The sequence below is a fragment of the Coffea arabica genome, chromosome 6e (genome assembly GCF_036785885.1).
Source record: "Coffea arabica cultivar ET-39 chromosome 6e, Coffea Arabica ET-39 HiFi, whole genome shotgun sequence".
Classification (NCBI taxonomy): domain Eukaryota; kingdom Viridiplantae; phylum Streptophyta; class Magnoliopsida; order Gentianales; family Rubiaceae; genus Coffea; species Coffea arabica.
The window spans coordinates 53335253-53407341 of NC_092321.1; the positions used below are offsets into that span (position 1 = coordinate 53335253).

The 72089-nt window shown below is 38.1% G+C and overlaps 1 protein-coding gene and 1 long non-coding RNA gene across 2 annotated transcripts; both read right to left on the reverse strand.

Moving 5' to 3' along the window:
• Positions 1 to 21861: 21861 nt before the first annotated feature.
• On the reverse strand, positions 21862 to 40469 carry LOC113696787 (uncharacterized). Its single transcript, XM_027216171.2, has 11 exons — positions 40056 to 40469; positions 38655 to 39956; positions 37754 to 38528; positions 37375 to 37441; positions 36746 to 36755; positions 35944 to 36582; positions 25337 to 26111; positions 24958 to 25024; positions 24329 to 24338; positions 23527 to 24165; positions 21862 to 21873 (listed from the first exon to the last, which is right to left on the reverse strand). Exons 1-11 carry the CDS (start codon positions 40467 to 40469, stop codon positions 21862 to 21864), a joined length of 4710 nt encoding a protein of 1569 aa, XP_027071972.2.
• Positions 40470 to 41835: 1366 nt separating this feature from the next.
• Positions 41836 to 45633, reverse strand: LOC140009195 (uncharacterized). Its single transcript, XR_011816549.1, has 3 exons — positions 45180 to 45633; positions 42626 to 42681; positions 41836 to 41980 (listed from the first exon to the last, which is right to left on the reverse strand). It is a non-coding gene; the product is annotated as an uncharacterized lncRNA (long non-coding RNA).
• Positions 45634 to 72089: the final 26456 nt, after the last annotated feature.

Consider the following 72089-nt stretch of genomic DNA (forward strand, 5'->3'; position numbering starts at 1 on the left):
GAGCTTCCCTCCATGTTTGATTCAAGGTTTATCGGGGTTGATTAGGGTTTTTTCTTTGGATTTCTCACAAATTTGGACAAGAATCAAGACTAAATTTTTTTTGTGTTTTTCTCCCTCTTTTCTCCTCCCCATATCCGTCCAAGGTCAAGGAACAAGAAAAAGAAATAGTGAAATGATAAGAGTTCAAGTTGGATAAGAACAAAACTTGGTCTTGGTCAAGGGTCTTGGTCAAACTTTGAGTGATATGTGACAAATGGCAAGATCACAAGTTAAGTCTATCTCTTTGTCTCTCTAATTGTCTCTAATCACCATAATATCTAATGCTCCTCTAATTAACTCTTAACACCTCTTATCACATAATCCCTTTTGCATAAAACTGTGAGGACTCGAAAATCTATTATTTTTAAATCCCTAATTTTGGTTTAATTAATTATTTATTTGGATTTTTATCACGAATAATATTTTCTAGCCTTATTAGACCTAAGTACATGGTATTATAGCTTCGTTATAATTGTAAAGTGTCTCGTTTCAAAAATTATTATCTTAGAAGCTTGTTTAGTGAAAAAGTGAAAACGCGTTTGGAAAATTTAACCAATTGGGAGTACATTAGGCCCGGAAAATTGGAGACATGTACAATGGTCTTAAAATAGGTAAATTTAGTTTTAAGTACTCAAGTGATAGTTAGTGGTACGATCGTGAATTTCTCGAAGGTTTCATTTTATCGCGCCTAAATTGGATATACGCGTTTTCACGCGCGCGATTAATTGAGGGACTTTAGACCATTATTTTGGGACAATTAAGAGTGAATAATATTTATATGTACATAAGTGCATTAGAGGTTTAGGGCACTAGCAAAATAAACGCGAGAGGAATTGAGCACAAAATGCGCGCGTACGTGCACTATTTGCGGTTGACTTTTGTGCACCTACACTCTTAGCCTTTAAGCGTCCTTAGCAAGCTAAAAACCAGACCAAAATCTCTCTCTCTTTCCCCTCATCTGGTCGGCTACCTCCAAGAGCAAGAACCAAACTTGCTTCATCAAATTCTACTCCAAAATCTTGCTCAAATCACTACCAAATCCTCTCAAATTTTAACTCTACTTAGCTTGACATTTGGAGAGTCCATTTAGCTACAAAAAAGAGGAGCTTCCACGGTTTTTCTGAGCCGAGGAAAGGGCCGAAATTCTGCTCTAGTTCATCAACCAAAGTAGGTAATGATCCAACACTCTAATCTTGGTTTATGGAGGTTGTTTAACACTTATAAGTTCAAATATTCTTGTGGGTTAGCTTGTTATGGTGTAAATGAAATAGGTGGGCTCTATGAACTCCTACCTTTGTGTTGATGGCTGATATAATGTTTGATGATGGATTTAATGTTGGTTTAGGGCTCAAAATGGTAGATTAATGGTGTATTATTACTATAAACTTCAAGAAGTGCAAGGAGTGAAAAGTTCCGATTCTGCCCCTGCTTTGAACGTACCTATTCCTGTGGAATTTTGAGGTTGTAATGACTTATATATGATGTTTATATGTTGTATTGATGGTGTAAAAAATTTCATTGAAAAATATTGAGGTTTGGTTGGTCAAATGAATCGATTTCACAAAGCTAGTAAATCTGGAACTGTTTCCGTAATGCTATGATCAGCTTTCGTGTGTTGGCCATAACTTTATGCTCCGACGTCGAAATCGAGTGCCGTCAGCGGAATTTGAAACTAGACGTTCCCACCTTTCTGACAGTATAAATGCACGCTCTGGTTCCATGTATGTGAGCCGAACCAACCATTTAAAATCGGCTGTCCTGTTTCTCTATTTTCCTGGAATGAAATGCTGAGGCTGCAACTTATGGCTCGAATTGTGTGCTGAATTTCAAACAGATTTCTTCTGTGAAATTATAGCTATACGAATGTATTTTCTAACGCCATAAACCATGCTCAATTCCGAGTTAAGTTGACTAATTTGTGATAAAAATACGGAACCTGCCCTGCTCTTGAAAACCCTCACTTTTGGACAGATTTGATGCAAGGCTTGGTGTAGACTTGCTAATTGAATTTCTTGGTGTTAAACACCTATCAAATGTACCATGAATGTTTCTTAGGTTTCAACTACACTACTGAACCATGTTTGGAGGATTTTCCTTAACCAAATGTTTGGAAATGGAAAACAAAAGGGCTCAAGGCAGTTTTGCCTTGGGATTTTTGAAACTTTGGTTGTTCGGTTAAATACCTTTCTGAAGGTATTTTTCCATGAAATTTGAGAGAAGGACACTCTTCATATAGGAGTATTATACTGCCAAAGTTTATGCCAATCCAAGTCCATTTCGATACCTAACTAAAGTCCCAAAGTTAGAGGCTCAAATCTTGAAATTTGTTCACCAGTTTTGAATTTTTCCCAAACTTCGAGCTACCGTATCTCGGTGTTTGAAACTCCGATCCTTGATCCGCTTTTTCTGTTATAAACCTTACTTGCAACGATAATTGAGTTACAAATTTCAGAGGCTAGCTCGCAACGTATGAATTTTACCGAATTTCCAAAGTTAGCGAAAAACCAACCCCGGCTCAATCCTGAGTGTTCTAGAACAGCAACTTTAAACCCATTTTTGAATACCTTCCACTTAGATTCATGGAAAAGTATCTTCTAAGAACTTTTAGTACTTTCAAAGAGGTTTCCAACGGTACAAGTTTTCCAATTTTTGACATGTAGAATGTGAGATACGATTTTTCAAAATATCGTATCAAAACTGAAAATTTTCCGAATTCCAAAGGAAGGGAGTCTTCAAGCACTCCTTATTCTTTCGATATTATTTGAACGTGTTATACTTGATTTTCCAAAATGAAAATCCGATCGCTCTTGTACTTTAAGAAACTCTAACTGAACCTCGATTTACGAGTAATTGAGATTCGATTTCATGAAATTTCCTTAGATTATACTAGTATACAATCTTCCTTGATAATTGGGATATATGAGTGATGCCTCACTATTATTTGCTCAGGCGCACACGAGGACCCTCAAGAGAATCCCACGGTGAACGCTTAAATTTCGAGTGCCCTTTCTTCTCATTTTACTTGGTAAGTGTCAAGTGTGTGTTACTTGAATTTCTGTGAATTCGATACGTGATTACTTGTTATTGATACTTGAGATTTTGAGAAATGGAGTCGAGTGTGTATTTTATCGCACTCGTTCTCATTCGAAATGATTTAACTCATGCTCAAATTGCTTGAATATATTGATTGCTTGGATACATCGATTGCTTGTACATATCAATGCTTGATACATAAAATGGTATGCTATGGCTGCATACGTCGTTGGAGTGAATCTCCTCGACACACAAATGGTCATGGGGACGCCCACATCTCATTGGCCGACCTTGGACTCGAGCCGGCATGGGTGTGGTCGGGAACCTTGGCGAGCCATGAGATATATAAGATTGACCTAATGAGAGATCTTGCTTGGCATACTTGAGTAGTATCGCCACAAACCAATGACGGGCGGACCCGATATAGGGGTATGTAAGGTGAAAGGGGACAGGTTAAGTGGAGTTCTACGGACTAAACCTACCCGATTGACGGAGTGTCAATTCGTGGAGGTTATTGATCGTGCAAGTGGAATATAGCTCCTGAGAGCTCCTATATCCTTGAATTGTTTCCATTTACTTTCCGGTAAATTGTTAATTATTGAAACATATTATTGCTGGGCTTGTAATTGCGATTGTTACTTGAACTACGTGCTTGCATGTGTGTCCTTGGCCTCACGAGCGTTTTGCTTACCCTGTAGATTTGTTTTCCTTAACAGGACTGGAAATGGAGTAAATGCGGAGAAATCTCCTTTTGGATATATTTCGTTTTAGGGTTTCAAGTGTATTTTGGCTTGACCCCTTTATGATTGTACTTTTGGAAGTTTAATGTATCATTCGGATATATGTGATGTATATTTTTGGAATTTAAGTTGTATTATGAACACCCAACGTGTGGGTTGGATAATAGATGGATATTGTTAAGCATGAACGCTTCCGCACTATATATATTTGTTCTAATTTGATTGTGGTATCTAGTATCGCTTTAAGCTTGAACGTTTATTGCTTGAGTCCTGGCGAGACTAGGCAGGCGTCTCGTGGATACCCTTTGGTGCGCCTTAGGTAGAAGTGGGGGCGTCACAGTTGGTATCAGAGCGCTAGGTTAGCGCTAGGTTAGAGATCTATATGGGAGACATATTAGATACTCTACCCTTAAGACCTGAGACCGGATAATTAAGTTCTACCTTAAGAGGTATTTGGGGCATACTAGTGATTGGGTTAGGCATGCATAAACGACATCCGAACTAGATAGTGATTTAAATTTCTAACCCAAAAAGTGCCATTATTTTGCAGGGATGGAAAACGGAAATGGAGTTCCGGCAGCTGACGGGAATGGCCATAAAGTGCCTCCTAAGCCTATTTACTACCGAGCTCTAGCTGGGGGAGCTCGAGTACGCTATTCCCCATCTTACAGATATCCCCGATGTGCGTGTAGGGTTACCTTTGCTTACCCGAACCACCTTGTGCTTGCTCTGGACGACGAGCGTCGTCAGCTAGTGGATCTTAACAGGGATCTTCAGGTAGAGGTGGATGAGCATAGACAGATGGTTAGCGCTCAGGGTGAGCGGATTGCCAAGCTCGAGGAGGTGATCGAAGGTGAGGTGGCCACATCTGCAGTGGTTCGTGATGAGCTTCAGAGTACTAGGGCTCAACTTACTAGGTTGAGAGAGGAGGTCCGTAGTCGGGCTTCCGATATCGTAGCTGATGCCACTAGGCTAGTGGATGAGGCGATGGGTGTAGTTCAAGACTCTGAGGAGGAGGATCCGGAGAAGGAGATTCCTCCTGATAGTCCTGCTGCGGACTAGGTCTAGATTGATTGACTTTTCTTTTAACCCTTTTGACTAGTATAGCTAGTATTAGCAGGGGTGATGCTAAGTGCTGAGGCCATTGTATTTTTCATGACTATGTGGCCTATTTTTGAGGCACTTGCTGTACTTTAGTCTTCTGTGACTAAAAGTACTCTTGTGGCACTTGTGTGCTATATTTTTGCGACTATCCCATGACTTGCTAATTGTATGAACTTGATATACTAATGAATGTAAATTATTGTTATTTTCAATATTTTCTTGATTGGTTGCTGCTCTCTACTTTGCATCGCATAATTTATTTATTTCTTGCACTAGGCACGCCTAGGTTATGGAAGGGCTAAGAAGGGGTCGAGGCCGTGGGCGAGGGACTAGACCGGCCCAACCTCAGGGGAATGACCAGGGATCTGCAACTGGACCGACCCAGGGTCAGGAAAATATTGAGGGTAATCAAGTGGCTAATGCCATTAATAGGATGACTGATATCCTAGAGCGCTTAGCTGATAGACAAGGCCCTGGACCGTTCAACCAACCTGGGGGTCAGGAAAGAGGAGAGGATAGAGCCCTAGAGAGGTTCTTAAAATTTAACCCGCCTAAATTCCTTGGTGAACCTAATCCTGAGATAGCAGAGAATTGGTTAGAAATGATGACCAACATATTCGCTGCTTTAAACTACACTGAAGATAGGCGAGTGAATTTCGCTGCTTTCCAATTTGAGAGAGTAGCTCGTGCTTGGTGGGATTTGATAAAAGGAAAATGGGAGAGAACTCAAATCCCTTGGACTTGGGAGAATTTCACAAGGGAATTTAATGAAAAGTTTCTTCCGCCCTTAATTCAAGAAAAGAGGGAGGATGAATTTATCAAGTTGAAATAGGGAGCTCTTAGTGTAGCTGAATATGAAGGAAAGTTTACTAAGCTTTCAAAGTACGCTCCCGAATTGGATTAGACCGTTTGTTCAGGGACTTAATGTGGAGATACAATAGAGCTTGGCTGCAGCCCAAATCTCTACATTTACTGAGGCACTAGAGAAAGCTCAAAGGGTAGAAAATGCAAGGATGCAAGTGAGAGACTTTCATCATAGAAAAAGGAGTTTTTCTAGCCATACTTCTGGACAAGCAAATAAGAGTGCACAACCTTCCAAGATGGGAAGAGGAGCAGGAGGAGTGAGGCCTGTTGGAGCTTCTAGGGGAGCTCTATCTAGAAGGGGTTGTAGTGGGACAACTCAATTTAGGGGAGCACCTTCTATTGGATCAGCTGTGACCCCTCAGGTTACATATGGATACTGTGGTAAATCCAACCACTCTGAGAACGATTGCTGGAGAAAGTTGGGGAAATGTTTATTTTGTGGTAGTGCTGAACATCAAGTCGCCAATTGTCCAAAATCGCCAAAGACAGGAGGAAACCCTCAGAGGTCAGAAAAGTCAACCTCTAAGCAGACCAGTGCCGGAGGAAGTCGACCGAAAGTACCGGCTAGGGTTTATGCACTGAACTATCAACAGGTTCCTGAGGCAACTGAGGTGGTAGAAGGTACAATTCCAATTTTTCACCGTTTAGCTAGGGTTTTAATTGATCCGGACGCAACCCATTCTTTTGTAAATCCTAATTTCATGAGTGGAATAGACTTGGAACCAATTAAGTTATCGTATGACTTGGAGGTTAAAACGCCCACTGGAGACAAAAGCTTAATTACTAACTTGGTGTATAGGGATTGTGAAATCTGTGTTAGGGAACGAAAACTATTGGCCGACTTAATAAGTTTAGCGATTAAGGGATATGATGTGATTCTAGGGATGGATTGGCTAGCCCATTATAATGCCCAGTTGAATTGTAGGACCAAGGTTGTAGAATTGTGTATCCTAGGGGAGGCAAACCTGAAGCTGGATGTAAGGGGCAAATTGGCTTCATCTGCACTTATTTCAGGAATTCGGGCTAGAAAATTATTAAGTAAAAGAGCTCAAGGGTATTTGGCTTTTCTTATTAACACCCCAAGTGATAAGGTGAATTTGGAGGACATGCCTGTAATGAAAGACTTTCCAGATGTTTTTTCCGAAGAGTTAGAATCTCTACCTCCAGAACGGAAAATAGCTTTTAAGATTGATGTAACTCCGGGAGTGATCCCTATCTCTAAGACGCCATATCGGATGGCTCCAGCGGAATTGAAGGAGTTGAAATTGCAACTGCAAGACTTGCTGGAAAGGGGTTTTATAAAAGAGAGTGATTCTTCATGGGGGGCCCCAGTTTCGTTCGTTAAGAAAAAGGACGGGAGTTTGAGACTATGTATAGACTATAGGGCTTGAATGAGGTTACCATTAAGAATAAATACCCACAGCCCCATATTGACGAGTTCTTTGACCAATTGCAAGGGGCGGTAGTATTCTCGAAATTAGATTTGAGACAGGGTTACTATCAATTGAGGATCCTGGAGAAAGACATACCCAAGACTGCTTTTAATTCGACATATGGGCATTTTGAGTTTGTCGTGATGCCATTTGGATTAAAGAATGTTCTTGCTGCTTTTATGGATTTAATGCATAGGATTTTTAAGCCTTATTTGGACCAATTTGTGGTAGTGTTCATTGATGATATTTTGGTGTATTCTAAGAGTGTGAAAGACCATGAGAAACACTTGAGAGTTGTTTTGCAAACCTTAAGGGAGTATCAATTGTATGCTAAGTTCAGCAAGTGCGAATTCTGGTTAAAAGAAGTGAATTTCTTGGGACACATAATTTCTAAGAATGGGATTAAAGTGGATCCAGCTAAAGTTGAAGCTGTTTCGAAATGAAAACGACCGGAAAACCCTACCGAGGTTCGGAGTTTTATTGGATTAGCAGGGTATTACCGGAGATTTATCAAAGATTTTTCTAGAATTGCTGGACCAATGACCGAGCTGACTAAGAAAAGTGAAAAGTTTATTTGGAGTCCTAAGTGCAAAGAGAGTTTCCAGGAATTGAAAAGACGCTTAACCAAAGCCCCAATATTAGCTCTACCAAATGGGAAGGATAGTTTTGTGGTTTACACAGATGCATCTAAGGAAGGTTTGGGATGTGTGTTGATGCAAAATGACAAAGTGATAGCATATACCTCTAGGAAATTGAAACCGCATGAAGGGAATTACCCGACTCATGATTTGGAGTTAGCTGCTGTGGTCTTTGCTTTGAAGAAATAGAGACATTACTTGTATGGAGTAACGTTTGAAGTCTTTACTGATCACAAAAGCCTTAAGTACTTATTTTCCCAGAAGGAATTGAATTTAAGGCAACGTAGATGGATGAAATTTCCGAAAGATTATGACTGTACGATTAAGTACCATCCAGGGAAAGCTAATGTAGTGACTGACGCTTTGAGTCATCAAGTACAGATGGCTGGATTGATGATTAAGGAATTCCAATTGTTGGAAGAAGTTAGTTATTGGAATCCTCGACTGGAACCGAGGAAAGTACTTTTGGGGAATATTGTATTGAATTCCACTTTGATGGAACGTATCAAGGAATCTCAAGGAAAGGACATTGAGGTGCAGAAGTGGTTGGAAAAGGTTAAAAAGGGGGACAAGTCGGACTTCAACTTGGGAACGAATGGTGTATTGAGATTTCGGAATCGGGTGGTTGTGTCAAAGGATGAAGGACATAAAAAGGAAATTTTAGAAGAGGCACACCGATCAAAGTTTACGGTACACCCAGGAGGGAATAAAATATACCAAGACTTAAAGAGTTGTATTGGTGGGAGAACATGAAGGAGGAGATTGCTCAATTTGTCCAAACATGCTTAATTTGTCAATAGGTTAAAGCCGAACATCAGAAACCATCGGGACTTTTGCAACCTCTAGAAATACCTGAGTGGAAATGGGAGAATATCACCATGAATTTTGTATCGGGATTACCAAGGACACAGAGAGGCCATGATGCGATTTGGGTAATAATGGATAGATTGACCAAATCGACTCATTTTCTGCCGATTAACATGAAGCACCCATTGGAGAAGTTGGCCAAGTTGTATTTGGATGAGATCATTAGGTTACATGGAATCCCTGTCAGTATCGTGTCAGATAGAGATCCAAGATTTGTTTCGAGGTTCTGGCAAAAGATGCAAGAATTGTTAGGGACTAAATTGAATTTTAGTACTACTTATCATCCCCAGACCGATGGACAGTCTGAAAGGACAATTCAAACCCTTGAGGATATGTTGAGAACTTGCGTTCTGGATTTTGGGGAGAGTTGGAGTAAGTTTTTGACTTTAATGGAATTTGCCTACAATAATAGTTTCCACTCTTCTATTCAGATGGCCCCGTATGAGGCACTTTATGGTCGGAAATGTAGGTCTCCGATTTGTTAGGATGAAATAGGTGAACGGAAGATCTTAGATCCGACTACAGTGTTTTGGATTGAAGAAGCTAATGAGAAAGTAAAGTTGGTACACTAAAAAATTCAGACCGCTCAGAGCCGCCAAAAGAGTTATGCCGATAATCAGAGAAAAGATTTGGAGTTTACTGTTGGAGATTTGGTATTTATCAGAATCACGCCCTTGAAAGCAAGCTTGATGTCTGGAGAAGAAAAAAAGTTACAACCGAGATTTGTAGGACCTTACAAGATTATCCAACGTGTGGGGAATGTAGCCTATAAGCTTGAATTGCCACCAAATTTATCTCGAATCCATAATGTATTCCATGTATCTATGCTTAAGAAGTATCATCCAGACCCTTCTCACATTTTGCAACCAGAGAGTATTGAGATTGATGAGACTTTGACCTATGAAGAGAAACCGGTGAAACTTCTGGATTGAAAGGTGAAGGAATTGAGGAACAAGCAGATACCACTAATAAAAGTTCTTTGGAGGAACCACGGAGTTGAGGAAGCAACATGGGAAGTATAGGAAACGATCAGAGAGAAGTATCCAGACTTGTTTGCCAATCAAAGTAAAATTTCGAGAACGAAATTCTCTTAAGGGGGAGAGGATGTGAGGACTCGAAAATCTATTATTTTTAAATCCCTAATTTTGGCTTAATTAATTATTTATTTGGATTTTTGCCACGAATAATATTTTCTAACCTTATTAGACCTAAGTACATGGTATTATAGCTTCGTTATATTTTTAAAGTGTCTCGTTTAAAAATTATTTTCTTAGAAGCTTGTTTAGTGAAAAAGTGAAAACGCGTTTGGAAAATTTAACCAATTGGGAGTACATTAAACCCGGAAAATTGGAGACATGTACAATGGTCTTAAAATAGGTAAATTTAGGTTTAACTACTCAAGTGATAGTTAATGGTACGATCGTTATAAGAATTTCTCGAAGGTTTCACTTTATCGCGCCTAAATTGGAAATACGCGTTTTCACGCGTGCGATTAATTGAGGGACTTTAGACCATTATTTTGGGACAATTAAGAGTGAATAATATTTATATGTACATAAGTGCATTAGAGGTTTAGTGCACTAGTGAAATAAACACGAGAGGAATTGAGCACAAAACGCGCGTGTACGTGCACTATTTGCGGTTGAATTTTGTGCACCTACACTCTTAGCCTTTAAGCTTCCTTAGCAAGCTAAAAACCAGACCAAAATCTCTCTCTCTTTCCCCTCATCTGGTCGGCTACCTCCAAGAGCAAGAACCAAACTTGCTTCATCAAATTCTACTCCAAAATCTTGCTCAAATCACTACCAAATCCTCTCAAATTTTAACTCTACTTAGCTTGACATTTGGAGAGTCCATTTAGCTACAAAAAAGAGGAGCTTTCCACAGTTTTTTTGAGTTGAGGAAAGGGCCGAAATTCTGCTCTAGTTCATCAACCAAAGTAGGTAATGATCCAACACTCTAATCTTGGTTTATGGAGGTTGTTTAACACTTATAAGTTCAAATATTCTTGTGGGTTAGCTTGTTATGGTGTAAAATGAAATGGGTGGGCTCTATGAACTCCCACCTTTGTGTTGATGGCTGATATAATGTTTGATGATGGATTTAATATTAGTTTAGGGCTCAAAATGGTAGATTAATGGTGTATTATTAGTATAAACTTCAAGAAGTGCAAGGGGTGAAAAGTTCCGATTCTACCCCTGCTTTGAACGTACCTATTCCTGCGGAATTTTGAGGTTGTAATGACTTATATATGATGTTTATATGTTGTATTAATGGTGTAAAAAATTTCATTGAAAAATATTGAGATTTGGTTGGTCAAATGAATCGATTTCACAAAGCTAGTAAATCTGGAACTGTTTCCGTAATACTATGACCAGCTTTCGTGTGTTGGCCATAACTTTATGCTCCGACATCGAAATCGAGTGCCGTCAGTGGCATTTGAAACTAGACATTCCTACCTTTCCGACGGTATGAAATATATGCTCTGGTTCCATGTATGTGAGCCGAACCAACCATTTAAAGTCGGCTGTCCTGTTTCTCTATTTTCCTGGAAGGAAATGCTGAGGCTGCAACTTATGGCTCAAATTCGAGCTAGTTGTGTGCTGAATTTCAAACTGCTTTCTTCTGTGAAATTATAGCTATATGAATTTATTTTCTAACGCCATAAACCATGCTCAATTCTGAGTTAAGTTCACTGATTTGTGATAAAAATACGGAACCTGCCCTGCTCTTGAAAACCCTCACTTTTGGACAGATTTGATGCAAGGCTTGGTGTAAACTTGCTAATTGAATTTCTTGGTGTTAAATGCCTATCAAATGTACCATGAATGTTCCTTAGGTTTTGCCTACACTACTGAACCATGTTTGGAGGATTTTCCTTAGCCAAATGTTTGGAAATGGAAAACAAAAGGGCTCAAGGCAGTTTTGCCTTGGGATTTTTGAAACTTTGGTTGTTCGGTTAAATACCTTTCTGAAGGTATTTTTCCCTAAAATTTGAGAGAAGGACACTTTTCATATAGGAGTATTATACTGCCAAAATTTGTACCAATCCAAGTCCATTTCGATACCTAACTAAAGTTCCAAAGTTGGAGGCTCAAATCTGGAAATTTGTTCACCAGTTTTGAATTTTTCCCAAACTTTGAGCTACCGTATCTCGGTGCTCGAAATTCCGATCCTTGATCTGCTTTTTTTGTTATAAAACTTACTTGCAATGCTAATTGAGTTACAAGTTTCAGAGGTTAGCTCGCAACGTATGAATTTTTCCGAATTTCCAAAGTTAGCAAAAAACCAACCCCGACTCAATCCAGAGTGTTCTAGAACAGCAACTTTAAACCCATTTTTGAATACCTTTCACTTAGATTCATGGAAAAGTATCTTCTAAGAACTTTTATTACTTTCAAAGAGGTTTCCAATGGTACCAAGTTTTCCAATTTTTGACATGTAGAATGTGAGATACGATTTTTCAAAATATCGTATCAAAACTGAAAATTTTTCGAATTCCAAAGGAAGGGAGTTTTCAAGCACTCCTTATTCTTTCGATATTATTTGAATGTGTTATACTTGATTTTCCAAAATGAAAACCCGATCGCTCTTGTACTTTAAGAAACTCTAACTGAACCTCGATTTACGAGTAATTGAGGTTCGATTTCATGAAATTTCCTTAGATTGTACTAGTGTACAATCTTCCTTGATAATTGGGATATATGAGTGATGCTTCACTATTATTTGCTCAGACACACACGAGGACCCTCAAGAGGATCCCACGGTGGACGCTTAAACTTCGAGTGCCCTTTTCTTCTCGTTTTACTTGGTGAGTGTCAAGTGTGTGTTACTTGAACTCCTGTGAATTCGATACGTGATTACTTGTTATTGATACTTGAGATTTTGAGAAATGGAGTCGAGTGTGTATTTTATCGCACTCGTTCTCATTCGAAATGATTTAACTCATGCTCAAATTGCTTGAATATATTGATTGCTTGGATACATCGATTGCTTGTACATATCAATGCTTGATACATAAAATGGTATGCTATGGCTGCATACGTCGTTGGAGTGAATCTCCTCGACACACAAATGCTCATGGGGACGCCCACATCTCATTGGCCGACCTTGGACTCGAGCCGGCATGGGTGTGGTCGGGAACCTTGGCGAGCCATGAGATATATAAGATTGACCTAATGAGAGATCTTGCTTGGCATACTTGAGTAGTATCGCCACAAACCAATGACAGGCGGACCCGATATAGGGGTATGTAAGGTGAAAGGGGACAGGTTAAGTGGAGTTCTACGGACTAAACCTACCCGATTGACGGAGTGTCAATTGGTGGAGGTTATTGATCGTGCAAGTGGAATATAGCTCCTGAGAACTCCTATATCCTTGAATTGTTTTCGTTTACTTTCCGAAAAATTGTTAATTATTGAAACATATTATTGCTGGGCTTGTAATTGGGATTGTTACTTGAACTACGTGCTTGCATGTGTGTCCTTGGCCTCACGAGCGTTTAGCTCACCCTGTAGATTTGTTTTCCTTAACAGGACTTGAAATGGAGTAAACGCGGAGAAATCTCCTTTTGGATATATTTCGTTTTAGGGTTTGAAGTGTATTTTGTCTTGACCCCTTTATGATTGTACTTTTGGAAGTTTAATGCATCATTCGGATATATGTGATGTATATTTTTGGAATTTAAGTTGTATTATGAACACCCGACGTGCGGGTTGGATAATGGATGGATATTGTTAAGCATGAACGCTTCCGCACTATATGTATTTGTACTAATTTGACTGTGGTATCTAGTATCGCTTTAAGCTTGAACGTTTATTGCTTGAATTCTGGCGAGAGATAGGCAGGCGTCCCGCGGATACCCTTTGGTGCGCCTTAGGGAGAAGTGGGGGCATCACAATAACTCCTTCTAATCCTCCAAATTTATTACACACATCTCACTAGTTAGTCACACAAGTGTCAATGCACTATGAAACTTAGCAAGTGCCAAATTAAACATGCACCAAGTTACATAAGGAAATAGAGTTAAAAACACATCTCAATCATCAAAGCAACCATAAATTCAAGGCAAGCGAGGAAAAACAATATAAAAGATAAGAAGCTAATTTGTGGGATCTCACAAGATAGCAATTGTTTATCTAGTTTTAACTACTAATAATAAAAGTAAGTCACATAAAAGAAAAATGATAAAGAAGCTGCAGGTACGATATCTTAAAAGAAACAACAAAAGAAATCTGTTAAACCGAAAAAAAAGTTATTTTTTCTGCGGAGCTGAAGTGCATAAAAAGAAGTATTGCACCAATTACCATATTTGGTGTGTTAAGAAATGTATGCTTCTTAATTTCATTTTTTTGAGGTTAATTTAACTTCAATATTTAGACACACATGATGGTTAAATTATAGTGTAACAATTCACATCGGTGTGTCTATGTATAGTTGTCTGAATTGTCAAAAGTCTAATGATAATGAAAAATATATCTATGTGGGTAATAGCAAGACAGTTCAAGTTGAGACAATAGAAGTTTAAAAATTACTGTCTATGCTGGATTTTGTTTGAATTTTAATGAAATATTTATTGTACCGTCTTTTTGACAAAATTTAATTTCTATTCTGCTTTGGACAAATTCGATTATTTTTATTCATTTGAAAATGAAAATTTTAAATGTTTCATGATTTAAAATTGATTGATTCAAGTTCTTTATTATATTATAATAATCTATATTTAATTAAAACAGTTGCCTCATTTAATGAATCTTTGCATTTGAGTGTTAGAAGAATAAAAAGAAAATTAATCAATAAGAATTCGGCTGCTTTGTGATACAAGAGATTGGGTATTATCTCCAAATGAAGAATAAAAAGATTTGTGTCAAACAAAATTCTTGACCCCTTAAATTTTACAAATTCTAATGATTGTATTAATTGTATAAAGAAAAAACAAACCAACAAAAGGAGATTTGAAACCAATAAGACTTTGGACGTCTTAGAACTTGTATATATAGATATTTGTGAGTCATTTTCTACATCTGTTTGAAATGATCAACAATATTGTATAATGTTCATAAACAAATTTTTAAGATATGGTTACATATATCTCATTTCTATCATAGTCACTGGACGTGTTCAAAATATCTGACCATGATAATGAGTACTATGGTAGATATAACGATTTAGATAAATAACATCCAGGTCCATTTACTAAACACCTAAAGGAATGCGGCATTGATCCACAGTACACTATGTCGAGTTCACCCACTATGAATAGTGTTGTTGAAAGACGAAATAGGACATTTAAAAATATATAAGAAGTATGATATATCATTTTATCTTATTAGAGTCACTATAGAGAGAAATACTTAAGACTGCTGCATATATCCTTAATAGAGTTTCAACTAAAATAACTATCAAAACCCCTTATGAGTTTTAGATTAGAAAGAAACTTAGTTTGAAATATTTACATAATTGGGGATATCCAACTGAGATAAGGTCTTATAGGCCAAATAAAAAGCAATTGGATTAAAAATGGTTAGTTGTTATTTTATTAGACATTTTGAAAGATTAAGAAGTTACACATTTTATGATCTCATGACTAAATTGATTTTTGACATAAAAAATACCCGATTCATTGAAGATGTCTAGTTTGGGGAAGGAGATGTAGTTAGGGACCTTATTTTTGAAGAGAAATATGTTAATATTCCTACAGGTGTCATTGATTTTATTCAAAATCTTATTCCTGATCTTGATCATGAGATAACAAATCAAGACAATATTAAAGAACAAACGATTATAGAAGAACAAATTCTACCTCCTCAAGAATCAATGTTATTAAGAAGATTCATTAGAAAAAGGAGAAGTGCAGTGTTAGATGATTATATTATTTTTCTCCAAGAATATGAGGATGACACGGGATTGATAGAAGATGATTCAATCAACTTCTATCAAGTCATGAAATATTCAACTTCTCAAAAGTGGATCAATGTCATGAATGAAGAGATTAAATTTATGAAAGATAATAGCGTCTAAGATTTTGTCCCATTGCGAGAAGAAGCGAAATCCATTGGTTGTAAATGAATATTTAAAACCAAGAGAAATCCTAAAGGTAACTTGGGAAGATACAAAACTTGTCTTATCATTAAGTGTTTTACGTAAAAAGAAGGCATCGATTATAAATAAATCTTCTCTCTGATTTCTTTGAAGGATTCTTTTAGAATTATAATAGCATTAGTGGCATATTTGAATTTTAAATTACACCAGATGGATGTAATCACATCATTTCTCAATAGTGATATTGATGAGACAATCTATATGGTACAATTAAAAAAACTATGTTGGATGTTAAGATAGCATGAAGTTAACATCAGGCTACATATTCTTACTGGCTAGTGGTTCCATATGTTGGAAGAATGCTAAATAGTTTCTTATAATCTCTTCTATTGTGGTTACAAAATTCATAACTTATTATGAGGCATCAAATCATGAAATTTAGTTACAAAATTTTGTCACAAAATTACGTGTAATGGATGGTATCAAAGATTACTCAAATTATTTTGCGATAATAAGTCAGTAATTCAATATTTCAATAACAATGGGAGTTTGAAAAAATATAAATTTATAGATATTAAGTTCCTTACTACCAAACAAAGAGTACAAAGTGGACAATTATTGATAGAGCATATCAAGAAAAACTCTATGGTTGCGGATCCATTGACTAAGGAATTGCTATTCAAAATGTTTCATGAGCATGCTGATTATATGGGTGCCATGCTATTAAGTGATGCTTAGTTTTCATCAAAATTTGTTATTTTAAATGCTCTTACGATATTAATAATTTTCTATTATTAATGTTTTAAAAATATTTTATGAATAAATAAACTTTGAATTTATTTACACTCTGATTTTGGTATAATTTGATCTCACAAAAGTTTAAGATGGACTAGTTGAAAATAGATATATTGAGTTCGCGTTGCATAAAATTTTCATGCTCTACATGTGACGGCCCCACCTCCCCCTAGGGCGTACCCCAGGATTTAGCGGACCGCCTGTCCAACTCTCGTTAGGACTCACTCATTGACACCAAACAAAATAGGGTGCAACCTCAATAATAAACGAAATAACAGTTCCCAAATTTGGAACCTACAAATACATCCATTTCTATCTCAACTATCCATACAATCCAAAATACAAAAAAAGATTGGAATTCTAAATACATTCAACCCTATTTGAGCGACTAGTGTGAGTACAGTTACAAAATTCAAAAACTAGTCTACGCTAGTCTGTACAAGTCTCATGCCACGCTCGTACCCCCTGTAAGGAAAACAAATGTCGTGGAATGAGCTAAAACCCAGTGAGGTTCCAAATAGCAAATGGACCCTTGTTTATAAGTACAAGTTTCAAGGTAGCAAAGTAATGAGCATGAAGAGTTCATAAAAGTGAGCAATAACACTTCAAGTAGCAAACTCAAAATGAGCGAGTGTGAAGTTTTTAAAAAAACAATAACACTACAAGTAACAATCATCTCAAAATATAAGGATACAAATGGCTCTCAGGAGCCAAATTTCCATTTCATCACCAGGAGCTTGATCACGTAATAGTTGACACTCCGTCAACTCTTAAGTAAAGGAACCAATCCAGTAGAGCACCACTTAAACTACTCTCCGTCCACCATTCAAATCCCCTACTGGGTCCAAAATCCTCAATAAACACTAGTGGTAATACTCGAGTATATCGATTAGTCGAGGAGATATCACTCCACTCAACAAAACAAGAGACCAGGGTTCATTACTCAATCGACCAAGCCCTTGCCGGCTCGACTCGAGTAACTCGCCACAGGATTTCTGGAATTTCAGGAAATGTGTACATCATGAACAAGTATATCAAATCAATTGCAACAATAACCAATTATATATCACATTAGGGCAAGTGCGATAAAGTACACTCTTACCCGATCAAACCAATCATATAGCATTTAATCACATTGATCAAGTATTGAAAACAAGTGTCCAGTTCAATCTGGTATTTGGAAGCACTCACCAAAATTCTAGTGCCTCTCAAAAATCACGTTCAGGTCCAACTCATTGGTTGAAGTCCAAATCTGGGAGAAAATATCATTTACGAATATAAAACTCTCTAGAGTTCGCAACTTAAAGTTTCGCTTCAAGAAAATCAAGTAAATGCAACTCATTTAAGTAGTATTCAAGATACTTATCAAATCCTGAAAAATTCATGCTCACTCGTTTAGTTTTGGTAAGGAAGCGGTTAAAACTTCAGAATTCCTATTTGAGTCGAAAAGACGAGAAAAATGTTTTGTTAATAGTCGTTATTTCAATCGATAAAAGAAGACGTAAATATCCTAGATGGTTCAAGTGGTACTCGCTCTTAGACCTTCCTCAAGTTGCAAGTATATTTACCTAGCTTTCGAGCGTAAATTTGAGTAGCACGTCCTTTGTTTTTACCTATTTTCCAGCCATTTATGGCTTCATTGTTTTCCTCAATCAGTCCCAAAAATCACACACAAAACAATCGCATTACAATAGCCGTTCAATAGGCTCAATGTCATATTGTGGCGACCCCACTTCCCCCTAAGGCGAACCAAAGGGTTGGCGGGCCGTCTGCCCAGCTCTCGCCAGGACTCACGCAAGCATACTAACCAAATCTTTCGAATAATAACCTAATCTATTACAAAAAAAATTTTCTCGAATAAGATCTTCCTTAAATCCACATTAGCTTCAAAGATAACAGTGATATAAATAGCCAATCGAGGCTCTTAAACGTCCCACGTACTACGTACCAAAGTATAAAGTCGTACCAAACCGGGTAGATAAACACATAAATCCATAATACAAACTTACAAGCCAAGTAATCGAAAAGAAAAGGACATTATCCCCAAATAACGCATTACAACCCACAAAATAAGTCATAGTATTCAAATACAATCCAAAAGGAAAACATAAGTAAATATCCAGCTTTCAGTTTCCAGAACCTGTTAAGGAAAACAATAAACGTGGGGTGAGCTAAAGCTCAGTGGTGCCCCAAAACATGCAATCACTTAAATCAAACAACGGATAAGGACTTAACAAATTTAAACAGTTAGGAAAGCGTATAACAACACAAGGTAGGATACATGGGCTCTCAGGAGCCATTTTCCTCGCTTGATCACCCTTTATCGTAGTTGACCCTCCGTCAACTCTCACTACTTATAATCCATGTAGAGTTTCTCATTTTGTTACCCAACCCGTCACCATTCATTCCCCTGTCCCGGGCCCGCTCACCGACTAAAGACGCAGTATACTCGAGATATACCCGTAGATGATTGGTCGAGGGATTCACCCAACGACTTTATTGTAGTTAGATTCAGGCGTCGAGGGATTCACCCAACGACGTAACTACGTTTAGATACAAGGTAGTTGGATTCAGGAGTCGAGGGATTCACCCAACGACGCAACTACATTTAGACTCAAGGATTCAGGAGAAAAATGTTTTTGCACAAGTCACCACTCGAACGGCTAGTGCGATAAAGTACACACAGCTCACTTCGATGGATCAAAAACCAGTTTTGCAAATTATCACTTATCGAGTCTAGAAAGCACTTAATTCAGGTAGGAAAGGAACAAGCAGGGACACTCACCAAGAGTGGAGTTCAGATATCAAGTTGGGAATCGAATTCCGCGTCCTCGAAATATCCTAAAAACCAAAATTTGAAAGTATGAGTTTCTACTCAGTTTTTAAGCTTATAGTCATTGAAGTATATCTAATATACTATTAATTTACTTTCCCATAGAAAAATCAAGAATCTTTTAGATTGAAACTTGACAAAAGTAGAAGAGATGTTTCTTATAGTTTTCCTTGAGTTACTTTTCTTATAAAAGGGTAACTAGTATTATTTTCTTGAAATAATTCGACAAACCTCTTAATATCAATGTTAGAAAGTTACTTTGAACATTTCTTTAAAGTTACGGCCTTTGCAAAAATTATCCCTAAAACTATTTTTTTCTAAAATAGGGTTTCTTGCCGAGCAAGTTTCCCAGGTTTTTTTTTCGCTAAATTAATAAAACTCGTATTTCGGAACTTTTCCTATAGTTAACTATCCAATTACAAAGCTTAAAGAAAGAAAAGGAATTAAAATACGACTTATAGTTTCCAAAAGCTATAGAACTTATTTACTATAGCTATCAAGGCTAGTTTGAGCTAAAGGAAATTATCGAGTTGGAAAATCTTAGGCAAAACACTAGATATGGAGTTTTATAATATAATACTAGCTGGAAAAATATTTTTGATTGATTTGATCACAGTCACTCGATTTCTCAAGGTCGATACAACTTCCACCGCTCCGATTCCGTTTCGAAGTCATAATATGGATCAAAATATGGCAACAATCACATAGCAAATTACTAGGGCTTCGTCAATCATTAGCCCTAGATTTCAACAAGTGCATCTCTGAATAAAATAAAATAGTCAACCAAGGCTTCATCAATCATTAGCACTTGGTTTCAGCAAGCCCATCATAAACAATTAAAAATAAAAGTAAAGCCTCCAAGACATTCCAGCAATTAACTTCCATCACCCTGTATTACTTATAAAATCATTCAAATGGCCAAGGGCTTCATCAATCATTAGCCCCTGACAACATCAATTACTTCTAACCACAATTTAATCAAGAATTTAAACCACAAGTAAGCTACAAGTTCAATCCAAAACCCAATTTCAGTTTCACAAAGAAACAGGACATTCCTACCAAAACAGTCTACTTCAAGGATTTACAGACAGCAGTATACATAGAGGAAAAATACGAAATTTCTACAGGACAAAGGCCTATGTTTCTAGTTTCAAATGCCACTGACGGCGCCTTAAACGGATTTTTCTACACCAAGATATAAGCATTTTACTGAAACTGGTCAGAGACATCCGAAAATCTGAAATTTCATCTTTCACTTGTGAAAAACTCCTTTTTCTCTTTTAATACCAAAATGTTTTTATTCAACCATCCATACATTTCTTATAGAACTCCAAAACACAAATTCCAGATATTTCCATCCATCAAGATTCAGGGAAAAAATTTAAAAATCAAGTTAAGATCCCAACTCAACCTTTAATTATCACATAAGAAATTCCAGCAACTAATATACTTTAGGTCCAGTTTTCCCTTGGTTTAAACAGGGTGTTAGGTATTCAAATTCAGCATTTAAACACTTAGCTAGCTATTAAAAATTTCCACTTCAAAACCAATTTCATTCAGTGACTAAAATCATCCAGAAAATCCAGAAATAGTTTAAAATCCAAAAGAAAACAAACTGGAAATTTCCGATCAAACCTCTCGGCTATTCCAGAATTTTCCAACCCTTGGTGTTTATAAATCCAATTTTCCTCGGCTAAAACATGGTTTTAGATACCCAAATTAGTCATGTAAAAACTTATCTAGCTAATTAATATTTCCAATTCAAAATTTAACTTAAACAACAGCTGCAAATCCCCAAAATTTCCAGAATTTCTGTACAGCTAGCTTCGGACAAACATGCCTGCAACAGATTGCATTCTTATTTTATTTTTTTTTCTGGTTTAAACTAACTAATTAGCTGTATGCAGAGCCTAATTAACTTGTTATCAACCATCTAATCATGGTTATAAGTTTAAACAACAACATTAAACCAAATCAGGCTGCAAAAATTCAAGCTAAGCTCTCGGCCAAATCAGAAACTCTTCCAGCATTTGTTTAGTCACAAATCAATTTTTTTTCTACGGTTAAATCCTGTATTTTGCACTTAAATTTCACATGCACAACTACTGAATTAACTAGCTATCATATCCAGACCAGAAATCAGTTCGACAGCAATAAAATTGAACCAAATGAAGCTGCAATAATTAAGCTAAGCTCTCGGCAGAAATTTTCTTAACCCAAACCAGAAATTTCCTCTGCTTTAACACATCATCCGAATGTACAATACAACATGCATGGTCTAAATCTTCAAGTCTTCACTCAGCTAAAGGCACTTAGGTGTTCAGATGCCACAGAAAACGCAAATGGAGTTGCATTAACTCCTCCAAGTCTCGGTAGCAACATTTTAACAAAACAGAATTTTTTTTTTCTATTGGTTGGGTTTCAACATCCGACTGCATAATCTGTACATGCAAGCTCAGATGCAGCTTGCTCAACTAATAATCAACCTAATTAGACCAGAAATTACCTCAGTTAGCAGCTAATCCTTCACACGGAATATTCCTGAAATTTCTTCCCTAGCTCTCGGCCAAGTGCAGTCGGTGGTTCCTAGCTCCTAAGTTGCGGCTGTAATTTGTTGTAGCTGTTGTATTTTGAGGTCGGTTGGTTGGAGATGAAGGTACAGAATGGTGAAGCTTCCTGCAAATCTCCTCCCTGGCTTCGCTCCAACTCACGGCAGAACCAGAAAAATTTCTGGCAGCTCACGTTCGCTCCTCCTACCTCTCGGATGCAGCTCACCAGGCAGCTCTCTCTCTCGGATGCTCTTGGTCGAATGCAGAGGAAGAGGTGAGGTGCGGTTGTGGAGAGGGATTGCAGTAGTTTCGGTGTAATTGGGCAAAAGAAATGAGATGATGAAGAGAATGGTATCTCGGTATTAAGAAGGAAGCGGTTTGTGGTTTACTTGTGCAGAGAAGAAAGGAAGTTGCGGTTTGTATTTGTGATATGAAATGTGAATTAGAATGAATGGTTTTGTGGTTTTAGCCGTGAGATAGAAAGGATGGTTTGGTGGTGCCGTTGTTTAGGGAATAGAGGTTTCGTGTAAGAATCGATTGCATATAACATTGGTTGCGTATCGAATTGGTAATAACAAAGGTGATTTGATTTGCGGTCAGACGTCTTGTTTGGTTTGCATGGAAAGGTAAGGGTATTTTAGTCTTTTCACTTTGCTCCCTAATCTCAACTTAATTTCTCAATTCCAAATTAATTCTAAAAATTATTCCCAAGTGTGATTTGAACGCCTAGTTATACCCTAATATACCTAAACCATTTTTATCGAATAATTATCGATTAAACTTGAATATTAAGGTTCCTAGTAATTCTTATATTAATTAGCGATTAAATTAGTTATTAGAATTTTCAATTATTATTTCTCAAGAAATAGAGTTAGTCTAACTCGAAATTTATCGATTTAGTAATATAAAGTCAAATGAAATAATAATTTAATCCAAGGGTGTCAATTTGCACATATAAAAATTATTTTTACGCACTTACTTGAAAAACAAAGAAAGATAAGGATATATTTATCGAATTTTCACGCCTTAAGCATGTTTAATATATTAGAATCATATTTATCTAAAATTCATTGATTTTTATCTTAACACGGAAATTCTTATTAACATTTAACATTAGCAACTAATTGAAATTAATCATAGGGATTTAAATAATTTATTTTGAGATCGTAATTCTATTTACTCAAGTATCATTACTTTAGGATTAAGGACTTAAGTATTCTTACATTTAATATTAAGGCGAAAAATTAATCTAACCCTAAAGATTTTAATTTAGTTAGATATAACCAAGAAATTTTCATAAATTGGAAAATTATATTATTTTTCACGTAAACCTATTTTTTTTTCATACTTAATTGCAAACAAGTAAAAGTAATGCTCGAAATTATTAAGGAATAAAAGAAATGCAAATAAAATATGCACTAGTTTATATATCCATTTTTCAGGGTTCTCACATCCTCCCCTCCTTACAAGAATTTTGTCCTCAAAATTCACACTTTCCTAAGGAAATAAATCAGGGTACTTTTTCTGCATTTCCTCTTCTAATTCCCAAGTTGCTTCCTCAAGTCCATGATTTCTCCATAAAATCTTCACCAGGGAAATTTTCTTATTTCTCAGTTCCTTCACTTCTCTTTCCAAAATCTTGACTGGTCCTTCTTCATACGTTAACGTCTCATCCACTTCAATTCCCTCCAGTGGCAGCACATGACTTGGGTCGGAATAATATTTCTTAAGCATGGAAACGTGAAATACATCGTGAACCTTAGCCATGCTTGCAGGTAACTTCAGCTGATATGCTACTTTCCCAACTCGCTTCAAAATTTCGAAAGGTCCGATATACCTTGGTTTTAGCTTCTTACCTTTCTTAGGTACTACTCCGCCCTTCAAGGGTTTAATTCTTAGGAAGACCTTGTCTCCTACTTCGAATTCCAAATCTTTCCTCCTTGTGTCGGCGTAGCTTTTCTGTCTACTCTGAGCGGTTTGAAGCCTTTCCCTAATAAGTTTCACCTTCTCCTGGGCCTCTTCTATCCAAGGTATCGTTGTTGGATCTACAATCTTCTTCTCTCCTATTTCATCCCAATGAATCGGAGATCGACACCTTCTCCCATACAAAGCTTCATAAGGTGCCATTTGAATTGAGGCTTGATAACTGTTGTTATACGCAAATTCTACTAGGATCATATAATTACTCCATTTACCTCCAAAATCCAATATACATGACCTCAGCAGATCCTCCAAAGTTTGAATTGTTCTTTCCGACTGCCCGTCGGTTTGGGGATGGTACGCAGTACTAAATTTCAATTTGGTCCCCAAAGACTCCTGAAATTTCTGCCAAAAACGTGAGACAAACCTTGGGTCTCGATCGGACACGATACTTACTGGAATACCATGTAACCTTAGGATCTCTTCTGTGTACAACTTGACCAGTCTTTCCAAAGAAAAGCTCATGCTTACTGGTAGGAAATGTGCAGACTTAGTGAGTCGGTCAACTATTACCCAAATTGCATCAAATCCTTTTTGGCTTCTAGGTAGTCCCATTACAAAATTCATTGTTATATGCTCCCATTTCCATTCAGGGATTTCTAACGATTGCAACAAACCAGAGGGCTTCTGATGCTCAGCTTTTACTTGTTGGCAGATCAAACATCTCTGAACAAACTCTGCCACGTCCTTTTTCAAACCTTCCCACCAGTATAATCCCTTCACATCATGATACATCTTGCTCACACCTGGATGTATAGTATATTTCGATCGATGTGATTCTTCTAAAATTTCTTTTCTTATCTCTTCATTTGCCGGAACCACAATTCGATCTCGGAATCTCAATACACCTTCAGACCCCAATTTAAAATCTAGGTTTCTTCTTTTTGCACTTTCTCCAAATTCTTCTGAATCATAGGGTCTGTTTTCTGGGCCTCCTTAATACGCTCTAGCAATGATGATTTTAACGATAAGCTCCCAAGTAATATCTTCAGTTTCTCCATACGAGGGTTCCAACCACTTATTTCTTCTAACATGTCCCACTCCTTAACCATTAACCCTGCTACTTGGGCCTTTCTACTTAGAGTGTCAGCTACCACATTAGCTTTTCCTGGGTGGTAATTAATAGAACAGTCATAATCTTCCAGAAATTCTACCCATCGCCTTTGTTTCAAATTTAATTCCTTTTGGGAGAATAAATACTTAAGGCTCTTATGGTCTGTATAAATCTCAAAAGTCACGCCATACAAGTAGTGTCTCCATTTCTTCAAGGCGAAAATCACTGCTGCTAACTCTAAGTCATGAGTTGGGTAGTTTTGTTTGTGAGGCTTCAGTCTCCTGGAAGCGTAGGCAATCACTTTACCATTTTGCATTAAAACACACCCTAGACCTTCTCCAGAAGCATCGGAGTACACGGCATAACCTTCACCTCCGTCAGGCAACACCAAAACAGGAGCGGATGTTAACCGCTTCTTTAATTCCTGAAAACTTGACTCGCACTTCGGAGTCCAAATGAACCTATTCCCTTTCTTGGTTAGCTCGGTCATGGGTCCAGCAATCTTCGAAAAATCCTTGATAAATCGCCTATAATAACCTGCTAATCCCAAGAAACTTCTAATTTCAGTTGGAGTTTTTGGCTGCTTCCAATTCATAACGGCCTCAACTTTTGCCGGATCCACGGCAATTCCATCTTTGGAAACCTTGTGCCCTAGAAAAGATATTTCATCCAGCCAAAACTCGCACTTGCTAAATTTGGCATACAATTTATGCTCTCTTAGAATTTGCAAGACTATCTCCAAGTGCTTAACATGTTCCTCTCGAGTCTTAGAGTATATCAAGATATCATCGATGAAAACCACTACAAACTGATCCAGATACTTCTTAAAGACTCTCTGCATTAAATCCATGAATGCCGCTGGTGCATTAGTTAAACCAAAAGGCATGACTGCGAACTCAAAATGTCCATATCTCGTACTAAAAACAGTCTTGGGTATATCCTCCTTTTTAATCTTCAATTGGTAATACCCTTGCCTCAAGTCCAGCTTAGAGAAAACTACTGACCCTTGCAGTTGGTCGAACAGACTATCTATCAACGGTAGAGGGTATTTATTCTTAATGGTAATCTCATTTAACCCTCGGTAATCGATACATAATCTCAAGCTTCCGTCCTTTTTCTTAACAAATAGAACGGGTGCTCCCTACGGTGAATCACTTTCCTTCACAAAACCTTTTTCCAAGAGGTCTTGCAATTGAATTTTTAACTCCTTTAGCTCGGCAGGAGCCATTCGGTATGGAGTTTTAGAAATTGGAGCCGTTCCAGGCACCAAGTCAATCCTAAATTCCACTTCTCTTTCCGGCGGTAGAGTCTTAAGCTCTTCCGGAAAAACATCCGGAAATTCTTGTACCACTGGTACATCTTGCAGGTACGATATCTTAAAAGAAACAACAAAAGAAATCTGTTAAACCGAAAAAAAAGTTATTTTTTCTGCGGAGCTGAAGTGCATAAAAAGAAGTATTGCACCAATTACCATATTTGGTGTGTTAAGAAATGTATGCTTCTTAATTTCATTTTTTTGAGGTTAATTTAACTTCAATATTTAGACACACATGATGGTTAAATTATAGTGTAACAATTCACATCGGTGTGTCTATGTATAGTTGTCTGAATTGTCAAAAGTCTAATGATAATGAAAAATATATCTATGTGGGTAATAGCAAGACAGTTCAAGTTGAGACAATAGAAGTTTAAAAATTACTGTCTATGCTGGATTTTGTTTGAATTTTAATGAAATATTTATTGTACCGTCTTTTTGACAAAATTTAATTTCTATTCTGCTTTGGACAAATTCGATTATTTTTATTCATTTGAAAATGAAAATTTTAAATGTTTCATGATTTAAAATTGATTGATTCAAGTTCTTTATTATATTATAATAATCTATATTTAATTAAAACAGTTGCCTCATTTAATGAATCTTTGCATTTGAGTGTTAGAAGAATAAAAAGAAAATTAATCAATAAGAATTCGGCTGCTTTGTGATACAAGAGATTGGGTATTATCTCCAAATGAAGAATAAAAAGATTTGTGTCAAACAAAATTCTTGACCCCTTAAATTTTACAAATTCTAATGATTGTATTAATTGTATAAAGAAAAAACAAACCAACAAAAGGAGATTTGAAACCAATAAGACTTTGGACGTCTTAGAACTTGTATATATAGATATTTGTGAGTCATTTTCTACATCTGTTTGAAATGATCAACAATATTGTATAATGTTCATAAACAAATTTTTAAGATATGGTTACATATATCTCATTTCTATCATAGTCACTGGACGTGTTCAAAATATCTGACCATGATAATGAGTACTATGGTAGATATAACGATTTAGATAAATAACATCCAGGTCCATTTACTAAACACCTAAAGGAATGCGGCATTGATCCACAGTACACTATGTCGAGTTCACCCACTATGAATAGTGTTGTTGAAAGACGAAATAGGACATTTAAAAATATATAAGAAGTATGATATATCATTTTATCTTATTAGAGTCACTATAGAGAGAAATACTTAAGACTGCTGCATATATCCTTAATAGAGTTTCAACTAAAATAACTATCAAAACCCCTTATGAGTTTTAGATTAGAAAGAAACTTAGTTTGAAATATTTACATAATTGGGGATATCCAACTGAGATAAGGTCTTATAGGCCAAATAAAAAGCAATTGGATTAAAAATGGTTAGTTGTTATTTTATTAGACATTTTGAAAGATTAAGAAGTTACACATTTTATGATCTCATGACTAAATTGATTTTTGACATAAAAAATACCCGATTCATTGAAGATGTCTAGTTTGGGGAAGGAGATGTAGTTAGGGACCTTATTTTTGAAGAGAAATATGTTAATATTCCTACAGGTGTCATTGATTTTATTCAAAATCTTATTCCTGATCTTGATCATGAGATAACAAATCAAGACAATATTAAAGAACAAACGATTATAGAAGAACAAATTCTACCTCCTCAAGAATCAATGTTATTAAGAAGATTCATTAGAAAAAGGAGAAGTGCAGTGTTAGATGATTATATTATTTTTCTCCAAGAATATGAGGATGACACGGGATTGATAGAAGATGATTCAATCAACTTCTATCAAGTCATGAAATATTCAACTTCTCAAAAGTGGATCAATGTCATGAATGAAGAGATTAAATTTATGAAAGATAATAGCGTCTAAGATTTTGTCCCATTGCGAGAAGAAGCGAAATCCATTGGTTGTAAATGAATATTTAAAACCAAGAGAAATCCTAAAGGTAACTTGGGAAGATACAAAACTTGTCTTATCATTAAGTGTTTTACGTAAAAAGAAGGCATCGATTATAAATAAATCTTCTCTCTGATTTCTTTGAAGGATTCTTTTAGAATTATAATAGCATTAGTGGCATATTTGAATTTTAAATTACACCAGATGGATGTAATCACATCATTTCTCAATAGTGATATTGATGAGACAATCTATATGGTACAATTAAAAAAACTATGTTGGATGTTAAGATAGCATGAAGTTAACATCAGGCTACATATTCTTACTGGCTAGTGGTTCCATATGTTGGAAGAATGCTAAATAGTTTCTTATAATCTCTTCTATTGTGGTTACAAAATTCATAACTTATTATGAGGCATCAAATCATGAAATTTAGTTACAAAATTTTGTCACAAAATTACGTGTAATGGATGGTATCAAAGATTACTCAAATTATTTTGCGATAATAAGTCAGTAATTCAATATTTCAATAACAATGGGAGTTTGAAAAAATATAAATTTATAGATATTAAGTTCCTTACTACCAAACAAAGAGTACAAAGTGGACAATTATTGATAGAGCATATCAAGAAAAACTCTATGGTTGCGGATCCATTGACTAAGGAATTGCTATTCAAAATGTTTCATGAGCATGCTGATTATATGGGTGCCATGCTATTAAGTGATGCTTAGTTTTCATCAAAATTTGTTATTTTAAATGCTCTTACGATATTAATAATTTTCTATTATTAATGTTTTAAAAATATTTTATGAATAAATAAACTTTGAATTTATTTACACTCTGATTTTGGTATAATTTGATCTCACAAAAGTTTAAGATGGACTAGTTGAAAATAGATATATTGAGTTCGCGTTGCATAAAATTTTCATGCTCTACATGTGACGGCCCCACCTCCCCCTAGGGCGTACCCCAGGATTTAGCGGACCGCCTGTCCAACTCTCGTTAGGACTCACTCATTGACACCAAACAAAATAGGGTGCAACCTCAATAATAAACGAAATAACAGTTCCCAAATTTGGAACCTACAAATACATCCATTTCTATCTCAACTATCCATACAATCCAAAATACAAAAAAAGATTGGAATTCTAAATACATTCAACCCTATTTGAGCGACTAGTGTGAGTACAGTTACAAAATTCAAAAACTAGTCTACGCTAGTCTGTACAAGTCTCATGCCACGCTCGTACCCCCTGTAAGGAAAACAAATGTCGTGGAATGAGCTAAAACCCAGTGAGGTTCCAAATAGCAAATGGACCCTTGTTTATAAGTACAAGTTTCAAGGTAGCAAAGTAATGAGCATGAAGAGTTCATAAAAGTGAGCAATAACACTTCAAGTAGCAAACTCAAAATGAGCGAGTGTGAAGTTTTTAAAAAAACAATAACACTACAAGTAACAATCATCTCAAAATATAAGGATACAAATGGCTCTCAGGAGCCAAATTTCCATTTCATCACCAGGAGCTTGATCACGTAATAGTTGACACTCCGTCAACTCTTAAGTAAAGGAACCAATCCAGTAGAGCACCACTTAAACTACTCTCCGTCCACCATTCAAATCCCCTACTGGGTCCAAAATCCTCAATAAACACTAGTGGTAATACTCGAGTATATCGATTAGTCGAGGAGATATCACTCCACTCAACAAAACAAGAGACCAGGGTTCATTACTCAATCGACCAAGCCCTTGCCGGCTCGACTCGAGTAACTCGCCACAGGATTTCTGGAATTTCAGGAAATGTGTACATCATGAACAAGTATATCAAATCAATTGCAACAATAACCAATTATATATCACATTAGGGCAAGTGCGATAAAGTACACTCTTACCCGATCAAACCAATCATATAGCATTTAATCACATTGATCAAGTATTGAAAACAAGTGTCCAGTTCAATCTGGTATTTGGAAGCACTCACCAAAATTCTAGTGCCTCTCAAAAATCACGTTCAGGTCCAACTCATTGGTTGAAGTCCAAATCTGGGAGAAAATATCATTTACGAATATAAAACTCTCTAGAGTTCGCAACTTAAAGTTTCGCTTCAAGAAAATCAAGTAAATGCAACTCATTTAAGTAGTATTCAAGATACTTATCAAATCCTGAAAAATTCATGCTCACTCGTTTAGTTTTGGTAAGGAAGCGGTTAAAACTTCAGAATTCCTATTTGAGTCGAAAAGACGAGAAAAATGTTTTGTTAATAGTCGTTATTTCAATCGATAAAAGAAGACGTAAATATCCTAGATGGTTCAAGTGGTACTCGCTCTTAGACCTTCCTCAAGTTGCAAGTATATTTACCTAGCTTTCGAGCGTAAATTTGAGTAGCACGTCCTTTGTTTTTACCTATTTTCCAGCCATTTATGGCTTCATTGTTTTCCTCAATCAGTCCCAAAAATCACACACAAAACAATCGCATTACAATAGCCGTTCAATAGGCTCAATGTCATATTGTGGCGACCCCACTTCCCCCTAAGGCGAACCAAAGGGTTGGCGGGCCGTCTGCCCAGCTCTCGCCAGGACTCACGCAAGCATACTAACCAAATCTTTCGAATAATAACCTAATCTATTACAAAAAAAATTTTCTCGAATAAGATCTTCCTTAAATCCACATTAGCTTCAAAGATAACAGTGATATAAATAGCCAATCGAGGCTCTTAAACGTCCCACGTACTACGTACCAAAGTATAAAGTCGTACCAAACCGGGTAGATAAACACATAAATCCATAATACAAACTTACAAGCCAAGTAATCGAAAAGAAAAGGACATTATCCCCAAATAACGCATTACAACCCACAAAATAAGTCATAGTATTCAAATACAATCCAAAAGGAAAACATAAGTAAATATCCAGCTTTCAGTTTCCAGAACCTGTTAAGGAAAACAATAAACGTGGGGTGAGCTAAAGCTCAGTGGTGCCCCAAAACATGCAATCACTTAAATCAAACAACGGATAAGGACTTAACAAATTTAAACAGTTAGGAAAGCGTATAACAACACAAGGTAGGATACATGGGCTCTCAGGAGCCATTTTCCTCGCTTGATCACCCTTTATCGTAGTTGACCCTCCGTCAACTCTCACTACTTATAATCCATGTAGAGTTTCTCATTTTGTTACCCAACCCGTCACCATTCATTCCCCTGTCCCGGGCCCGCTCACCGACTAAAGACGCAGTATACTCGAGATATACCCGTAGATGATTGGTCGAGGGATTCACCCAACGACTTTATTGTAGTTAGATTCAGGCGTCGAGGGATTCACCCAACGACGTAACTACGTTTAGATACAAGGTAGTTGGATTCAGGAGTCGAGGGATTCACCCAACGACGCAACTACATTTAGACTCAAGGATTCAGGAGAAAAATGTTTTTGCACAAGTCACCACTCGAACGGCTAGTGCGATAAAGTACACACAGCTCACTTCGATGGATCAAAAACCAGTTTTGCAAATTATCACTTATCGAGTCTAGAAAGCACTTAATTCAGGTAGGAAAGGAACAAGCAGGGACACTCACCAAGAGTGGAGTTCAGATATCAAGTTGGGAATCGAATTCCGCGTCCTCGAAATATCCTAAAAACCAAAATTTGAAAGTATGAGTTTCTACTCAGTTTTTAAGCTTATAGTCATTGAAGTATATCTAATATACTATTAATTTACTTTCCCATAGAAAAATCAAGAATCTTTTAGATTGAAACTTGACAAAAGTAGAAGAGATGTTTCTTATAGTTTTCCTTGAGTTACTTTTCTTATAAAAGGGTAACTAGTATTATTTTCTTGAAATAATTCGACAAACCTCTTAATATCAATGTTAGAAAGTTACTTTGAACATTTCTTTAAAGTTACGGCCTTTGCAAAAATTATCCCTAAAACTATTTTTTTCTAAAATAGGGTTTCTTGCCGAGCAAGTTTCCCAGGTTTTTTTTTCGCTAAATTAATAAAACTCGTATTTCGGAACTTTTCCTATAGTTAACTATCCAATTACAAAGCTTAAAGAAAGAAAAGGAATTAAAATACGACTTATAGTTTCCAAAAGCTATAGAACTTATTTACTATAGCTATCAAGGCTAGTTTGAGCTAAAGGAAATTATCGAGTTGGAAAATCTTAGGCAAAACACTAGATATGGAGTTTTATAATATAATACTAGCTGGAAAAATATTTTTGATTGATTTGATCACAGTCACTCGATTTCTCAAGGTCGATACAACTTCCACCGCTCCGATTCCGTTTCGAAGTCATAATATGGATCAAAATATGGCAACAATCACATAGCAAATTACTAGGGCTTCGTCAATCATTAGCCCTAGATTTCAACAAGTGCATCTCTGAATAAAATAAAATAGTCAACCAAGGCTTCATCAATCATTAGCACTTGGTTTCAGCAAGCCCATCATAAACAATTAAAAATAAAAGTAAAGCCTCCAAGACATTCCAGCAATTAACTTCCATCACCCTGTATTACTTATAAAATCATTCAAATGGCCAAGGGCTTCATCAATCATTAGCCCCTGACAACATCAATTACTTCTAACCACAATTTAATCAAGAATTTAAACCACAAGTAAGCTACAAGTTCAATCCAAAACCCAATTTCAGTTTCACAAAGAAACAGGACATTCCTACCAAAACAGTCTACTTCAAGGATTTACAGACAGCAGTATACATAGAGGAAAAATACGAAATTTCTACAGGACAAAGGCCTATGTTTCTAGTTTCAAATGCCACTGACGGCGCCTTAAACGGATTTTTCTACACCAAGATATAAGCATTTTACTGAAACTGGTCAGAGACATCCGAAAATCTGAAATTTCATCTTTCACTTGTGAAAAACTCCTTTTTCTCTTTTAATACCAAAATGTTTTTATTCAACCATCCATACATTTCTTATAGAACTCCAAAACACAAATTCCAGATATTTCCATCCATCAAGATTCAGGGAAAAAATTTAAAAATCAAGTTAAGATCCCAACTCAACCTTTAATTATCACATAAGAAATTCCAGCAACTAATATACTTTAGGTCCAGTTTTCCCTTGGTTTAAACAGGGTGTTAGGTATTCAAATTCAGCATTTAAACACTTAGCTAGCTATTAAAAATTTCCACTTCAAAACCAATTTCATTCAGTGACTAAAATCATCCAGAAAATCCAGAAATAGTTTAAAATCCAAAAGAAAACAAACTGGAAATTTCCGATCAAACCTCTCGGCTATTCCAGAATTTTCCAACCCTTGGTGTTTATAAATCCAATTTTCCTCGGCTAAAACATGGTTTTAGATACCCAAATTAGTCATGTAAAAACTTATCTAGCTAATTAATATTTCCAATTCAAAATTTAACTTAAACAACAGCTGCAAATCCCCAAAATTTCCAGAATTTCTGTACAGCTAGCTTCGGACAAACATGCCTGCAACAGATTGCATTCTTATTTTATTTTTTTTTCTGGTTTAAACTAACTAATTAGCTGTATGCAGAGCCTAATTAACTTGTTATCAACCATCTAATCATGGTTATAAGTTTAAACAACAACATTAAACCAAATCAGGCTGCAAAAATTCAAGCTAAGCTCTCGGCCAAATCAGAAACTCTTCCAGCATTTGTTTAGTCACAAATCAATTTTTTTTCTACGGTTAAATCCTGTATTTTGCACTTAAATTTCACATGCACAACTACTGAATTAACTAGCTATCATATCCAGACCAGAAATCAGTTCGACAGCAATAAAATTGAACCAAATGAAGCTGCAATAATTAAGCTAAGCTCTCGGCAGAAATTTTCTTAACCCAAACCAGAAATTTCCTCTGCTTTAACACATCATCCGAATGTACAATACAACATGCATGGTCTAAATCTTCAAGTCTTCACTCAGCTAAAGGCACTTAGGTGTTCAGATGCCACAGAAAACGCAAATGGAGTTGCATTAACTCCTCCAAGTCTCGGTAGCAACATTTTAACAAAACAGAATTTTTTTTTTCTATTGGTTGGGTTTCAACATCCGACTGCATAATCTGTACATGCAAGCTCAGATGCAGCTTGCTCAACTAATAATCAACCTAATTAGACCAGAAATTACCTCAGTTAGCAGCTAATCCTTCACACGGAATATTCCTGAAATTTCTTCCCTAGCTCTCGGCCAAGTGCAGTCGGTGGTTCCTAGCTCCTAAGTTGCGGCTGTAATTTGTTGTAGCTGTTGTATTTTGAGGTCGGTTGGTTGGAGATGAAGGTACAGAATGGTGAAGCTTCCTGCAAATCTCCTCCCTGGCTTCGCTCCAACTCACGGCAGAACCAGAAAAATTTCTGGCAGCTCACGTTCGCTCCTCCTACCTCTCGGATGCAGCTCACCAGGCAGCTCTCTCTCTCGGATGCTCTTGGTCGAATGCAGAGGAAGAGGTGAGGTGCGGTTGTGGAGAGGGATTGCAGTAGTTTCGGTGTAATTGGGCAAAAGAAATGAGATGATGAAGAGAATGGTATCTCGGTATTAAGAAGGAAGCGGTTTGTGGTTTACTTGTGCAGAGAAGAAAGGAAGTTGCGGTTTGTATTTGTGATATGAAATGTGAATTAGAATGAATGGTTTTGTGGTTTTAGCCGTGAGATAGAAAGGATGGTTTGGTGGTGCCGTTGTTTAGGGAATAGAGGTTTCGTGTAAGAATCGATTGCATATAACATTGGTTGCGTATCGAATTGGTAATAACAAAGGTGATTTGATTTGCGGTCAGACGTCTTGTTTGGTTTGCATGGAAAGGTAAGGGTATTTTAGTCTTTTCACTTTGCTCCCTAATCTCAACTTAATTTCTCAATTCCAAATTAATTCTAAAAATTATTCCCAAGTGTGATTTGAACGCCTAGTTATACCCTAATATACCTAAACCATTTTTATCGAATAATTATCGATTAAACTTGAATATTAAGGTTCCTAGTAATTCTTATATTAATTAGCGATTAAATTAGTTATTAGAATTTTCAATTATTATTTCTCAAGAAATAGAGTTAGTCTAACTCGAAATTTATCGATTTAGTAATATAAAGTCAAATGAAATAATAATTTAATCCAAGGGTGTCAATTTGCACATATAAAAATTATTTTTACGCACTTACTTGAAAAACAAAGAAAGATAAGGATATATTTATCGAATTTTCACGCCTTAAGCATGTTTAATATATTAGAATCATATTTATCTAAAATTCATTGATTTTTATCTTAACACGGAAATTCTTATTAACATTTAACATTAGCAACTAATTGAAATTAATCATAGGGATTTAAATAATTTATTTTGAGATCGTAATTCTATTTACTCAAGTATCATTACTTTAGGATTAAGGACTTAAGTATTCTTACATTTAATATTAAGGCGAAAAATTAATCTAACCCTAAAGATTTTAATTTAGTTAGATATAACCAAGAAATTTTCATAAATTGGAAAATTATATTATTTTTCACGTAAACCTATTTTTTTTTCATACTTAATTGCAAACAAGTAAAAGTAATGCTCGAAATTATTAAGGAATAAAAGAAATGCAAATAAAATATGCACTAGTTTATATATCCATTTTTCAGGGTTCTCACATCCTCCCCTCCTTACAAGAATTTTGTCCTCAAAATTCACACTTTCCTAAGGAAATAAATCAGGGTACTTTTTCTGCATTTCCTCTTCTAATTCCCAAGTTGCTTCCTCAAGTCCATGATTTCTCCATAAAATCTTCACCAGGGAAATTTTCTTATTTCTCAGTTCCTTCACTTCTCTTTCCAAAATCTTGACTGGTCCTTCTTCATACGTTAACGTCTCATCCACTTCAATTCCCTCCAGTGGCAGCACATGACTTGGGTCGGAATAATATTTCTTAAGCATGGAAACGTGAAATACATCGTGAACCTTAGCCATGCTTGCAGGTAACTTCAGCTGATATGCTACTTTCCCAACTCGCTTCAAAATTTCGAAAGGTCCGATATACCTTGGTTTTAGCTTCTTACCTTTCTTAGGTACTACTCCGCCCTTCAAGGGTTTAATTCTTAGGAAGACCTTGTCTCCTACTTCGAATTCCAAATCTTTCCTCCTTGTGTCGGCGTAGCTTTTCTGTCTACTCTGAGCGGTTTGAAGCCTTTCCCTAATAAGTTTCACCTTCTCCTGGGCCTCTTCTATCCAAGGTATCGTTGTTGGATCTACAATCTTCTTCTCTCCTATTTCATCCCAATGAATCGGAGATCGACACCTTCTCCCATACAAAGCTTCATAAGGTGCCATTTGAATTGAGGCTTGATAACTGTTGTTATACGCAAATTCTACTAGGATCATATAATTACTCCATTTACCTCCAAAATCCAATATACATGACCTCAGCAGATCCTCCAAAGTTTGAATTGTTCTTTCCGACTGCCCGTCGGTTTGGGGATGGTACGCAGTACTAAATTTCAATTTGGTCCCCAAAGACTCCTGAAATTTCTGCCAAAAACGTGAGACAAACCTTGGGTCTCGATCGGACACGATACTTACTGGAATACCATGTAACCTTAGGATCTCTTCTGTGTACAACTTGACCAGTCTTTCCAAAGAAAAGCTCATGCTTACTGGTAGGAAATGTGCAGACTTAGTGAGTCGGTCAACTATTACCCAAATTGCATCAAATCCTTTTTGGCTTCTAGGTAGTCCCATTACAAAATTCATTGTTATATGCTCCCATTTCCATTCAGGGATTTCTAACGATTGCAACAAACCAGAGGGCTTCTGATGCTCAGCTTTTACTTGTTGGCAGATCAAACATCTCTGAACAAACTCTGCCACGTCCTTTTTCAAACCTTCCCACCAGTATAATCCCTTCACATCATGATACATCTTGCTCACACCTGGATGTATAGTATATTTCGATCGATGTGATTCTTCTAAAATTTCTTTTCTTATCTCTTCATTTGCCGGAACCACAATTCGATCTCGGAATCTCAATACACCTTCAGACCCCAATTTAAAATCTAGGTTTCTTCTTTTTGCACTTTCTCCAAATTCTTCTGAATCATAGGGTCTGTTTTCTGGGCCTCCTTAATACGCTCTAGCAATGATGATTTTAACGATAAGCTCCCAAGTAATATCTTCAGTTTCTCCATACGAGGGTTCCAACCACTTATTTCTTCTAACATGTCCCACTCCTTAACCATTAACCCTGCTACTTGGGCCTTTCTACTTAGAGTGTCAGCTACCACATTAGCTTTTCCTGGGTGGTAATTAATAGAACAGTCATAATCTTCCAGAAATTCTACCCATCGCCTTTGTTTCAAATTTAATTCCTTTTGGGAGAATAAATACTTAAGGCTCTTATGGTCTGTATAAATCTCAAAAGTCACGCCATACAAGTAGTGTCTCCATTTCTTCAAGGCGAAAATCACTGCTGCTAACTCTAAGTCATGAGTTGGGTAGTTTTGTTTGTGAGGCTTCAGTCTCCTGGAAGCGTAGGCAATCACTTTACCATTTTGCATTAAAACACACCCTAGACCTTCTCCAGAAGCATCGGAGTACACGGCATAACCTTCACCTCCGTCAGGCAACACCAAAACAGGAGCGGATGTTAACCGCTTCTTTAATTCCTGAAAACTTGACTCGCACTTCGGAGTCCAAATGAACCTATTCCCTTTCTTGGTTAGCTCGGTCATGGGTCCAGCAATCTTCGAAAAATCCTTGATAAATCGCCTATAATAACCTGCTAATCCCAAGAAACTTCTAATTTCAGTTGGAGTTTTTGGCTGCTTCCAATTCATAACGGCCTCAACTTTTGCCGGATCCACGGCAATTCCATCTTTGGAAACCTTGTGCCCTAGAAAAGATATTTCATCCAGCCAAAACTCGCACTTGCTAAATTTGGCATACAATTTATGCTCTCTTAGAATTTGCAAGACTATCTCCAAGTGCTTAACATGTTCCTCTCGAGTCTTAGAGTATATCAAGATATCATCGATGAAAACCACTACAAACTGATCCAGATACTTCTTAAAGACTCTCTGCATTAAATCCATGAATGCCGCTGGTGCATTAGTTAAACCAAAAGGCATGACTGCGAACTCAAAATGTCCATATCTCGTACTAAAAACAGTCTTGGGTATATCCTCCTTTTTAATCTTCAATTGGTAATACCCTTGCCTCAAGTCCAGCTTAGAGAAAACTACTGACCCTTGCAGTTGGTCGAACAGACTATCTATCAACGGTAGAGGGTATTTATTCTTAATGGTAATCTCATTTAACCCTCGGTAATCGATACATAATCTCAAGCTTCCGTCCTTTTTCTTAACAAATAGAACGGGTGCTCCCTACGGTGAATCACTTTCCTTCACAAAACCTTTTTCCAAGAGGTCTTGCAATTGAATTTTTAACTCCTTTAGCTCGGCAGGAGCCATTCGGTATGGAGTTTTAGAAATTGGAGCCGTTCCAGGCACCAAGTCAATCCTAAATTCCACTTCTCTTTCCGGCGGTAGAGTCTTAAGCTCTTCCGGAAAAACATCCGGAAATTCTTGTACCACTGGTACATCTTCCAACTTCGCTCGATCACTGGGAGCATTAATCATGAAAGCTAAGAAACCTTGAGCTCCTTTTGACAACATTTTCCTTGCCCGTATCCCTGAAATCATAGCAGATGAGGCTAACCTACCCTTAACATCTAACCTCAGGGTTGCTTCTCCAGATATACAGAATTCCACCACTTTCGCTCGGCAATCAAGCTTAGCATGATACTGGCCTAGGAAATCCATTCCTATGATAACATCGTACCCCTTTATGTCCAGACTGATTAGATCCACTAGCATTTTACGCTTTCCAATCCAGAATTCGCAATTCTTATAGGCTAAGCTAGCGATTATCTTCTTATTACCCATTGGTGTCCTAACCTCAAGATCGAAGGGTAATCTAACAGGTTTCACATCTATTCCAGACATAAATGATGGATTTACGAATGAATGAGTTGCACCAGGGTCAATTAACACTTTAGCTAATCGATGAAAAATGGGGAGAGTACCTTCCACGACCTCCGAGGAATCAGGTACAGGTTGGTCATCTATAGCATACACCCTGGCAGGAACTGTTGGCCGGCTCCCTCCAGAAGTGTTTGGTCTAGCGTTTGGATTACTCCCTTCCTGCATTTTTGGACATCCAGCAATTTGGTGCTCGCTACTTCCGCATCTCAAGCACTTCCCTTGCTTCTTCCAGCAACCATCTATAGTATGGCAAGGTTTCTTACAAAATGCACAATTCATTTGGGGAACTATTGCTCGACCTCCTTGCGAGGTATTCCTAGGTTGTCCCCTTCCAATCGGTCCCATTCTGGTTCCATTATTCTGTCCTCCTGCATTCCTGGCCCCATTTCCTCTTGCTTGGCCGCCTCGTGGTGCCCCAGGACTATTCACTCCAATGGTTCCTCGGCCCATTTTAGTCGGTGGAGCATTCCCATATGTCGGCTCCCGACTACTGTTAGGAGCAAATCTTTTCTTAGCCTGAAAAGATTTCACTTGAGCCCTAGCTACTTCAACTCTCTGGGCTTTCTCGACGGCATCTGCAAAAGTATCTATCCTCACAGCAGCTAAACCTTCCTGTATTTCTACATTCAGACCCTGCACAAACCTTCTGACTCGCCTTTGCTCCGTGGTTACCAATTCAGGAGCAAAACGGGATAGCTTTGTGAACTGGACTTCATATTCGGCGACGCTCATCGCCCCTTGCTTACATTTTATGAAGTCATCCTCCCTCTTTTCTTGGATGAGAGATGGAAGAAATTTGGCATTGAACTCCCTTGTGAAGTTTGCCCAAGTCCTTGGAGTATGATTCCTGTCCCAATTAGTCCTTACCAGATTCCACCAGGAGCGAGCAGCTCCCTCAAACTGGAATGCGGCAAAAGTTACCTGCCGCTCTTCCGTGTAGTTTAAAGCTGCGAAGATGTCGGAGATTCTCTCCCACCATCCCTCAGCTATCTCAGGTTCGGGTCCTCCGTAGAACTTATGAGGTCCAAACTTCAGAAACCTTTCCAGTGCCCGATCCTCAGAATCGGCTGGGCCTCCTTGGCGGTGCACTGGCCCAGAGGCTTGATGCTCCGTCAAGCGCTCCAAGACATCAGTGATACGGTTAATTGCGGTGGCCACCTGATCTCCGGCCACTCCCTCTTGCCCTTGGTCTTGATTGACCTCGGGTTCCCTATCTCCACCCGCTTCCGGGTGTTGTCTAGGGGGTCTCCCACGGCTCCTTCCTATCATTTGGCGATCCATTGCCTAATTATGCCTATTACTGAAGGGTAAGACAATTAGGCAAAATTTTATTTATATTTAATTATTATGATTCGCTATGTGATTAAAAACCAACATGAAAATAGAGGAAAAGAAAATGAAACACTTAACATATATTTCCGTGGAACAGTCATACAATTAGCAAGTTGGAACATTTCCCAAAAGTAAGGCACATACGTTAGCAAAAATACATACAGATAATCCCTTAAACAAAATTTTAGGGATATGGTGCCTCGGAGGTAAGTCATTCACCTAGACAAAATTTGATGACTTAACTAATGTCCCTTTCTGATCCTACATATCCGATACTATCAAGTCAACCTAATCTAACCCTCAGCAGGGCTATCAGGAGCGACGTCCTCCGCCGGATCCTTCTCCGGGTCCTCCTTTGGTTCCTCCTCCGGATCCTCCTCTGGATCCTCCTCCGGATCTGCCTGTTCGTTACCCTGAAGGTAACTAGTGGCCTCATCCATAAGCATAGAAGCATCAGCCCTGATGCCAGCACTCCTATCTCTGATCCCCTCAGTAAGTCGGGTCACTCTAGACCTCTGTCGCTCTATCTCCAACCGAGCAACCTCTAGCATATTATGCTCAGCAGTTAGCCTAATCTCCAAATCTGCTATGCGGTCGAATTGGGTATCCACCATGATACTCAGCTCCTCCACATCCTGGGTCAAGGTGTGGTTAGCGTCCCACAAGTAGCGGCGCTCATCATCTAGGGATAACACCAAGTCGTTGGGATAGGCATATGTGACTCTACACTGGCATCTAGGTTGCCTATCAACAGGCGAGTATCGAACTCGACCTCCTCCACCTCGAGGCCTATAGGAAATGGATCTCAGCGGCTCTACATGTCCATTAGCCGCGCCATTACCATTAACATGTCCATTACCATTCTCCATACTTGCAAAATAATCAATACTTAAAGGTTAGAACTTAAATAGCTAACTGGATCAGATACCACTTAAGGTATTTCTAATGGTCTCAATTTTTATTCTTAGAGAGGATTAGGGTTTTTACATATTTAATATGTCCTTCAAATAACTTTTCTAACCTAGGCTCTGATACCACCTGTGGCGACCCCACTTCCCCCTAAGACGAACCAAAGGGTTGGCGGGCCGTCTGCCCAACTCTCGCCAGGACTCACGCAAGCATACTAACCAAATCTTTCGAATAATAACCTAATCTATTACAAAATAAATTTTCTCGAATAAGATCTTCCTTAAATCCACACTAGCTTCAAAGATAACAGTGATATAAATAGCCAATCGAGGCTCTTAAACGTCCCACGTACTACGTACCAAAGTATAAAGTCGTACCAAACCGGGTAGATAAACACATAAGTCCATAATACAAACTTACAAGCCAAGCAATCGAAAAGAAAAGTACATTATCCCCAAATAACGCATTACAGCCCACAAAATAAGTCATAGTATTCAAATACAATCCAAAAGGAAAACATAAGTAAATATCCAGCTTTCAGTTTCCAGAACCTGTTAAGGAAAACAATAAACGTGGGGTGAGCTAAAACTCAGTGGTGCCCCAAAACATGCAATCACTTAAATCAAACAACGGATAAGGACTTAACAAATTTAAACAGTTAGGAAAGCGTATAACAGAACAAGGTAGGATACATGGGCTCTCAGGAGCCATTTTCCTCGCTTGATCACCCTTTATCGTAGTTGACCCTCCGTCAACTCTCACTACTTATAATCCATGTAGAGTTTCTCATTTTGTTACCCAACCCGTCACCATTCATTCCCCTGTCCCGGGCCCGCTCACCGACTAAAGACGCAGTATACTCGAGATATACCCGTAGATGATTGGTCGAGGGATTCACCCAACGACTTTATTGTAGTTAGATTCAGGCGTCGAGGGATTCACCCAACGACGTAACTACGTTTAGATACAAGGTAGTTGGATTCAGGAGTCGAGGGATTCACCCAACGACGCAACTACATTTAGACTCAAGGATTCAGGAGAAAAATGTTTTTGCACAAGTCACCACTCGAACGGCTAGTGCGATAAAGTACACACAGCTCACTTCGATGGATCAAAAACCAGTTTTGCAAATTATCACTTATCGAGTCTAGAAAGCACTTAATTCAGGTAGGAAAGGAACAAGCAGGGACACTCACCAAGAGTGGAGTTCAGATATCAAGTTGGGAATCGAATTCCGCGTCCTCGAAATATCCTAAAAACCAAAATTTGAAAGTATGAGTTTCTACTCAGTTTTTAAGCTTATAGTCATTGAAGTATATCTAATATACTATTAATTTACTTTCCCATAGAAAAATCAAGAATCTTTTAGATTGAAACTTGACAAAAGTAGAAGAGATGTTTCTTATAGTTTTCCTTGAGTTACTTTTCTTATAAAAGGGTAACTAGTATTATTTTCTTGAAATAATTCGACAAACCTCTTAATATCAATGTTAGAAAGTTACTTTGAACATTTCTTTAAAGTTACGGCCTTTGCAAAAATTATCCCTAAAACTATTTTTTTCTAAAATAGGGTTTCTTGCCGAGCAAGTTTCCCAGGTTTTTTTTTTCGCTAAATTAATAAAACTCGTATTTCGGAACTTTTCCTATAGTTAACTATCCAATTACAAAGCTTAAAGAAAGAAAAGGAATTAAAATACGACTTATAGTTTCCAAAAGCTATAGAACTTATTTACTATAGCTATCAAGGCTAGTTTGAGCTAAAGGAAATTATCGAGTTGGAAAATCTTAGGCAAAACACTAGATATGGAGTTTTATAATATAATACTAGCTGGAAAAATATTTTTGATTGATTTGATCACAGTCACTCGATTTCTCAAGGTCGATACAACTTCCACCGCTCCGATTCCGTTTCGAAGTCATAATATGGATCAAAATATGGCAACAATCACATAGCAAATTACTAGGGCTTCGTCAATCATTAGCCCTAGATTTCAACAAGTGCATCTCTGAATAAAATAAAATAGTCAACCAAGGCTTCATCAATCATTAGCACTTGGTTTCAGCAAGCCCATCATAAACAATTAAAAATAAAAGTAAAGCCTCCAAGACATTCCAGCAATTAACTTCCATCACCCTGTATTACTTATAAAATCATTCAAATGGCCAAGGGCTTCATCAATCATTAGCCCCTGACAACATCAATTACTTCTAACCACAATTTAATCAAGAATTTAAACCACAAGTAAGCTACAAGTTCAATCCAAAACCCAATTTCAGTTTCACAAAGAAACAGGACATTCCTACCAAAACAGTCTACTTCAAGGATTTACAGACAGCAGTATACATAGAGGAAAAATACGAAATTTCTACAGGACAAAGGCCTATGTTTCTAGTTTCAAATGCCACTGACGGCGCCTTAAACGGATTTTTCTACACCAAGATATAAGCATTTTACTGAAACTGGTCAGAGACATCCGAAAATCTGAAATTTCATCTTTCACTTGTGAAAAACTCCTTTTTCTCTTTTAATACCAAAATGTTTTTATTCAACCATCCATACATTTCTTATAGAACTCCAAAACACAAATTCCAGATATTTCCATCCATCAAGATTCAGGGAAAAAATTTAAAAATCAAGTTAAGATCCCAACTCAACCTTTAATTATCACATAAGAAATTCCAGCAACTAATATACTTTAGGTCCAGTTTTCCCTTGGTTTAAACAGGGTGTTAGGTATTCAAATTCAGCATTTAAACACTTAGCTAGCTATTAAAAATTTCCACTTCAAAACCAATTTCATTCAGTGACTAAAATCATCCAGAAATTCCAGAAATAGTTTAAAATCCAAAAGAAAACAAACTGGAAATTTCCGATCAAACCTCTCGGCTATTCCAGAATTTTCCAACCCTTGGTGTTTATAAATCCAATTTTCCTCGGCTAAAACATGGTTTTAGATACCCAAATTAGTCATGTAAAAACTTATCTAGCTAATTAATATTTCCAATTCAAAATTTAACTTAAACAACAGCTGCAAATCCCCAAAATTTCCAGAATTTCTGTACAGCTAGCTTCGGACAAACATGCCTGCAACAGATTGCATTCTTATTTTATTTTTTTTTCTGGTTTAAACTAACTAATTAGCTGTATGCAGAGCCTAATTAACTTGTTATCAACCATCTAATCATGGTTATAAGTTTAAACAACAACATTAAACCAAATCAGGCTGCAAAAATTCAAGCTAAGCTCTCGGCCAAATCAGAAACTCTTCCAGCATTTGTTTAGTCACAAATCAATTTTTTTCTACGGTTAAATCCTGTATTTTGCACTTAAATTTCACATGCACAACTACTGAATTAACTAGCTATCATATCCAGACCAGAAATCAGTTCGACAGCAATAAAATTGAACCAAATGAAGCTGCAATAATTAAGCTAAGCTCTCGGCAGAAATTTTCTTAACCCAAACCAGAAATTTCCTCTGCTTTAACACATCATCCGAATGTACAATACAACATGCATGGTCTAAATCTTCAAGTCTTCACTCAGCTAAAGGCACTTAGGTGTTCAGATGCCACAGAAAACGCAAATGGAGTTGCATTAACTCCTCCAAGTCTCGGTAGCAACATTTTAACAAAACAGAATTTTTTTTTTCTATTGGTTGGGTTTCAACATCCGACTGCATAATCTGTACATGCAAGCTCAGATGCAGCTTGCTCAACTAATAATCAACCTAATTAGACCAGAAATTACCTCAGTTAGCAGCTAATCCTTCACACGAAATATTCCTGAAATTTCTTCCCTAGCTCTCGGCCAAGTGCAGTCGGTGGTTCCTAGCTCCTAAGTTGCGGCTGTAATTTGTTGTAGCTGTTGTAGTTTGAGGTCGGTTGGTTGGAGATGAAGGTACAGAATGGTGAAGCTTCCTGCAAATCTCCTCCCTGGCTTCGCTCCAACTCACGGCAGAACCAGAAAAATTTCTGGCAGCTCACGTTCGCTCCTCCTACCTCTCGGATGCAGCTCACCAGGCAGCTCTCTCTCTCGGATGCTCTTGGTCGAATGCAGAGGAAGAGGTGAGGTGCGGTTGTGGAGAGGGATTGCAGTAGTTTCGGTGTAATTGGGCAAAAGAAATGAGATGATGAAGAGAATGGTATCTCGGTATTAAGAAGGAAGCGGTTTGTGGTTTACTTGTGCAGAGAAGAAAGGAAGTTGCGGTTTGTATTTGTGATATGAAATGTGAATTAGAATGAATGGTTTTGTGGTTTTAGCCGTGAGATAGAAAGGATGGTTTGGTGGTGCCGTTGTTTAGGGAATAGAGGTTTCGTGTAAGAATCGATTGCGTATAACATTGGTTGCGTATCGAATTGGTAATAACAAAGGTGATTTGATTTGCGGTCAGACGTCTTGTTTGGTTTGCATGGAAAGGTAAGGGTATTTTAGTCTTTTCACTTTGCTCCCTAATCTCAACTTAATTTCTCAATTCCAACTTAATTCTAAAAATTATCCCCAAGTGTGATTTGAACGCCTAGTTATACCCTAATATACCTAAACCATTTTTATCGAATAATTATCGATTAAACTTGAATATTAAGGTTCCTAGTAATTCTTATATTAATTAGCGATTAAATTAGTTATTAGAATTTCCAATTATTATTTCTCAAGAAATAGAGTTAGTCTAACTCGAAATTTATCGATTTAGTAATATAAAGTCAAATGAAATAATAATTTAATCCAAGGGTGTCAATTTGCACATATAAAAATTATTTTTACGCACTTACTTGAAAAACAAAGAAAGATAAGGATATATTTATCGAATTTTCACGCCTTAAGCATGTTTAATATATTAGAATCATATTTATCTAAAATTCATTGATTTTTATCTTAACACGGAAATTCTTATTAACATTTAACATTAGCAACTAATTGAAATTAATCATAGGGATTTAAATAATTTATTTTGAGATCGTAATTCTATTTACTCAAGTATCATTACTTTAGGATTAAGGACTTAAGTATTCTTACATTTAATATTAAGGCGAAAAATTAATCTAACCCTAAAGATTTTAATTTAGTCAGATATAACCAAGAAATTTTCATAAATTGGAAAATTATATTATTTTTCACGTAAACCTATTTTTTTTTCATACTTAATTGCAAACAAGTAAAAGTAATGCTCGAAATTATTAAGGAATAAAAGAAATGCAAATAAAATATGCACTAGTTTATATATCCATTTTTCAGGGTTCTCACACACATGATTACCAAACCATGCTAGAGAAAAAATGATCGGAAATGAAGTTCAAGGCATAAAACAGAAAGACAGATTCGACATCGCTTAGCGTATCGGACACAACTTTAGCTACGCTTATCGGATTGGGGTGTAACTTATACCATTTTGAATCTAAGTCAGGGGCTACAACTTTGATGAAGACTACTCAGTCCAGTTCGTAGTGTATCCAGGTCAAACTTGCAAATTACAGAACCAGAATCGCACAATCAGGTTAGCTAACCGCACTATTTTTAAAGGACAATAACTCAGGCTATCGAAGTCCGATTGAGGGTTTTCAGGGGCGTTGGAAAGATAAAACATAGCACTACAACTTCCATGTTTTGGTCAAAGGCTAAATCTGTACGGATCATGGTGAACAAACACGTTCAGATTGGTGAAAGTCAATACTGTCCATAGAGCTCTACCTATGGCAGTCAGAGGTATTTTTATCTTTTCATGTGCTACAGTACTTGAATTGAGCTGAAATTTTACAGAAATTTCTAAAACATCATTCCCTACAACTTTCATGTTTTGTGCTAAGCCTTGTTCAGCCTCTATCATTGTCAAACAGAAACAGGCAGAACTGAAAATAAAAATTCCTGAAATCTGGAATTCAAGCATTTAAGTGCTAATCCTCACAAATCTAACTTGAAACACCACTACCACCCCTATACATGGTTACATACACAATATACCATCCAAACAACAGAAATTTAAGGGAACAATCCAAAACCCTAACTCAAAATTCATCACTACAATCATCAAAATCACTTAGATTAGGTACTACCAAGCATGAATCCAAGTTACTACAAAAATCACACAAAAGGAAGGGAAAAGGAAGGGTTGCTCAGCCTTATTACCTCAATAAAAGGGCTTGCAAAAGTGATACTTCACCTCTTCTTGTGAAAATTAGCTCCCTAAGCTTCCCAAGCTCACAATTTACAAGTTAATCGGTTTAGTTTTCTCTTTTACTCACTAAATCAAGCAAAATCCAAGATTAATGGAAACTATCCTTCTCTTGTTTTTCTCTCCTTATGTTCGGCCAAGAGGACTGAAAAACTGAAGGGAAAATGAAGTCAAAGAAGGTTATAAGGTTTACTCATAGCTTGGGTCAAAGGTTCTTGGATTAACTCCACTTGTCATCACCAAATTCCATCTCAATTTTTTTCTTTTCCTTGTGTTTTTGGGTCAAGAATTTTGGCCATAGTGATCTGATAAGGAGCTGATATTTTGGCTCTAATAAAGATGATATTTTATGGTAATAAAGTGGTGATCAAGTAGTGTGTTCAATCAGTAGTGAACGGTACACGTCGGTTCGCACCGTTTTTCCTCAACTCACACGTACTAGGTTTTTTTTCTTACCATTCACTAACTTATTATTATTACTTCTAATGACACATTATTTTCTCATCTAATACTCACTCTTAATCACCAAATTTGATCCCCACTCCATACTGGCTACTTATTCTACGAAAAGACGTGAAAATCCTAATTTATCGAAACGTTGAAAGTAAAACGGAAACCCTTGTTTTTATGATTATTTGTAGCTATTGGGGAAGTAAAAGTATATTAAAGTTATTGTAAAGTAATAAATTCCAAATAAAAGGGAATTTTAAGAAAAATATAAGGAAATTTTTCAGTCATCACACACTCTCCTCCTTAAAAGAATTTCGACCTCGAAATTCATACATGCATTCATACTTAGGGTATTTTCCTTGCATATCCGTTTCTAGCTCCTAAGTCTCATCATAGCCAAAATTTAGCCAAACAATAGAAATCACGAATCGTATCTTCTACTATCTCCGATGGTTCAGGTACTGTCTGTTGGTTCAAGGCGTACACTCTACCTGGCACCCTTGGCTTTGTCCTTCCTACATTTGCTTGTTCAGGATTTAGGTGTGACCTACGGGGACAAGTTGCAAGCTGGTGCTCGGCACTACCACACCATAAACATTTTCCTGCCTTTAGTAAACAATCATTCTCAATATGATTGGCCTTCTCACAGTACGCACAAGATACTCGGGGGACTGAGGTCTGACCTCCTTGTGAGGCACCTTTTGCTTGCTCTCTTCCACGCGAGGCCTCTCTAGGAGTAATTTCCTTAGGTGTCCCTGAAATTTTCTCACCACCGTCTCCTCGACCCACCTTAGAGAGCGACATATCTAGATCACCTTGTCCCTACCTTTGACTTCCACCAGGCGCACCTCTCCTTTTTGTATGAAAAGCCGTCACTTGTGCCCTAGCAACTTCTATTCTTTGAGCCTTCTCCAAAACTTCCGTAAAAGTATTAATTTGGGCCGCCGCCAAGGCCTCCTTATCTCTACATTGAGCCCCTGCACAAATCTTCGTACCCTCCTTTGCTCCGTAACTATCAATTCGGGAGCAAATTTAGATAATTTCGTAAACTGAGTCTCATACTCAGCTACACTTAAAGTTCTCTGACGAAGCTTAATAAAATTGTCCTCTCTCTTCTCCTGGACTATCGGCGGAAGGTATTTCTTATTAAACTCTCGCACAAAGTTCAACCAAGTCCAGGCAGTCCCCTCTCTTTCCTATTTAGCCCTAATTACATTCCACCAAGCCCTGGCTGGACCCTCAAACTGAAAGACAGCAAATTGCACCTGTCTATCCTCCGCGTAGTTTAGAACCGCGAATATATTGATCATAGTTTCTAACCATTTCTTCGCTCCCTCAGGATCCGGTCCTCCTAAGAACTTTGGATAAGAGAACTTTTGGAATCGCTCTAGGGCCCTATCTTGCCCCATATCATCCCTAGGTTGATTCACAGGGACTTGACCCTGTTGCTCCACCAATCGAGCAAGAATATTAGTCATCTGTTGAATCGCAGTTGCCACCTGATTCCCTCCTATCGCCTGGGGTCCAGGTTGCAGCTAGACCGTTGCACCTCCCTCCTCTCTCGGTTCTCGCACCGGTTCCTATGCCTGCCTACCCCCACGGCCACGGTTAGAACCGCGTCCTCGAGTAGTTTCATGTCCTTGACTCTGCCTACCCTCCATACGTCTTTTGAACAATAGCCTATATACATATAAACAAAATATAGTAACTATAAAGTTCGATAAAAGCATGTTCAAATCATAAAACAAAAATAAGAGAACACATTCAAAATAACGTACTTTCTTTATATACATATCATAGCAATTCGCATATCCTATGGGACATCAACCCTAGGTATTGTTCAAGCACTATACTTAATCGGAACTTGAAGAAGTACAACCAAGTACGTACGCGCGAATAGTAAGAGTCCCCAATCTCACTAATATCTTCAATATATCCCAAGTCCAGACTATTCGTATCTTCCTTGCCTTGGCTTTCGCCATCCAAATTTATTCTAATGTTACTCGGGATATCAACTTATCATAAAGGTATCACTTTTGGTACTCGAGTACAGGAATCTGAAAATATGATGATTCGCCATCGAGCTGGTCAATCTCAAAAGCAAATCGACCACTTTTGAGATTCCTACCCAACATATATATCTAAGATCCTTAACAATAGACATTTGTTCCATACTTAACAAGCCAATCCTCACAGTCCGAGAACCCTCTCCCGGCACGAGCTCGATAGGAGCTCTAATACCATCTGTGACGGCCCCACCTCCCCTAGGGCGTACCCCAGGGTTTAGCAGACTGTCTATCCAACTCTCGTCAGGACTCACTCACTCACACCAAACAAAATAGGGTGCAACCTCAATAATAAATGAAATAACAGTTCCCAAGTTTGGAACCTACAAATACATCCATTTCTATCTCAACCATCCATACAATCCCAAATACATCAAAAGATTGGAATTCTAAATACATTCAAACCTATTTGAGCGACTAGTGTGAGTACAGTTACAAAATTCAAAAACTAGTCTACGCTAGTTTGTACAAGTCTCACGCCTCGCTCATACCCCCTGTAAGGAAAATAAATGTCGTGGAATGAGCTAAAAGCCCAGTGAGGTTTCAAATAGCAAATTGACCCTTGTTTATAAGTACAAGTTTCAAGGTAGCAAAGTAATGAGTATGAAGAGTTCACAAAAGTGAGTAATAACATTTCAAGTAGCAATCTCAAAATGAGCGAGTGTAAAGTTTTAAAAAAACAATAACACTACAAGTAACAATCATCTCAAAATACATGGATACAAATGGCTCTCAGGAGCCAAATTCCCATTTCATCACCAGGAGCTTGATCACGTAATAGTTGATACTCCGTCAACTCTCAAGTAAAGGTGTGACGCCCCCACTTTTCCCTAAGGCGAACCAAATGGTATCCATGGGACGCCTACCCAACTCTCGCCAGAACTCAAGCAGTTTCCATTCAAACTTAAAGCAAAACCATTCAACAACACTAGATAAGTAAGAAAGTGCGGAAAACTTCCAAACTTAACAATACATGTAACGTTTATCCGATCATTACATTAAATTCCCAATAGGTACATCAATACCCCAAAATATACTACATCCGGGTACATCAAATATCCAAATCATACATTAGGTTTCCAAGGTACAACCAATAAGAGGTCTAGCCCAAAATATATTAGAAACCCTAAGCCAGAAGTGTATCAAAAGTTCCTCCAAGTCTCATTCCATGCCCAATCCTGTTAAGGAAAACAAATCTACAGGGTGAGCAAAACGCTCGTGAAACCAAGGACACACATGCAAGCACATAATCCAAGTAACAAGCTCAATTAATAGGTCAAATGATCAAATACAAGTAATCGTCAATTCCAATGTAAACAGAAACAATTCAAGGATATGGGAGCTCTCAGGAGTTAAGTTCCACTTGCATTGTCAGGGTCATTCGTATACCTTCCCATGATGACTCTCCGTCAACCGGGTTGGTATTTTCAATCCGTAGATCTCCACTTACTTCCCTCCATCTATCATTTCACCCTCTCAGATCCGTAACCAACAGGCATGTAAAGGCGATACTATACAAGTATGCCAAGCAAGATCTCAAAAGATCCAGCTTCAAGTCCCAAGATTTACCAAGTTCTCCCAACCAAGACCTCACGATTGGCTGCGAGATTACAAGGTTTAACCATTGGGTTTTGGGCGTCCCCACAGGTCAGATTTTCAAAAACAAATCAAGTTTTAGTCGATGAGATTTCTCTGCACTCGACTTTAGGTCATGTACATGTAACATCCAGCAGTTTCATATAACTCATATAGCAAGTCATGTATTAATCCAAGTAAAGGAGATAAAGTGCAGTAAAGTACACACTTTTCCCAACAAGTACAGTTCCAGTAACAACAGGTTCAAGTAGAGTTCATGTAGACAACAGATCTCAAGCAAAGTGCAAGTAAACATGCACTTGACACTCACCAATATAAGTAATGAGGAAGAAATGCCCTCGGAGCTTTAGGCGTTCACTGTGGGATTCTCTTGAAGGTCCTCGTGTGCACCTGAGCAAATAATAATAGACTATCATTCACAAACCCCTACTATTAAAGAAGATCGTACCATAGTACAATCTTAGAAAGTCTCGTGAAACGAGCCTAAATTATCCTAAATCGAGGCTCTCAAGTGGGGTTTTAAAGTACAAGAGAAATTTAGTTTTCATCTTGGAAATCAAGTATAAAACGTTCAAGTAATCTCGAAGAAATAAGAAGTACTTGAAAAACTCTATTTCCTTGGAATTCGAAAAATTTCAGTTTTGATACGATACATTAGAAAAATTGTATCTCACGTTTTACAAGTCAAAAATTGGAAAACTTGGTATCGTTGGAAACCTCTTCCAAGGTACTAAAATTTCCTAGAATACACTTTTCTAAGATTCCAAATGAAAAATATTCCAAAATGAGCTCAAATTCACTATTTTGGTTCATAAGGCAGGTTTAGATTGGTTTTTGGCCAACTTTGTAAATTCGGCAAAATTCACTTGATTGAAACTAGCTTTTGAAATTTGGAAATATTTTAGAGTCGCAATCCAAGTTTACAACAAAATAAGCGGAACAAGAAACGGAGTTTTGAATACTAAGATATGGCAACTCAAAGTTACCAAAATCTCCTTGTGAAACATGGGTTTTCCAAACTCAAATCATGAACTTTGGTAATTTATTTGAGCCATGAAACGGCCTCGGAATAACACCATAATTAGCAGTATAATACTACCATATAAGGGTTGTTCCTCTACCAAATTTCATGGAAAAATAACTTCGGAAAGGTTGTCAACCAAGCAACCCAAATTTCGAAAAATCTTAAGGCAAAACTGTCTTGGGCCTTTTGTTTTCCATTGCAAACATTTGGCCAAGACGAATCCTTCAAACATGGTTCATTTGTGTAGGCAAAGCCTAAGGAACATTCATGGTACATTTGGTAGGTGTTTTTACTCCAAGAAACTCAATTGGCAAGTCCATATCAAGTCCAACATCAATTCTGCCCAAAATTTAGGGTTTTCAAGGATAAGGTAGGTTCGTATTTTGATCACAAATCGTTCAATTAAATTCATAATTGAGCATGGTTGGTGGCGTTGGAAAATAAATTCATAAAAATATAATTTCACAGAAGAAATTGTTTTGAAATTCAGCACACAACTAGCTCAAATTCGAGCCTCAAATTGTAGCTTCTGAACTTCGTTCCAGGAAAACAGAGAAACAGGACAGTCATCATTTAATGGTTGGTACGGGGTACTCGAGTGGAATTAGGTGTTGTATTTTATACCAAATGAAATCTAGGAATGTCTAGTTTCCAGTGCAGCAAACAGCACTCGATTCCGACATCGAAGCGATGAATTATAGCCAAAACAAGATGGCTGTCTGGTAGTGACGGGAATCATTTCCCAGTTTTGGCAGATTTTCTAAATCTCAACATGCACTCACCCAAATCACGTAAAATTTTGAGGAAACTTTAAACACAACCTATATTTCACATTTACATCAGAAACAAGTCAATTGGACCTCAAAAAAATACACTAAAATAGCCGGGCAGAATCGGCATCTTCACATGCAACTCATCATTTGACTTCCTTTTTATTTTTGCCACTTAACTCTACTAAATTAGCACTTAATCGACACAATTAGCACCCAATCCTATCAAATTAGATCATCAAAGTCATTGTGGGATTTCATAGAGCCCACTCACCAATTTTTCCAACAATTTAAAGCTGCCCATGAGAATTCAAGAGCTCATGAGTAAAATCTATCTTCCATAAAACAAGAATTAAGTGGTTGATCATTACTTACTTCCTTAGAGAGCCAAGACAGAAATTTTCGGTCACTTTGAGTTGGAGAAAAACCATGAGAGGCAGCTCCTTTCCTAGCTTATCTTGATCACCAAGTGATTTGAGGTTTACATGTAAAATTTGGAGGTAATTTGAGCAAGGAATTGAGGAGAGAGGGTGATGGAATTTTCTGGTCTTGCTCTTCCTTTGTTGCTCGGCCGTTTGAGATTATGAGAGGAAGGAAATGCTGATGGTATGAGCTTCTAAGGTGAGCTTAAAATGTTTGACTCAAATTTATTTGAAGCTGTCCACTAAAATAATGCACGTGCGCGTGCGTTTCGTGCTCGATTTCTCGCGAGTTATTGCACTAGTGCACTAAACCTCTAATGCACCTACATTCATATTATTATTATTCACTCTTAATAGTCCCAAAATAATGGCCTAAGGTTCCTCAATTACTTGTGTGCGTAAAAACGCGTATTTCCAATTTAAGCGCGAGATAGTGAAATTTCTAAGAAGTTCTTATGACAGTAATATAACTAATTAACCTTTGAACACTTAAATGTAAAAATACCTATTTTGAGACTAATGCACAAGTCTCCAATTTTCCAAACTTATTGTATTCTCGATTCGATTATTTACTCCAGTCGCGTATTTACTATTTTCTTTTAGCAAACCTTCAGAAATTAAATTTCGAAACGAGTCACTTTAAACATATAACTAAGCTATGAATCCATTTAATTAGGTCGAAAAAGGATAGAAAATAATAATCGGAGCATTTGGCCAAATAAACAATTAAATGGGTTAGAATTTGGAGTTTAAATTAAAATTTTTTTTTTGAGTCTTTACATCCTCTTCCCCTTAAGAAAATTTTGTTTTCGAAATTTACCTTATTCTGCGAACAGGTCTGGATACTTTCCTCGAATTGCCTCTTCAACTTCCCAGGTCACTTCCTCTAACTCGTGGTTCTTCCAGAGAACTTTTACTAAAGGTATCTGCTTATTTCTCAATTCTTTTACCTTTCTATCCTAGAAGTTTCACCGGTTTCTCCTCATAAGTCAAAGTCTCATTAATCTCAATATTTTTCGGTTGCAAAAGTGTGAGAAGGGTGTGGATGGTACTTCTTAAGCATGGATACATGGAAAATATTACGGATTCGAGATAAACTCGGTGGTAATTCCAACTTATAGGCTACACTCCCCACACGCTGGATAATCTTATAAGGCCCTACGAACCTTGGTTGTAGTTTCTTCCCCTTTCCAGACATCAAGCTCGCTTTCAAAGGTGTGATCTTAAGAAACACTAGATCTCCAACCGCAAATTCCAAATCCTTCCTCCGGTTATCTGCGTAACTCTTTTGACGACTTTGTGTGGTTTGAATCCTCTGACGTATTAGCTTTACTTTCTCATTAGCTTCCTCAATCCATGGCACTGTAGTCGGGTCCAAGGTCTTTCGTTCACCTACTTCGTCCCAACACATCGGAGACCATAAAGTGCTTCATACGGGGCCATTTGAATAGAAGAGTGGTAGCTATTATTATAAGCAAATTCTACCAAAGTTAAATACTTGTTCCAACTTTTCCCAAAATCCAACACACAAGTCCTCAACATATCCTCAAGGGTTTGAATCGTCTGCTCGAACTGTCCATCAGTCTGGGGATGGTAAGTAGTACTGAAATTCAATTTAGTCCCCAACACCTCTTTTATCTTTTGCCAGAATCTCGAAACAAATCTTGGATCTCAATCTGACACGATACTAACAGGGATTCCATGTAATCTAATGATTTCATCCAAATACAACTTGGCCAACTTCTCCAATGGGTACCTCATGCTAATCAGCAGAAAATGAGCCGATTTGGTCAATCAATCCACTATCACCCAAATCGCATCATGGCCTCTCTGTGTTTTTGGTAATCCGATACAAAATCCATGGTGATATTCTCCTATTTCCACTCAGGTATTTCTAGAGGTTGCAAAAGTCCTAATGGTTTCTGATGTTCGGCTTTAACCTGTTGACAAATTAAACAGGTTTGGACAAATTGAGCAATTTCCTTTTTCATGCTCTCCCACCAGTACAATCTCTTCAAATTTTGGTACATTTTATTCCCTCCAAGGTGTACGGTAAATTTCGAGCGGTGTGTCTCCTCTAAAATTTCCTTCTTAAGCCCTTTATCTTTTGGCACCATTATCCGATTTTGAAATTTCAAAATACCATTTGATCCCAAATTAAAATCTGACTTTTCTCCTTTTTTGACACTTTCCACCCACTTTTGCACTTCAGGGTCCTTTTCCTGAGACTCTTTAATACGTCCCATCAAGGTGGAATTCACTACAATGTTCCCAAGGATTATTTTCCTCGGCTCCAATCGAGGATTCCAATAACTAATTTCTTCTAACAAGTGAAACTCCTTAATCATCAATCCGGCCACTTGTACTTGACGACTTAGAGCATCAGCCACTACATTGGCTTTTCCTGGATGATACTTTATCATGCAATCATAGTCTTCTAGAAATTCCATCCATCTACGTTGCCTTAAATTCAGTTCCTTCTGAGAAAATAAGTACTTAAGACTTTTGTGATCAGTTAAAACCTCGAATGTCACCCCGTATAGGTAATGCCTCCATTTCTTTAATGCAAATACCACAGCCGCTAACTCTAAGTCATGGGTCGGGTAATTTCCTTCATGTGGTTTCAATTTCCTAGAGGCATAGGCTATCATTTTGTCATTTTGCATTAAAAAACAGCCTAATCCTTCCTTGGAAGCATCTGTGTAGACCACAAAGCTATCTTTTCCGTTCGGTAGGGCTAACACTGACGCCCTAGTCAAACGTCTTTTCAATTCCTGGAAGCTCTCTTCACATTTAGGATTCCAAATAAACTTTCCACTTTTCTTGGTCAACTCAGTCATGGATCCAGCAATCCTAGAAAAATTCTGGATAAATCTCCTGTAATACCCTGCCAATCCTATAAAACTTCAAATCTCAGTAGGGTTTTCCGGTCGTTTTCACTTCGAAACAGCTTCAACTTTAGTTGGATCCACTTTAATCCCATCCTTAGAAATTATGTGTCCCAAGAAAGTTACTTCTTTTAATCAAAACTCACACTTGCTGAACTTAGCATACAATTGGTGCTCCCTTAGAGTTTGCAAAACAATCTTCAAGTGCTTCTCATGATCCTCCACATTCTTAGAATAAACCAAAATATCGTCAATAAAGACCACGACAAATTGATCCAAATAAGGTTTAAAAATCCTATGCATCAAATCCATGAAAACAGCAAGTGCATTCGTTAACCCAAACGGCATTACGACAAACTCAAAGTGCCCGTATCTTGAGTTAAAAGCAGTTTTGAGTATATCCTTCTCCAAAATCCTCAATTGATAGTAACCCTGTCTCAAATCCAATTTCGAGAATACTATCGCCCCTTGCAATTGGTCAAACAGCTCATCAATATGGGGTAGTGGGTACTTATTCTTAACAGTAACATTATTTAAGCCTCGGTAATCTATACACAGTTTCAAACTCCCATCTTTCTTCTTAATAAATAAAACCGGGGTTCCCCACGGTGAATCACTTTCCCTTATAAAATCCCGTTCCAACAAATCCTGTAGTTGTAATTTTAATTCTTTCAATTCGGTTGGAGCCATTCGATATGGTGTCTTAGAGATAGGTGTTACTCCCAGGGTCTAATCAATCTTAAAAGCTATATTCCGTTCCGGGGACAAAGACTCTAGCTCTTCAGAAAAAACATCTAGAAAATCTTTCACTATAGGCATGTCTTCCAAATTCATCTTATCACTAGGGGTGTTGATAAGGAAGACTAAATATCCTTGAGCTCCTCTACTTAATAATCTTCTAGCCCGAATTTCTGAAATAAGTGCAGACGAAACCAACTTACCCCTCACATCTAACTTCAGGGTTGCCTCCCCTAGAATACACAATTCTACAATCTTTGTCTTACAATTCAACTGGGCATTATAACGGGCTAGCCAATCCATCCCTAAAATCACATCATACCCCTTAATTGCCAAGCCTATCAAATCAGCCAACAATTTTCGTTCCCCAACGCAGATTTCACAATCCCTATATACCAGGTTAGCAATTAAACTTTTGTCTCCAGTAGGCGTTTTAACTTCCAAATTATAAGGTAACTTAATTGGCTTCAAGTCTATTCCATTCATAAAATTAAGGTTTACAAAAGAATGAGTCGTACTCGGATCAATCAAAATCTTAGCTAAACGGTGGAAAACAGGAACCGTACCTTCAACCACCTCAGTTGCATCTGGTTTCTACTGATGATCCAGCGCATAAACCCTAGCCGATACCTTAGGTCGACTTCCTCCAGCACTGGTCTGTTTAGAGGTTGACTTTTCTGGCCTCTGGGTGTTACCTCCAATCTTCGTTTTACTTGGACAGTTCACGAGTTGGTGCTCCATGCTACCACAAGCCAAATACTTCCCAGACTTCCTCCAACATTCATTCTCAGAGTGGTTGGATTTTTCACAGTATCCACAAGTGACTTGAGGGGTCACGGCTGAACCACTAGAAGGCGCTCCCCTAGTATGAACCGGTCTGCTATGACCTCTTATGGATAAAGCTTCCTTAGAAGGTTCAGTAGTCCTTATTTCTCCCATTCCTCTTCCAACTTTAGAAAGCTGTGAACTCTTACTAGTCTGTCCAGAAATACGACTAGAAAAGTTCCTCTTCGTATTGTGAAAGTCTTTAACTTGCATTCTTGCAGTTTCCACTCTTTGCGCTTTCTCTAAAGTCTCAGTAAAGGTGGAGATTTGGGCTGCAGCCAAGCCCTCCTGAATCTCTATGTTAAGTCGCTGCACAAACCGCCTTATCCTCTTCCGCTCATTGGTTACCAATTCAGGGGCATACTTAGAAAGCTTAGTAAATTTCCCTTCGTACTCAGCTACACTAAGGGTCCCTTGTTTCAACTTAATAAATTCATCCTCTCTCTTTTCTTGAATCAGAGGTGGAAGAAATTTTTCATTAAACTCCCTCGTGAAATACTCCCAAGTCCAAGGGTTTGAACTCTCTCCCATTTTCCTTTTATCATGTCCCACCAAGCACTAGCCACTCCCTCAAATTGGAAAGCGGCAAAATTTACTTGCCTATCCTCAGTATAGTCTAAGGCGGCGAATATACTGGTCATTCTTTCCAACCAATTCTCCGCTACCTCAGGATCGGGTTCACCCATGAACTTAGGCGGATTAAAATTCAAAAATCTTTCTAAGGCTCAGTCCTCTCCTCTTTCTCGTTCCCCAGATTGGTTAAGTGGTTCAGGACCTTGCCTATCAGCTAAGCATTCTAGGATATCAGTCATCCTATTGATGGCTGTAGCCACTTGATTTTTCTCAATATTTTCCTGGCCTTGGGTCGGTCCAGTTGCCGATCCCTGGTCATCCCCCTGAGATTGGGCCTGTCTAGTCTCTCGTCCACGGCCTCGACCACTTCTTAGTCCTTCCATAACTTAGGCGTGCCTAGTGCAAGAAATGAATCAATTTCACAAGAAAATGCTTAAAACAAGAACTAATCACGAGAGCATTGAAAATAATAGTAATTTATATTCATTATCATTTCAAGTTCATACAATTAGCAAGTCATGGGAAAATTACAAAAATATAGCACGCAAGGGCTACAAAAGTACTTTTAGTCACAGAAGACTATAGTAAAGGCAAGTGCCACAAAATTGGCCACACAGTCATGCAAAATACAATGGCTTCAGCACTTAGCATCACCCCTGCTAATCCTATCTACACCAGTCAAAAGGGTCAAAAGAGTCGATCACTAGGGATTTAGTCCACAGCAGGACTACCAGGCGGAATCTCCTCCTCAGGATCCTCCTCTGGGTCCTCCTCCTGGATCGAGCTCTGAACTATATCCGCCACTCCCTCTATCATCTCAGTGGCATCAGCCATGATCCCGGAAGCCCGATCACGGACCTCCTCTCCTAATCTAGCGAGTCGAGCCCTAGTACTCTGGAGTTTCTCACGAACAACTGCAGTTGTAGCCACCTCACCCTGAACTACCTCCTCAACCTCAGCGATCCTCTCGCCCTTAGCACTAACCATCTGTCTAAACTCGTCCACCTCTGCCTGTAAGTCTAAGTTGGCAGTCACCAACTGACGACGCTCGTCGTCCAATGCTAGCACAATGTGGTTCGGGTAGGCAAATGTCACCCTACATGGGCAACGAGGATATCTATCATAAGGCGTATATCGCACACGAGCTCCTCCCCTAATAGTTCGGTAGTAAATGGGCCTAGGAAACTCTACATGACCATTAGCATGGCCATTGTGGATTGTATTTGTAAATGATAACCTTGGGAGTTTTTGGACTTGTATATTCGATGTACTTCTCAATTCTAAGTAATGGTTGACTTGTAGCCCTTTATTAAGTTAGAATAAGTAAGTGAGTCCTGACGAGAGTTGGGCAGGCGCCCCGCTGATACCCTAGGATTCGTTCTAGGGAGAGGTGAGAGCGTTACAGTTGGTATCAGAGCGCTAGATTTGAAATATCTGGAACTGTGTCAGGAGTTTTTAGTTGTGAACTTTTGATTTTAGGAAATCAGTGACAAATCTTAAGTTAAATCTTTGAATGGCACCAACGACTATAAGGATCTAACCTTTAGTTTTGTGGATTTTGTAGGATATGGACAGCAGCAGTGACAGTGATAGGATTGGGGGACCTCCCCCCAGTGATTCCATATCGCAGGGTCAGAGACGAACCCTTCCTTCGGTACTCACCCGCTAGGCGGGGTAGATCGTGCCCTTGCCGAGAGAGGTACTCCTATCCTAACAGTGTGGTGTTAGGGGTAGCCGAGGAGAGAAGACAGTTGACCCGTGACCTCAGGGCAGCACGAGCTAAGAGAGAGGAGATGAGGGCCACTATGGAGGCTTAGGCTGCCAGGATTCAGGAGCTGGAGGCTAGGGTACTTGAGGAGCGTCAAAGGGCTGACACCTCCCATGCTCAGTTCCAGGTGATCGATGGGCGCCTCATTTGGATGGTCGAGAAGGTGGGTAACCGTGTAGATGGTATTATGGCTAAGTGTATGACCATATCCGAGCACTTAGAGGATGTCATGGGTGGAGAAGGATCCCGAGGAGGAGCCTTCTGAGGATGTAGGGTCTATTAGTTCGGTTCACTTATATTAGTGACATCCTGATCTTTTGACTTTTACTAATGACTTAGAAAAGTGATTCTCGCCTTGAGATCTTTTGTATTTTGTTGCATGTATCCCTGTATTTTGAGGCACTTGGGTGCCTATGTACTTGATATTATTGATTTCTTGTATGCACTCTTGACATGTATCATGACTTTTAGTATATGTAAAGACCTATGTTTTAATTTTAGAGTATTCGTGCAATTTGCTTATGTTTAAATTCCTATGTTTACTTCTCCCTCTTTTAATTATCCGTTTAGAATCTTGCTATATTGATCGGCGAGAAGGTGCACGACGTCATGGGTGTGGGTTTCGGCAACCCTGCACTCCCGAGAGAGATAAGGGATCAACGACTGGATCGAACCAAAATCCTAGGAATGAAGGGGGTGACCAAGTGGCTACGGTCCTTAACCGCATAACTGGTGTTCTTCAGCATTTAGCTGAGCGTCAAGGCCCTGAACCAATCAACCAACTTAGAAACCAAGAGAGGGGTGAGGATAGAGCTCCCGAGCGTTTCTTGAAGTTCACTCCACCTAGTTTTTATGGAGGATCTGATCCCAAAACAGTAAAAAATTGGTTTGAGAGGATAGTAGAGATTTTTGCTGCCCTAGATTATGTCGAGGAAAGGCAGGTGAATTTCGCCGTCTTCCAGTTCAAGGGAGCAGCGCAATCATGGTGGAATATTGTTAGGCCAAAGTGGGAAAGAGAACAAATCTCCTGGACTTGGGCAAATTTTGAGAGGGATCCAAGTAGTGGGAGTTCTACGAGTGGGGATGGATCTGATTTCACTTGAGAGATAGGAGTTGTGGTTATACCTTAGTTTAGATTGACACTTTTTGAGGTTGTAATATTTTGTATAGGGGATGAAGTCATTTGTTGTTTTGTACATTTGCGATTTAGCACGTTTTGCTATGATCTTGTTTGTTTCCCCTTTCTTTTGAAATGATTTGATGAACTTATTCTAACTTGGTGTAACTATTATGATCTTTTATGACATATGAAAATTTACTTTACTTTTAATTGATTTTATGGCTTATATGTACATTTAATTTATTGTCCCAAACCTTTAGACTTGTGATACGACATGCACGGTAGAAGACGTGGTCGAGATCGTGCTCGAGGGCGTAGGCAACCCCAAGGTTTTGGGGTGACCAAAAATCGGCGGTGGACCGAAAAATCGGGAATTTAGGATTGAAGTTGGGGACCAATGTTTGATTGCCAACTTTATGTATTAAAATTGCGAGATTTTGGTTGGTGAGAGGAAATAGTTGGCAGATTTAATGAGCCTAGCAATTAAGGGCCATGATGTGATACTTGGGATGGATTGATTAGTTCGATACCATATTCAGTTGATTATAAGTTGAAACTAGTAGAATTGCGCATCTCGGGGAATGCAACTTTGAAGTTAAATATGAGAGGTAAACTAGCATCGTCTGCTTTAATCTCGAGGATTCGAGCTAGAAAATTATTGAGTAGAGGGTTGAAGGGAATCTAGCATTTCTTATAAATACACCTGGAGATAAGATGAAATTGAAAAACGTGTCAATAGTGAAGGAGTTAAGATACAAGCAAATTCCTCCGGTGAAGATTTTATAGAGAAATCACGAAATTGAGAAAACAACTTGGGAGGTGGAAAAGGAGATCCGAAAGAAGTATCCAAAATTGTTTATAAACCAAGGTATGAATTTCGATGGCGAAATTCTTTTAAGGGGGGAAGGATGCGAGTACCCAAAAAATTTCTTTATTTTATATTATTTTATTTTTTCGAATCCGTTTTCTATACTTTATTTTATTGTCTTAATCTCCTAGATATTTAACAAGTGAATCACATTTTAAATCATTTTTCATGTATAAATTAGTGCATGTTAAGTTTGAAGTGGATTATGAAAGTGAGACCCGCTAATGCAGTAAGTGCGATAAATTTTTGAAGATTAAAAGGTGTTTTGTACAAAAAAATATTATTTTATAATGTGTTAAGAGATAATTAGACATTGGTTAGATATTTTAGTGATTAAAAGATAATAGAATGGGGATTAATTTTGGAAGGACAATTGTCTCAACATCCATGGAACTTTGACCTTAACTTGATCTACTCTTAGCCTTTAAGTAAAAAAAAAATTGACCAAAAATTCCATTTCCTTTCTTTCTTTTTCTCCTTAGCCGTGCACATCATCTCCCAATCAGCCAAGGAAGTCCCAATTCTTTTCTCCTCTTGGCCGGCCATCCTCTTGCCATTTTAGCCAAAAAATTTCAGCTTCCTCATCTTCCTTTTAGCTCCAAAAATCTCACTCCAATCTTGCCCATCTTCTTGGTTCTTCACTCAAGCTTAGAAAGGGACTTGGAGAAGGAAGATTCTTGGTGGTTGGAGCTGGTTTCCTTGTTGTTACTCACTACTCTTGGGGAGAATGTGAGAACCCGTAATTTTCTTAATTGTTAGGTTTTATTTTCTATTAATTGCACGCTTTTCCACATTTTATTTATTCAAAAATTGTGAAAATAATTTTTATGAGTAAATATGGTTTTAAAATCATTTGTTCTAGTATAAGTTGGTTTATAAGGTTTTAAGAGTGTATACCGAACGTGGGACCCACTAGTGCGGTAAGTTTAATAAAATTCGACCAATTAGGTTAAGTTGTGTATACCGGGTTTAATTTATCAGGTGTAAAGAAATAATTAGAAGTTACCTAGAGGGATTATCATTGGGGAGACAAAAGGATAACTTTGCATTTAATAAGGGTGACAAGTGTCACCTTGTGGTTTAATCTTGCCTTTGACCATTTTACTTACCTTTACCAATTAACTAAAAATTGATCAAAATTCATTAAATTTTTGCAACCTCTTGGCCGAACTCTTTAGAGAGAAAAGAAGAAAAACTCTTCAACTTTCTTCATTCCCATCTTGCTCAATCTTGCAAGTTAACCGATAAAACTCCAAATTTCTCCATAAAAATCAATTGCAAGGTAGAATTAAGGTTGTTGGTGAAGTGGATTGGAAGAAAGTAGTGCTTGGTTGGCTCTTCTCTTGAGTTGCAAGGTGAGTAGCTAAGGAGTTCATTCTTTGTTCTTGTTAATGTTAAATTAGTAGCTTGTATTAGCCAAAGAGGTGAATTTGTGGACAATATCATGACTTTTGGTAGAATTTGGGGCATTTTTCTATTTAATCATGATTTTTCTGTTTTCAGATAATTATTATGGTGTGGCCATGGATGATGGTTGGAAATGATCTAAACTGAAACTAGAGGGTGTAAGTTGTGGTTAATTGCGAAAAATTTCCGCTTTGAATGGAAATTTAAGAAGTTAGGGTTCCAAATTTCACCATTCTGCCCGGCACTGTTACTCCTAGTTAGAGGCCGAATTAGCCTTGAATTAAAACATGAAAGTTGTAGGGAATGATATTTTATAGTTGTCTACAAAATTTCAGGCCAATCGGAGCAGCGTAGCGTATGAAATAACCGAAATACCCCTGCTTCCCTGTTTCTACCCGAACTTGATAATTGCTTCTGTAATTGGCTAATTTGATTGGGAATACTTTTGATTTGGTTGTTGGTGTCTTCTTAAGAAATGTAGCCTGGACTCTTAACTTTCGGATGGTTTTAGAATCACCTGAATTGGAATTTGGTAGCCTGAAATATGGATGTTGAACCAGAATGTGATTTGTTAACCTGTTTATGCAGTTCTGGTTTAGTGTACTGAACTTTTGAACTAGTTGCTCTGTAAACTGGACGGAGTGGCCTCCTTCAATATTTTAGCCCTTTCTGTTAGCTTCGGAACGGTGTATCTTGTATAACCATCCGATAACCGTAGTGCCGGTTGTGTCCAATATGCTTAATGACGTCAAACCTGCCTGTTTGGCATTTTGTCTTTCAAATTGGTTTTTGGTTACATTATTAAACTTGTATTGTAATTGACTATATATAAAGGGTATTGTGACCCTAGTTAGAGGTTTTAATAGCTTGTGAATTATATTTGAGGTTGTGGTTGGTTTGGGTTGAATTTGGTGATGAATTGTAGGGTGAAAAGTAAGAAAAACAAGGGGAAATGCTGTTAAAATTTTCGCAGGAACCCCTGAGTAGTTCTGGGAAATCTGCAATATCTGGATGTCGAAGTATCGGAATTGAGTTCCGTTTGTTGTGTTTTAAACTAGATTCACAGGGCTATGAACCGTGTAAATTTTAGTCTCTGGTTTGGTCTGTGGGATTTATGGTGATTTTTCAAAGTTAACCGAAATTGTATACCTGTTCTGCCTTTTTCGGGTTAAGACGGCAATTTGAAGCTCGAATTTGATCGGCTTGTGATCTGAATCTTCTAAATGTGTCTTCTGAGAAATTTTACCACTTTGAGTGTATTTTCCAACGGTGTAAATTTTACCAATTTCGGACTTAAGAATCCTAAGATATGATTTTTCAATCAGGGGTGTGCAAAACTGAAAAAAATTCTATTTTCTTGGAATTATTCTCACTTTCAATTTTCACCCTGAGATATGAGCTAGTACATCATTGTAAGTATGATTTTGAGAAGAGTAAGGGGTTTTGGAGTCGTGTATGTTCTTAGGACCAACTGTTTTCTTTTATTCTTAAGTCGTCTTTTATATTTTCGTACTAGTATATAACTTGGAGAGGTATCTGATTAGTAATCGAACCTCAGTTGTGCATCCTATTTACTCGGTTTTGGATGAGGAAATTTCAACTGCTTTACCTTTGTTATTCTTAGGGTTTCACGGTGATTAGGCCACTTTGGGCGGAAATTTTGGAAGTACCTGTATTTGACCTGGTGAGTGTACCACTCCCCTCATTTGTTGCTTAACTTGATTTCTGCACTTGCAATCTGTGATCTGAATGATTATACTATCTGTTTATTCTGTTTGAGACGAGGGTGTACTTCATCACACTCGCTCTCTTGTCTGTCTGTATATCTACTGTCTGTCTGTATACCTCCTTACTGTGTATAATCTGGTAACTGTATCTGAATCTGTTCGGACGTCGTTTGGAGGCTGGTATCCAACGACCTTTCTGTGACCTCTAGGCTCAACACCTGTGGCTAGTTATTCGAGTCGGGCCGGCAAGGGCCTGGTCGATTAGATAACGAACCAGGGTAGTCTGTTTTGGGATCTTTGGGTATTGAGACCCTTGATTCCGGTATAGTCGAGTATTACCATTTCTGAACTGATTGGTGTTCGGGCCTGGTAGGGGTATGTGAGGTGGAAGGAATCGGAGAAAGTGGAGTCTATGGTATTGGTTACTCCTTTAGCGTTGACGGAGTGTCAACTATTATTTCGATCAAGCTCCGGTGAAGCAAGTGGGAATCTGGCTCCTGAGAGCCACCTGTATCCTTCCTATTTGAATCATTGTGTCTAACTACTTACTTTACATCTGGCATGTGCACCTGATTTGTTAAACATGAAATGCCATGATTTTACTGCTATATGTCTGGTACCTCATTGAGCGCAAGCTCACCCCCTTTCTGTTACCTTTGCTTTCCTTACAGGGTTCCATGTTTTGAAACCAAGATTTTTGGAAGAAAAGAGTCGAGCTAGTTGTAGGACTTCGCTTGTTTATGCTCCTCTGTAACTGAAACCCAAATTGTATTTTGTGTAGCGTGAATACTCTGGCTTGTATTTTGGTTCATTTGTTCAAGACTCCAATGTAAATATATGTAATTTCCGATTGTTCGTTTTCTTTGGATCCTTTCGCACGTACTATGCTGGGTTTGTGTGAATCGACTCCGTAGTCCTGGCGAGAGTTGGGCAGGCGGTCCGCCGAACCCTTTTGTTCGCCTTAAGGTGAGGTGGGGCTGTCACAGGTGGTATCAGAGCCGCTTCGCGTGGTCTCTACGCGGAGTGAGGTTGGGGCCAAGTGGTGTTATGGTCCTACTTTTGGTGAAAGTGTCTAAAGGGTTAAGTGCTCTTTTGAGCATAAGTTATGAACCGGGCATGTTATAAGTGTAAAAATCTTTATCATGAAACTTGAGGAAGATAGATATGTATGTCGGGTAGGAATCTATAATATGGATGATTTACTCTTGGGACCGGTCGGCTCGAGTTGTGAATTATCTTAGATGGGATTCTTGTACCCGGATATGAAAGAGATGAGAGCCTAGGTTAGAAAGGATTGGGTGAACTAGAAAGGTGATTCTATGAAACTTCGTGTGGTTTGTTTAGGTGTGGTTAAGCGTGATCAACCTTGATTAAGATATAAATGGTGTTGTTCTCGTAGATTATGGACGGAGCCCTAAAGGGGGAAAATCTTTTCGTGAGTTATTTTTGTACTCGTGACCTAGTCTGTCTATAGTACTTTCGGATGATCCCGCTACTTTCATGGATCTCTCATATTTGTATTTAATTGACTGCTATTGTGTGACTAGTTCGGTCCAGTTGTGTGTATATACGCTTTTGATCTGTGTGTACCTCTTGTTATTTGCTTATACTTATAATTATTTTTAATATTATCTTTGCACCTCAACCTTAGATTGACTTAGATCAATGGAGGGCACACGTAGTGGCCGGGGACGTGGGCGCGGGCGTAGGCAACCCACGCCGGACAGGGGTGCTGGGGAAACTTCATCTGGACCTAATCCGGAATCGAGGGTTGACCCCAACGTTCAAATAGCTGCCGCCATGCAGCAAATGACCAACCTGCTGGCACAAGTGGTGCAGCAACAGGGCCAAAACCCGAACCTTAACCCTGGAAACCCTGGCAACCATGTCGAGAACGACGATAGGGCTCTCGAAAGGTTCCAGAAGTTTGCCCCACCAAAGTTTATTGGGGGACCCAATCCAGATGTAGCTGAAAGATGGCTAGAGAAAATGGTGGATATCTTTGCTGCCTTGCACTACACGGAGGAATGGCAGGTGACTTTTGCTATCTTCCAGCTAGAAGGGACGGCCCGTTCCTGGTGGAACGTAATACGACAAAAGTGGGACCGAGAGCAAACGCCCAGGACTTGGGTGAAGTTTATGCGGGAATTCAACGCTAAATTCTTCCCTCCTATAGTTCAGGAACAAAAGGAGGATGAATTTATCTGGCTTCGTCAAGGGACCCAGACAGTGGCTGAGTACGAGAGCCAATTCACCCGACTATCCAAATTCGACCTGAACTCATCGTGACCGAACAACGAAGAATACGGCGATTCATCCAGGGTTTGAACGTGGAGATCCAGAAAGATCTAGCCATAGCCCAAATTAACGCCTTCAGCGATGCCGTAGAGAAGGCGCAACGAGTAGAGAATGCTAGGCTGCAGGTGAAAAACTTCCAAGCCAAGAAAAGGGGCTTTCCTGGGAGTAGCTCTGAGCAAGAAGGTGCAAGTACACCCCCTGAGATTGGAAAGGGAAATGAGGGAGTACGACAACCGGGGGTGTCACGCGATGTCTCTCAGAGGGGACCGATCTCTGCTATTCGTGGTCCCTGTGGATATTGCGGATGGCCCAATCATACGGAGGCAAACTGTTGGAAGAAAGAGGGGAAATGTCTGCGCTGCGGAAGTGCCGATCATCGGATTGCTGACTGCCCAGTTCGATTACGAAAAGGAAAAGGGACCCCGCAACCCACTAAGACTAACCCTGGACAGTCGGAAAAGGAAGGGGCTGGATTGAAGGTACTGGCTCGGGTATACTCTTTAGAACACCATTAGGTCCCTGACTCGTCTGAGGACATAGAAGGTACGATTTGTTGGGTACCCTAGATTTTGAAAGATTTCGTTGATAAGAAAATTTCGAGGATGAAATTTCTTTGAGGGGGAGAGAGTGTGAGAACCCGTAATTTTCTTAATTGCTAGGTTTTATTTTCTATTAATTGCAAGCTTTTCCACATTTTATTTATTCAAAAATTGTGAAAATAATTTTTATGAGTAAATATGGTTTTAAAATCATTTGTTCTAGTATAAGTTGGTTTATAAGGTTTTAAGAGTGTATACCGAACGTGGGACCCACTAGTGCAGTAAGTTTAATAAAATTCGGTCAATTAGGTTAAGTTGTGTATACCGGATTTAATTTATCAGGTGTAAAGAGATAATTAAAAGTTACCTAGACGGATTATCATTGGGGAGACAAAAGGATAACTTTGCATTTAATAAGGGTGACAAGTGTCACCTTGTGGTTTATTCTTGCCTTTGACCATTTTACTTACCTTTACCAATTAACTAAAAATTGATCAAAATTCATTAAATTTTTGCAACCTCTTGGCCGAACTCTTTAGAGAGAAAAGAAGGAAAACTCTTCAACTTTCTTCATTCCCATTTTGCTCAATCTTGCAAGTTAACCGATAAAACTCCAAATTTCTCCATAAAAATCAATTGCAAGGTAGAATTAAGGTTGTTGGTGAAGTGGATTGGAAGAAAGTAGTGCTTGGTTGGCTCTTCTCTTGAGTTGCAAGGTGAGTAGCTAAGGAGTTCATTCTTTGTTCTTGTTAATGTTAAATTAGTAGCTTGTATTAGCCAAAGAGGTGAATTTGTGGACAATATCATGACTTTTGGCAGAATTTGGGGCATTTTTCTATTTAATCATGATTTTTCTGTTTTTATATGATTATTATGGTGTGGCCATGGATGATGGTTGGAAATGATCTAAACTGAAGCTAGATGGTGTAAGTTGTGGTTAATTGCGGAAAATTTCCGCTTTGAATGGAACTTTAAGAAGTTAGGGTTCCAAATTTCACCATTCTGCCTGGCACTGTTGCTACTAGTTAGAGGCTGAATTAACCTTGGGTTAAAACATAAAAATTGTAGGGAATGATATTTTATAGTTGCCTACAAAATTTCAGGCCAATCGGAGCAGCGTAACGTATGAAATAACCAAAATACCCCTGCTGCCCTGTTTCTACCCGAACTTGATAATTGCTTCTGTAATTGGCTAATTTGATTGGGAATACTTCTGATTTGGTTGTTGGTGCCTTCTTAAGAAATGTAGCCTGGACACTTAACTTTCGGATGGCTTTGGAATCACCTGAATTGGAATTTTGTAGCCTGAAATATGGATGTTGAACCAGAATGTGGTTTGTTAACCTGTTTATGCCGTTCTGGTTTAGTGTACTGAACTTTTAACCTAGTTGCTCTGTAAACTGGACTGAGTGGCCCCTTCAATATTTTATCCCTTTTTGTTAGCTTCGAAATGGTGTATCTTGTATAACCATCCGATAACCGTAGTGCCGGTTGTGTCCAATATGCTTAATGACGTCAAACCTGCCTGTTTGGCCTTTTGTCTTTCAAATTGGTTTTTGGTTACATTATTAAACTTGTATTGTAATTGACTATATATAAAGGGTATTGTGACCCTAGTTAGAGGTTTTAATAGCTTGTGAATTATATTTGAGGTTGTGGTTGATTTGGGATGAATTTGGTGATGAATTGTAGGGTGAAAAGTAAGAAAAACAAGGGGAAATGCTGTTAAAATTTTCGCAGGAACCCCTGAGCAGTTCTGGGAAATCTACAATATCTGGATGTCGAAGTATCGGAATTGAGGTCCGTTTGTCGTGTTTTAAAATAGATTCATAGGGCTATGAACCGTGTAAATTTTAGTCTCTGGTTTGGTCTGTGGGATTTATGGTGATTTTTCAAAGTTAACCGAAATTGTATACCTGTTCTGCCTTTTTCTGGTTAAGACGGCAATTTGAAGCTCGAATTTGATCGGCTTGTGATCTGAATCTTCTAAATGTGTCTTCTGAGAAATTTTACCCCTTTGAGTCTATTTTCCAACGGTGTAAATTTTACCAATTTCGGATTTAAGAATCCTAAGATATGATTTTTCAATCAGGGGTGTGCAAAACTGAAAAAAATTCTGTTTTCTTGGAATTATTCTCACTTTCAATTTTCACCCTGAGATATGAGCTAGTACATCATTGTAAGTATGATTTTGAGAAGAGTAAGGGGTTTGGAGTCGTGTATGTTCTTAGGACCAACTGTTTTCTTTTATTCTTAAGCCGTCTTTTATTTTTTCGTACTAGTATATAACTTGGAGATGTATCTGATTAGTAATCGAACCTCAGTTGTGCATCCAATTTACTCGGTTTTGGATGAGGAAATTTCAACTGCTTTACCTTTGTTATTCTTAGGGTTTCACGGTGATTAGGCCACTTTGGGCGGAAATTTTGGAAGTACCTGTATTTGACCTGGTGAGTGTACCACTCCCCTCATTTGTTGCTTAACTTGATTTCTGCACTTGCAATCTGTGATCTGAATGATTATACTATCTGTTTATTCTGTTTGAGACGAGGGTGTACTTCATCACACTCGCTCTCTTGTCTGTCTGTATATCTACTGTCTGTCTGTATACCTCCTTACTGTGTATAATCTGGTAACTGTATCTGAATCTGTTCGGACGTCGTTTGGAGGCTGGTATCCAACGACTTTTCTGTGACCTCTGAGCTCAACACCTGTGGCTAGTTACTCGAGTCAGGCCGGCAAGGGCCTGGTCGATTAGATAACGAGCCAGGGTAGTCTGTTTCGGGATCTTTGGGTATTGAGACCCTTGATTCCGGTATAGTCGAGTATTACCATTTCTGAACTGATTGGAATTCGAGCCCGGTAGGGGTATGTGAGGTGGAAGGAATCGGAGAAAGTGGAGTCTACGGTATTGGTTACTCCTTTAGCATTGACGGAGTGTCAACTATTATTTCGATCAAGCTCCGGTGAAGCAAGTGGGAATTTGGCTCCTGAGAGCCACCTGTATCCTTCCTATTTGAATCATTGTGTCTAACTACTTACTTTACATCTGGCATGTGCACCTGATTTGTTAAACGTGAAATGCCATGATTTTACTGCTATATGTCTGGTACCTCATAGAGCGCAAGCTCACCCTCTTTCTGTTACCTTTGCTTTCCTTATAGGGTTCCATGTTTTGAAACCAAGATTTTTGGAAGAAAAGAGTCGAGCTAGTTGTAGGACTTCGCTTGTTTATGCTCCTCTGTAACTGAAACCCAAATTGTATTTTGTGTAGCGTGAATACTCTGGCTTGTATTTTGGTTCATTTGTTCAAGATTCCGATGTAAATATATGTAATTTCCGATTGTTTGTTTTCCTTGGATCCTTTCGCTCGTACTATGCTGGGTTTGTGTGAATTGACTCCGTAGTCCTG

Excerpts from the sequence above, each read along its gene's own strand:
- LOC113696787 (XM_027216171.2), bottom strand. The coding sequence starts at position 40,469 with ATGGATCGCCAAATGATAGGAAGGAGCCGTGGGAGACCCCCTAGACAA. Across the intron at positions 37,442-37,753 it reads GTTGCCTGACGGAGGTGAAG|GAAAAGCTAATGTGGTAGCT; the intron begins GTTATGCCGTGT and ends ATTACCACCCAG. Across the intron at positions 25,025-25,336 it reads GTTGCCTGACGGAGGTGAAG|GAAAAGCTAATGTGGTAGCT; the intron begins GTTATGCCGTGT and ends ATTACCACCCAG.